The sequence below is a fragment of the Apium graveolens genome, chromosome 6, assembly GCF_009905375.1.
Source record: "Apium graveolens cultivar Ventura chromosome 6, ASM990537v1, whole genome shotgun sequence".
NCBI lineage: Eukaryota > Viridiplantae > Streptophyta > Magnoliopsida > Apiales > Apiaceae > Apium > Apium graveolens.
Genome location: NC_133652.1, coordinates 11,597,978 through 11,667,159, shown reverse-complemented (window position 1 = coordinate 11,667,159; position 69,182 = coordinate 11,597,978). Strand labels below are relative to the sequence as shown.

Genomic DNA, 69,182 nt, shown 5'->3' with positions numbered 1-69,182 from the left:
GCCATGTTCTTTCCCCAGCTCCTTTATATCTGAACACTAATCTCTCTGGTAACTGTCTGTAGGCAGCTATTCCCCTTACATCCTCCAGCTCATCCAGATAGAGTTCAATGTCTGAAATTTCTTTTATGTCACAGATGTGAACATAATCATCTTTAGAAATGGGTGACTTAGGCTTAGGTTTTTGTTTTTGAGTGAATTTCTTAGAGGTTAAGGGAGGTGTAGATTTTGGTTTTCTTTTCTGTTTCTTTGGTAGTTGAAGAGTGGTTAGAAAGGTAGGCAATTTGATAGTGTCCCAATCAATAGGTTCCTCTTTTGGAATGATTGGTTCACCATGGATGTTTATTGTGGGATCAGCAACAAGGGGTTCAGGTATGGAAGGTAGTGGTTTAGATATAGATTTGGTTATTTCAGTGTTATCTCCACTCCTTTTATGTGCCTTGGCCTTTCTTCTGTTTCCCTTCTGCCATTCCTCTCTTTCTTCCACACTCTCACCAAATATACTCCCTAAAACCTCATCTAGGTTTGTAGTCTTGTCTTCACCCCTGACTTCAATCCCTTTTTCTTTTTCAACTAGACTTGACTTTAGCTGTTGTTCAAGCTTTGCTTGTGCTCTTTTGTCAGCCTTTAATTGCTTGTCTTCTTCCTTCTTGGCTATTGAGAATTTGGGATGTCCTTGCATCACACATATGCTCTTTCCCTCTCTAATGATAATAGCTCTATTTCTCCTTACAGCCTCATCCATGGTCTTTTTGAGATAAGCAATACTTCTGCCTAAAATCTTGTTCTCATCAGCTTTTGGAGGAGGAAAGTCCACTTCTTTTAAAGGATTCTTTGTTGAGTCCTTATTGGATCTTTCATTGGGCTTGAGAATTATAGCTTGTAGTTCTTTGGAAGAAGCTTCTCCATCCTTATGACTCCCTACTGGCATGAGCTCCATGTTGATTGGTTCAATTTTTGTGCTGTATTTCACAGATGTTGATTTGTCTTGTGTAGAACCAAACAACAGTTGCAACCTTTCATCAATTCTCCTCCTTTGCCCTTTCACTTGAATTTCAGCTGCTGCTAGCTGAATCAAATCAATTCCATCAGGCTTGCCCTTGATTTGAATGATTGGAGAAGTAGTGATGGCAGGAACTAGCACTTTAGATATGTTGACTTTTGTAGATGGCTCTCCTTCCCCTTCCCTTTTACTCTCCCCCTTTTTGTTATCATCAAGGAGAGGGGTCAAGCCTTGTGCTTTTGCCAGCTGCATTAGGAGACTGGTTTGAGATTGTTGATTGTGAAGAATGGTGGCCACAGAATTTTCAATAACTTGAACTCTGTCTTCTAACTTGGCCAACCGTTTTTCAGTAACAGATTCTTTCTTCAATCTCAAAACCAAGTCCTGCAATGTACCATAGGGCATGACTGAATCCAATTTTTCTGAAGTATAGGTTTTCAAGTCAGCAATATCCTTCCTGAGATCATCCATACTCAGATTCTGCTTCACTTGCTGCAGCTTCATGAGATGCAGTGAGTCCAGGTGAGCTTGAAGGATAGCCTTGATACTTGCATGTGAAGTATTCTGAATGGCCTGTTGAATAGTGTTGATTTGTTTGACTAAAGAGACATTGAATTCCCCTGATCTGTACTCCTTAGTCAAGGCCCATTCAGGTAGATTTGGAATTGAACTAGGGCCTTCATCTCCCCCTAAGTTCATGCTTCCATAAAAAGAAATAGAGTCATCATCATCAGAATTTGCTCCAAATTCCTCAGATGGCTCACCAGCTGTAGAAGGCATTTTGTTAATGGCAGCTTTATCCCTTTGAAGAGATTCTGTTGTGTGCACTAGATGTAGTGACCTTTCTGCTTTCTCATTGCCCTGAGCAGCCAACAGTTGATAGGCTGTCACAGGATGAGTAAAAGTGTCAGCATCCAAGGAAATGTTATCAATTACAGCTTTGTAATGTTGCTGAAATTGTCTTTCCTTTTCAGCATCATCCACAATCATTGACTCATTAGCAATGGCTGGTTCCACCCTTGTATCTACTGTACCTGCTTTTCTCTCTTTTTCTCTATGTTCTTGCATCAGGGGCTCCCCCTGGCTCACACAACTCACTCCCTCACCTTCACCTACTAAGGTGGTACTCCACTCACTTACTTTTGCCATGCTGGAAGAAATAGCATGCATTTTTGAGCTCTCAATCTCTCCTTTTGCCTGGGAGCAACCCAGCCTCTCACTCAAATTGTCACCCCCTTCCCTCAATCCTAAGAGTGATTGCACAGTATTCATGTCTTCTACACTTGGGATTAATTCAGTTATTTGTGTAGAGACTGTCAACGGATGTGGAATATCCGTTGAAGGTGAAACTGATGTTATCAACGGATAACTGCTGTTAAGCTTATCCGTTGAAGAACAACCACTTGTCAACGGATGAGTGATATCCGTTGAAGAAGGAAAAGAAGTTGAAATTGAAAGTGATATAACTGTTGAATCTGTGTAGATTGATTTGAGATGTGGTGACACAGATCCTTCAATTATATCTGAAAGAATTTGCGGGTGATCCAACAAATCATCCAAGAGATGATGATCACCTGTATTTGAGTGGGGCTTCTCCCTGAGTTGTAAAGAGGGAGAATCAGGAATTGATGGGAATAACATATCCACATCCAGAGATGGTGATGAAGTGTTTGGTGATTGATGTGTGTTTATTGTTAGAGAATGGGGCTGTGACTCCACATTTATTGGAGTCACATCAAACTGAGTTTGAGAAGGCATAGATACAGATGGATGTATCTGTGCAGTGTGTGCACCCTGTGTAGAAGATTGGGTTCTAGCCTTCTTTCTTCTAATAAAGGCTTTTGTTGGTGAGTGTTTGGCTTTAGTGTCCCTCCCTCGTTTGTTCTGTGTTCCTGGTTTGGAACTATTTTCAATAGTAACATCCTTTTGGGAGGATGCTACTAGGGATGTGCTAGATACCTTTTCAACCACCACAGCTTTTTGAGAAACTGTGGCTTGGCTAGCTTGGTAAGCACTCAACTTTCCTTCCTTATCCTGGGGGTTTCTTTGATGTTCACCCCTCCCCTCACCACTCACACCCTGTTCACTCACCTCAGGGTTAATAGTTGGTGTTACAACTGTTGTCTTTTGAGAAACAACAGAGGTGGATTTCTTTGTCTTTGATTTTGAAAGTTTAGTTTTGGTGACCTTGGTAGAAATCTGTTGGGGCATCACAGATTTCATGGCCACACTAGAAGATAAAGAAATAGAGGGGTTGGAAGAAGTAGGAGTTGTAGAAGCAATTACCTCACCTACCTGAGGTGCATTCATGATTGGTAAATATACCAATGACACACTGATGTTAAGATTCATTCTCATCAAGTCTGCAAGAACTCTTTTCTCTTGTGCCCAGCACTTGAGTTTATTATTCTCATTGATTATGACTAAACCTTCAGCAACATGGTTAGCCAATAACATAAAGAATCTAGCATAATAGATGTTATTAGGTCTATTAGCTTTGTTACCTAATCTAGTACCTAATTCTAGCATCACATAGTTGCTAAAGTTAAAATACCTATCAGAATCAAGCATATAGAGCATATTAACCAGAGATGAAGTTATGGCATCAAAATTACTAATTTTCCCAGAGAAAACCTTTATAAAGGCATCCCCAAGGAAACTCCATTCTTTCCTAAGGCCTTTTCTTCTAATACTCCCTAAATTAGCAGAGTTAAGAGAATAACCTATGGAATCTAACATGCTGGATACATCACTATCAGTGTGTGGTGTCATGGCATTGTTCTCAGGCAATTTAAAACATGCTTGTAAATCATCACAGTTAATACAGTGAGTTTTACCTTTGAGAGTGAAGGAGATAGTCATATCCATGGAGTTGAACTCAGCAGTTGTCCAAATCTCCTCAACTACTTCACAGAAAATTGTTGGGGCTTCCAGCATTGCATAGCTAAGTTTACAGTTTTTGATGAAGTCCATCATTTTGTGATAGTCTGAGTGGGCTTCATTCTTTTCTACCAAAGCTATGAAATTGTTCTTTTCATAGATGAACCCAGATTGAGACATAATCTTCACGACTGGTGCCATTGTTGTGAGTAGAAATTGCAGAGAATAACTTGAAGTTTTTGCAGAGAGAAAATGGTAAATGCTTGAAATTTTAAGAAAGCGTAAAGTAAAAATGAACAATCAGAAGGACTTATATGCTTTCTCAAATTAATAAACAAAAATATAAAATAAAGATTTATCAATGAATATGCGTTAGTGAATTTCAGCCGTTTTAAGAATAAACTGTAAGTATTCTAAAAACTACCTTTAAAACCAATACATACAGATGTATGTATGAGTATCAACGGTTAAGAGAATAGAATCAACGGCTGTTAAACACCTGAATTGATTGATGTGACATTTCAACGGATAAGGCAAATTGTCATCCGTTGAAAGGTACTTCAGTTTTATCCGTTGACGGATAAAAATTCCAGAAATGTATTTGTCTTTCAACGGATAATGATTATCCGTTGATAGAGCAATTTTGACTTTCAACGGATAGGGAACATCCGTTGATGGAATAAACTATGTTAAAAGTCAAATTTGTTCTTAGCAACTAATATATTTCAGGCTTCAATTCAAATTGCAATAAAGACATGAATTTTAAGAGTAATTAAGCATACCTAGCTCACTTACCAATCTTGTGAATGTTGATTCATCAAGTGGCTTGGTAAATATGTCAGCAATTTGTTGTTCACTTGGAACAAAATGTAGTTCCACTGTACCATTCATGACATGCTCCCTAATGAAGTGGTACTTGATATCAATGTGCTTGGTCCTTGAGTGCTGCACAGGATTCTCTGTTATGGCTATGGCACTTGTGTTGTCACAAAAGATAGGAATTCTATCAACATGAAGTCCATAGTCAAGGAGTTGGTTCCTCATCCATAACACTTGAGAATAGCAACTTCCAGCAGCAATGTATTCAGCCTCAGCTGTAGAAGTAGAGACTGAATTTTGCTTTTTGCTAAACCATGATACAAGCTTGTTTCCCAGGAATTGGCAGGAGCCTGTTGTACTTTTCCTATCTATTTTGCAACCTGCATAGTCTGCATCTGAATAACCAATTAGATCAAAGCCAGATTCTTTAGGATACCAAATACCTAAATTTGGTGTACCCTTGAGATATCTGAAAATCCTTTTGATAGCAATTAAGTGAGACTCCCTAGGATCAGCTTGGAATCTAGCACATAGACATGTAGCAAACATTATATCTGGTCTGCTAGCAGTTAAATATAAAAGTGAACCAACCATGCCTCTATAACTTGTAATATCCACAGACCTTTCAGTCTTATTTAATTCAAGTTTGGTGGCAGTGGCCATGGGAGTTTTTGCAGATGAACATTCCATTAAGTCAAACTTCTTTAAAAGATCATAAATATATTTAGTTTGACTAATGAAAATCCCATCACTAACTTGTTTAACTTGTAAACCAAGAAAATAGGTTAGTTCTCCCATTAGGCTCATTTCATAATTACTTTGCATTAGCTTAGCAAACTTTTTGCAAAGTTTATCATCTATAGAGCCAAATATTATGTCATCTACATAAATTTGAACAAGTATACTAGAGCCATTAACATCCCTAAAGAAGAGAGTTTTATCAACAGTACCTCTAGTGAAGTGATTCTCCAAAAGAAATTTTGATAAGGTTTCATACCAGGCTCTAGGTGCTTGCTTCAGTCCATAGAGTGCTTTCAACAGATAATACACATAGTCTGGAAAATTTGGATCTTCAAATCCTGGAGGTTGACTTACATAGACTTCTTCCTCTAATTTCCCATTTAGAAATGCACTCTTGACATCCATTTGATAGACTTTGAAATTGGCATGGGCTGCATGGGCTAGAAATATTCTGATGGCTTCAAGTCTTGCAAAAGGAGCATATGTTTCATCAAAATCTATTCCCTCTTGCTGAGAATAGCCTTTAGCAACCAGTCTGGCTTTATTCCTTATGATAATGCCATTTTCATCCATCTTGTTTCTGAATACCCACTTTGTGTCAATAGGACTCTTGTTCTTTGGTTTGGGTACCAGCTTCCATACTTGGTTTCTCTCAAATTGGTTCAGCTCTTCCTGCATAGCTAATATCCAATCTGGATCCAATAGAGCTTCTTCCACTTTCTTAGGTTCCTCCTGAGACAGAAAACTACTATACAGACATTCATCTTGAGTGGCTTTTCTTGTTTGCACTTTAGATGATGCATCACCAATGATCAGTTCAAAGGGATGATTCTTGGTCCATTTCCTTTGTGGTGGAAGATGTGCTCTAGATGAGGTGGCCTCAGTATTGTCATGATGTGAGACAGAGTGTTGACTAGTTGAAACTCCCCCTGAGTTGTTGGTCCTTTGCAGGGAACTTGGAGTTCTATCAACTGATGATGTAAATCGATTATCCGTTGATGAACTATGATCAACGGATGCTTCATTTTGTACTTCAACGGATGATGCACTATGTCTTTCAACGGATACTGCATTGCCTCTATCAACAGATGCAGTATTTTGTGCATTATCCAAGGGCATGTTTTGAATCCCTTTTGAAGTGTCATCTCCATCAGTCTCCTCTTCACTATCATCACAATATATCTCAATGTTGTCAAATTTGAGTCTCTCATTATGTCCCTCATCTGTTAGTCCATCAATCTTTTTATCATCAAACACAACATGCACAGATTCCATAACAATGTTGGTTCTTAGATTGTAGACCCTATAAGATTTTCCAGCTAAGTAACCAACAAATATCCCTTCATCAGCCTTTGCATCAAACTTCCCTTTATGGTCAGATTGATTCCTCAGTATAAAGCATTTACATCCAAAGACATGAAGAAAGTTTAGAGTTGGTTTTCTTCTCTTGAACAACTGATAAGGAGTCATGCCTTTAGCTTGATTGATCAAAGAAATATTCTGAGTGAAGCAGGCACAATTAACAGCTTCAGCCCAGAAATATGTTGGTAACTTTGATTCTTCAAGCATTGTTCTGGCAGCTTCAATTAAAGATCTGTTCTTTCTTTCAACAACCCCATTTTGCTGAGGTGTTCTTGGAGCTGAGAACTCATGCATGATTCCATTTTCTTCACAGAACAGCCTTAATGTTAAATTCTTGAATTCAGTTCCATTGTCACTCCTGATATTTCTAACCTTCAAGTCAGGATGATTGTTGACTTGCCTGATGTGATTGATAATGATTTCACTTGCTTCATCCTTTGATCCAAGAAAATAGACCCATGAGAACTTTGAGAAATCATCTACAATCACTAAGCAATATCTTTTTCTTGCAATAGACAATACATTGACTGGTCCAAACAAATCCATATGTAGCAGCTGTAATGGTTCATCAATTGTTGTTTCAAGCTTCTTTTTGAATGATGCTTTCCTTTGTTTGCCTTTCTGACAAGCATCACACAAACCATCCCTTGAGAATTCAACTAGAGGGATTCCTCTAACTAAGTCCTTTTTGACTAGATCATTCATTGTCTTGAAATTCAAGTGAGATAGCTTCTTGTGCCATAGCCAACTTTCAACTGTGCTTGCTTTGCTGAAGAGACAAGTAATGGATTCTGCATCTGTAGAGTTGAAGTCAGCTATGTACACATTTCCTTTTCTAACTCCAGTTAGAACCACTTTGTTGTCTTTCTTACTAGTGACAACACAGGCTTCAGAATTGAAGGAAACTGTATTCCCTCTATCACATAGTTGACTGATGCTCAGTAAATTGTGCTTGAGACCATCAACTAATGCAACTTCATTAATGATGACATTCCTTGTTGAAATCAAGCCATATCCCATAGTAAACCCTTTGCTGTCATCTCCAAAGGTTATGCTAGGGCCAGCTCTCTCCTTGAACTCTGTGAGCAGGGAGAAATCTCCTGTCATGTGTCTTGAACAACCACTGTCCAAGTACCATAGATTTCTTCCATTTCCCTGATTGCTTGATGAACTAACTTCATTTTCTTCAGAATCAGCCATGAGAGCAAGGTTGACATACTCCACATCTTCATCCTCTTCATCTCCATTAGCTGCCCAGTCCATTTCTTGAGTAATGAAAGCCCTCTCCTTTTGCTTGAGTAGATCAAAATATTTCTTTTTGTAATCTACTTGTTCAAATTTCTTCTTTTCAGAAGTTGGCTTTCTGCACTCACCTGCAAAGTGTCCACTTATACCACAATTGAAACACTTGAACTTGGATTTGTCCACAGTGTTTTTGTGAGGTTTAGTGGCTCTAGTGTTTTTCTTGAATTTCATCTTTGCAAATCTTCTGGACAGAAATGCAAGATGCTCATCAATACCATCTGAGTCATCTTGGCTGGAGTTGTCTTTATTTTCAGCAACTTGCTCTTTCCCCTTGCTTGATTCCTGATTTCTTATACCATCTTTGGAGTTTGATGTAGATCTCGCAGTTTCTTGTCTGCATTTCCTCTCATCTTCAGCTACCAATGCAACTGAACTTCCTTTCTTTCTCCCCTTCTCCAATACCTCATCCTGTTCCAGCTCTAGTTCATAAGTCTTCAAGATTCCATACAATCTTTCAAGAGTGAAGTCCTTATAATCTTGAGAGTTTCTTAAGGAGACAGTCATGGGTTTCCATTCCTTTGGCAAGGATCTTAAAAATTTAAGATTTGAATCCTTCACCTGGTACACTCTTCCATACAGCTTCAGTCCATTCAACAGCTTTTGGAACCTATTGAATGTTTCATTTAAAGATTCATTTTCTTCAAAATGAAAGTATTCATACTGTTGAATGAGAAGCTGCATTTTGTTTTCTTTCACTTGTTCTGTACCTTCACACAGTAGTTGAACTGTGTCCCAAACCTCTTTGGCAGTTGTGCAATTTATCACATTATCAAACATATCCATGTTAAGACCATTAAACAAAATGTTCATAGCCTTCTTATCCTTGTGGACTTCTTCTGTGTCTTCCATTGTCCATTCTGCTCTAGGTTTTGGAATGGATTGACCAACAACAACTGTGGCTGTAGCAACTGTTGCTACTTTGTGGGGAATGTGAGGACCATTCTCAATGCAGTTTACATAACCTTCATCTTGGGAGAGTAGATGAAGGTGCATTTTCACCTTCCAATGGTGATAACAGTCTTTGTCAAGAACTGGGATCTTTACTGCAATATCCTTCTTACTCATCTTTGTTAGATTCCAAGATCTTTAAACTCTTTGTATGTCAAGAGCCTGCTCTGATACCAATTGTTATTCCTAGTGGACTAACAATGAGATTTACAGAAGGGGGGTTGAATGTAAATCTCAAAACTTTTTCAAGTTTTGAGCAGTTTATGAAAGTTGTGTGTTCAAGAAGAACAAGTGTGTGAATTGCTTTAAGCTAATACAGACAGATATATATTCAAGCACAAATGTAAAGAACACAACAGACCTTAAAAACTTTTCTGGTGGATTTGTTGTTCCACCAGAGATGGTATTTTAGAAAATCTGTGATTAAGCAATGTTGATCACAGCTGCATCCTAGTACAAACTAGATGAATTTTCTCTCAATATTTTTCTAAACAGCTCTGGAAAATCTCTCTTCTAATTACTAGCTTCTACTTGGTTTTTATATTACCAAGTGTACAAGTGAAGAACAATATAAAATACAGTAATAAAATAAGATCTTCACTTGCTTCTTTTCCTGTTCACTCCAGTACTTTGTTGACTATTGCATCTTTGTACTAGAGAAGAACGGCTGCTTTTTCTGTTGTTCCTGAAATTCGGCTACCACATCTCAGTTGTCTCTATCAACCCATGTGCCTCTGTTTGTAGGTACAACTACCCCTTATCAACGGCTAATCATCAGAACATCCGTTGAAGCTTTCATCCGTTGATGCACTCATCCGTTGAAGGATGTTATCCGTTGATGACTTTATCCGTTGAAGCTTTAGAGACATCCGTTGAAGCTTAGCTTCTCATCCGTTGAAGGTCTTTAAGTCATCCGTTGATACCACTTCACTTATACAAAATTACAAGGCATGAAGTATTTACAATTGGCCTTCCTATCTGCATATCATCTAGTAGTCAACATGACTCATAGTTTCTCTCAACTTCCAAGAATTACATTTTAAATACAGAGACTGAAATATGCTACAACACTAGACTTATTTCTAAGTAAAGCTACACCATCAACGGATAGCCAAAGTGGTCTTATCCGTTGAGGCTACAGACACTAAATTTCTACTTAAGGATTTTGTTAAACATATCATCAAACTAATGCACATACATTCCTAACAAACTGAGTTATAAAGTTAACACTGGTCCTCTAGTTAAGTTAAGAAGAACAATCAGATTAGAAAAATTGTGAGTTCTCTCTCAAGAAAGAAGCTAAGTTCTAAAACAAGAACTTAGAGATTTTGTAGCAAAACACTGCTTGATTTTTTAATATAAAATTAAGTGAGTTTTGAAGATCTTTGTTTTATATATTTGCACAGCTATTTATGTTTAACATCCATTCTACTAAATCATTAACAACAACCAACTGCTAAAGCCTAAGTCAATCGAAAATCAAATATTTAAGCCAAAACACATTCACCCCCCCTGTGTTGTATTCATACCTAACAGGAGCCCAAGACGGCTAAGCACCTCCTTAATGTACGACCCGAGGCCAAACCGGTCAAGCAGAAAAAATGACTTTTTTAGCCGAAAGACAGAAGGTCATTGAGGCCGAAATGGAAAAGCGGTTGGAAACCAAGTTTATTGAAAGAATCGAGTATCCTGACTAGTTGGCTAATGTAATGGTCGTCAAAAAATCTAACGTAAAGTGGAGAATGTGCGTAGACTACACAGATCTCAACAAGGCTTGTCTGAAGGACCACTACCCTCTCCCCAGCATCGACCAATTAATAGATGCCACGGCCGGATACCAGGTACTTAGTTTTCTTGATGTTTTTTCCGGTTATCACCAAATTGCTATGAACGACCAATATGTGCCCAAGATAGCGTTTATAACTCCGTATTAAAATGCCCTTCAGACGTAAAAATGATGGAGCCATATTTCAGTAAATGGTGAACAAGGTATTCAAGAAACAAATATGCCAAAATATGGAGGCTTATTTGGACGATATGATCGTGAAATCTCTATTTTAAGACCATGTTGAAGACCTGAGAGAGTGCTTCGAGACTCTCTGAAGAAATAATATGAGAATTAATCCGAACAAGTGCACATTCGGAGTGGCAAGTGGAAAGTTTATGGGCTACATGGTCATTTCTCGAGGGATCGAAGCAAAACCGGAAAAAATTGAAGCCGTTATCAACATGGAAGCTCCAAAGTGTATCCGAGACCTTCAAAAACTAACGATGACTGGCAGCCCTTCAACGATTCATCTCCAGGTTGGCCGAGAAAGCACTTCCCTTCTTTGTCGTGCTCATGGGGTCGAAGAATTTCGAGTGGGGGCTCGAATGTCAGAGGGCATTTGAAGAAGTAAAAAAGTATCTCATCAAGGCCCCACTCCTAATGAGACCTGATCTGAAGAAAATTCTTCAACACTATTTGGTTGTATCCGACCGAACACTTGGAACGGTTATACTAAAAAGTCATGAGGGAAATTAACATCATGTTTTATACGTGTTCCATGTGCTTAAGGATGCAGAAACACGGTACCCTAGTGCCAAAAACTTTGCATAAGGGTTGATCATGGCCTCCCGAAAATTGCGTCATTATTTCCAAGGTCGAACAGTTCAGGTCATCACCGATAAACCATTGAAGAAAATTCTGACAAAGCCAGAAGCTTCGGGAAGGGTTGTAGCTTGGTCCATCGATCTAGGAGAATATGACCTCGAATTCGTTCAGCGAACGACGATCAAAGCTCAAACACTGCCAGATGTTTTGGTCGAATGCACATTTTCAGGACCGAAAGACCTTGCATTTGAGGAACAACTCATTCGGATCCAGGAAAAATGAAAATTCTTTGTGGATGGTTCGGTCACCGGGAAGAAGTATGGTGTAGGCTTGATCCTCTTTATTCCTGATGGGTTCAAAATATGCCAAGCTATACGGTTTGACTTCCCCCTCACCAATAATGAAGTAGAATATGAAGCTCTCTTAGCTGGAATAGAGTTAGCCCGAAGCCTTGAGGCAAAGCACCTAAGGGTATTTAGCGACTCCATGCTGGTGGTCAAGCACTTCTCAGGGGAATATGAACAAAGGGACCCCCGTACGAAGGCCTATGCTGCTAAGGTAAACGATCCATCTTCTCTGTCATTTGAAACTTTTGAACTGAGTCAGATAGGCAGGCAGAACAACAGTCAGGCAGATGCCATATCTAGGCTAGCTTCGACTGATACACAGAGCTTGACTGGTTCTATCTATCTCACCGAAGCCAAGACGCCTTCGATCGAAAGGAAATACTGTATTGAAATACACCAAGGCGCCGATTAGATGATCCCAATTCATATTTTTATGGAAAAAGGAATTCTCCCCCCGGACTGAAGTGCAGCTCTAAAAGTAAAATATAGGGCATCAAGCTACACTATTGTAGGTGGAAGGATGTATAATCGCTCGGTCACGCATCCCCTCTCGAGATGCTTCAATTCCGAAGAGCATCAACAGGCTTTGGAGACGGTGCATGAAGGGATTTACGGAGAACATCTGACTGGTCGGTCTCTTTTCTTTAAGATCCTTCGATAAAGTTCTTTTGACCGATTTTGCGAGCCGATGCGTGTAATTCAAACCCCACGACCCATTTTAAAAAAATAGAAAGTAAAAACCCCTGAAATAACCCGAACCGAACTAGACCGGTCACAAACAAACACCATTGAATCCAAAAAGAAAAACCCAAACAAATCAAAATAATAAAATAAAAATATCATCATCGTCTCCAAAACATCGGCAAGAAAATCAAGAGAGAAAGAGAGGGCAAAATCTCTCCGACAGCCCTCTCAATCTCCGATCAAAACCCATTTCAAAGATCCCATCTTTTTCAATTTTCATCACATATACACACATATACGCACAGTGGTTTTTACATATCTATTGATATCTATCTTCTTCATATGGTTCTTTTTTCATTACATTCTTTTGATGCGACGATTGAATGCTAAGCCAGTCGTCAATGATCCATCTCTCAGTGATAAAGGCCCAATGGATTCTCTCAAGTTTCGTCCAATTAACAGATCCACAAGTCTTTTTTCTAAAGGAGCCCAAGTGAGTGCCAAGAATGCTCCAAGATCCAAACTTTTGTTGTTTTCTGTGGTTTTTATTAGTTTTGCATTGTTAGTTTTGTTGTTTTTTGGGTTTAAGAATGTGGGTCAGAGGAATTTTAGAATCTTGATTGATGGGGGAAGTACAGGGACAAGAATTCATGTTTTTGAGTACTGGGTTAAGAATGGTGTTCCTGAGTTTGATTTTGGGAAGGATGGGTTGGTTTCGTTGCGAGTTACGCCTGGATTGTCTGCGTTTGCTGGTGATCCGGAGAAGGTAGGTGTGTCGATGAATGAGTTGTTGGAATTTGCTAGGAAGAGAGTGCCTAAAGAGTATTGGGAAAAGACCGAGATTCGGTTAATGGCTACTGCTGGATTGAGGTTGGTGGATGGTCGTGCTCAGGAGGAGATTTTGGAGGCTTGCCGGAAGGTTTTGAGGCCTTCGGGGTTGAAGTTTAGTGATCATTGGGCTTCTGTTATTTCAGGTATGTAATGTGGTTTGGTTTTGCAACTTTTGGTGCGTTTACTTTATGTTTATTGATATGCTAGTGTTGCAACTTTGGGAGTAATGTGTACTCGGGGCATTCAATATGTCGTGTGTCATTACAATGTTATGTGCACCGATTTATAATTTGAAGCTTGAAGAAAAGATTGTGTTTTTGAATTGTGTCTAGTGCTGCCAATCCTGTGTTTTTTTCCTTTTATACTGAAGATAATGGATTTTTCTTTCCTTCATATATTGTACAGAAGCTAATGGCATTCGATTCTAGTGTTTTTTCCTACTTTGTCTAAATGTACAACATATCTTATCTGAATTGGGCAATGCTACTACTATTAAGTATTAAGTGTACGTTTGTTGGCTAAATATCTATAGCTCTATTCCTAATCTTCGTGTTCTAGATTAATATTATGCATTTGGTAGATATGGATTCCAAGCGCATTCAATTTGAGCATTATAGTTGAAGATCAAGGTCTAAAATTTTTAATCTTAAATTTTAGGTTCTGACGAAGGATTATATGCTTGGGTTGTTGCTAATTATGCCCGAGGTAGTCTTGGTGGTGATCCTGAGCAAACAACTGGAATTATCGAACTTGGTGGTGCCTCTGCTCAGGTTTATTTTTGGTCCAGCTACTTGGCCCCGGTTTATCCATTAATATTTATAACAGATGAAACTTTGCATTAATTTTATTTGAAATAAGATTTCTGTCAGTATGCGAAACTTTGTTTCTTCTCTATCTGACTCCATAAAAAAGTCAAGTTTATTTTATTGCCTTTTTGTTAGACTTTTTTCCTCAAAATAATCCAGGGACTAATAGTTATCAGGGTTACTACTACTTCGATTAGGCCTACTTAATACTATAACTGATTGTAAAATAAATCAATGAGTGTAACTATTGCAGGTAACCTTTGTCTCGAGCGATCCAGTACCTCCCGAGTTCTCACGCGTAGTTAGATTTGGGAATTCCAGTTACAATCTATACAGCCACAGTTTGCTACACTATGGCCAGGTAACATAAAAAATTTGATTTATTTATTTGTGACTGTATTGGATTTTGTGTTGGTACTTGACTGTAACGTCTACTACAAACTATACTGTTAATTCAGTTTCTGCTATCACTTTACTAAGCACAACTTATATAAATTATCCCTGATGATTTAAAATTTTCCAATTGTATTTTTTTTGCAGAATGTTGCATTCAACTTGCTAAAGGAGTCGCTTCTTAAGAAAGAATTAAGAGTGGGTAGGTAGAAGTAATCTACTTTCTGTTTTATGTGCATTACATCTATGATCTATGTATAAAGATCATATAGAACTTTGAAAAACAGTGACCACTTATGGATGGGGCTTCACCCCTCCGCCACCCGCCCAACCTGACCCTGATTCGATCCCTGCATTGAAATGGGGTGGTGGTGTTCATGGATTTTTTTTGTTACGGACGGGGAAAGTGGATTTTAATATAAAAACATATGTGAACAGTCGGGATGGGTAGTAGTTCCTCACCTCTCTGATCCTCAAATACATGTCTCTGACTTTGATCCTAATATCCAATTAAGATAAACTTTTATTTGTTTTTAAAATAATTATTATAGAATATGTACTATGTGTCTTATTACTTTTATTTATGACATTTTTTCTTAAGTTTTCAGTCGTTTCTGTTAATATAATTTTTTCATGTTCTAATTAAAGTTAATTAAAATATTATAATTTTAATGTTTAGTTTATATCAAAAATAAATGTTGTCTCAAATACGTTTAATTGATTTTAAATAATGTAGTATATTTTTTATCTATAGTCTTTTTAAAGTGTATTTGTGATATATTATTTTTTAAAAATTCCTGATACCACCTTGGAGCTTGGAGCAGGCATGGGAATTATTTTGAGGTTTGTTTTGAAAAATACGATTTTTAAGTTATTTTTGCAAAAATACGTTTTTTTAAAGTTTTACTTGAAAAATACGATTTTTCAATTTTTTTGCAAAAAATGCGGTTTTGCAACTTGGTGCAACCTTGAATGCAACCAAAAAGAGTTTCAGTTATTTTTTAGAAAACTTAAAAGAATTTGCATATCTTGTTGCAAATCGTATTTTTGCAAATATTTTCAAAAGATAAAATAAAGTCGCAAACAAACTTAAAAAAGTAGTATTTTTGATAATTTCTCAATTATTTTTGGTTTTGGGGATCGCGGGCGGAACACGACTTTCTTGCCCAGTCTTCCTAAATACAATATTTAACTAAATAACTTAAATTAGTAGGAAAGGTCTATTGTTTTCATTCAGATTAAACAGTTGGATGTTCCTTCACGTATAACTCATTTTCAAATGTCAATGTAGTGTGTTTCTATCTGACTTTTGATGGGGTGTACCAAGCTCTTAATTGTGTCTAAGGTGTCCACATTAAATCACCTCTTGTAGATCTGTGTTAAAATACTGAAAGTGTAGTCCCTTGACTTTGCCATTGCGCATACCCTTTTGATGTGAAGCAAGGAATGACTATTTTTTTAGGCAAATGAGGATTATTATTCAAAATAAGATGATATTTCAAGGCCTTTTGTATTGTTCCCTTGTGTCTTTGGCTATTAAATCGGCCTTCCTGCATCACCCCTTCTCTTGGTTACGATAAGAGGTTGTGAGATTAAGCGTCAGCACAAGCATGGGTGCGTGAGTATTTAAATTTCTGCAATTTTGCCATTTAAAAAATGTATTCTTTACTTTATCTTCATCAATGCAGCAGCTAAATATGTTCAAACAAAGAAACAAATAGATCCTTGCACTCCTCGAGGATATATATATGATAAGTTGTCGGAAGGTCTCTCTCCTAGTTCTATATTGGAAAATAGAAGGTATTCACCTGATCTACATCCAAGTGGTAACTTTTCAGAATGCAGATCCGCTTCCCTGAAGTTGCTGCAGAAAGGCAAGGGTATGTTTTATAATTTTTCCGTCTTTGTACTTTGTCTAATGGAAATCAGTAATTACTGTTAGTTTTGTAATGGTTGGAGTTTCTTTTTACATAAAATGTAGAGGAATGTTCATACAAACACTGTTCTATTGGATCAACATTTATACCGAGGCTCAGAGGGAAATTTTTGGCCACAGAAAATTTCTTCCATACATCTAAGGTGCTGCCTATTTTCTTTTTTTATTCATCAAATTTGTTCACGGTTATTTCGCCGTTGAACCTCCTATTTTACAATTTGCTACCATCTGTCAAATAATGTCAAAATTTTAATTGTCTCCCTTCTAGTTCTTTGGGTTGGCACCTAGAGCATTTCTCTCTAACCTACCAATGGCTGGTGAAAATTATTGTCAAGAGGATTGGTCAATGTTAAAGAGGAAACATCCCTCACTGGATGATGAGGATTTACTTCGGTTTTGCTTCTCTTCAGCATATATTGTGGCCCTACTTCATGATACTCTGGAGATTCCTATGGATGATCATAGGTATTACTATCTGCTATCCCGAGCGTAATATACATTGATGCATTTGAGTTTCTGTTATTTGTAAATCTTTTTAATTCTATCCAGAGTTGTTTTTTTAAAGTACTAATCGGCATTTTACATCAGGATTGAGTATGCTAGTCAGGTTGGTGACATTCCGCTTGATTGGGCGTTGGGAGCTTTCATCTTGCAGGCCACAACCAACACAGAAGTAGACGACTCAAGTTGGATCGCTAACATTGTTAGTAGTGATTCTTCTGCTTGGCTTACTTTTTCAATCTTCTTCGCTGTGTTGATATTTACTACATGCTATATAACAAGGTGGAGGAAACCTCAGTTGAAGACCATATATGACCTTGAAAAAGGCAAGTATATAATTACACGCGTCGGTAGGTATTCATAGATTTTTTTCTTGCGGAGATGAAGCCTATGGTGCTGATATAGAAGTTCATGAGAAAGGAAGGAAACACCTTTGGTTCATAAGTCCAGGTGAGCTGAACGAACTGTCCATCGTTGGATGTTTTTGTCAGTGCCTCGTGTGATGGGATGATATGATGTATTGATATAAGCATGTTAATTACATAGTTGAGGTCATCAATACTTGGGAAATTTTCCATTCAGACTCTAGGAGGGGTGAAACATCTCAGACTGCCGATGCAAGATATTTATGTATTTATGCAATTTTCACTGTATTGGTTAGGATGAATATAGAAAGGTCGGGTTGTAGATGATATAGTTGAGGTTACTTGATTCTTTGGAGGGTAAATTTCTGTGGCTCGATGGAGTTATTGAAGCTATTTCTTGCTTCTCCTTAGTCCTTGACTTTTGCTTCCAAATGGCATCAACATATGATTGGTTATGTCATATGACTGGTATGTTCTCTTATTTCAAAAACATTGCGTTGCTTCTGAAATCAACAAAAAATCAGGTATAAACATTATGTTGTATAATTTGTTCGTATCTATAACCAAAGCAACCAGTTACTTAATATCAGTAAGATTTAACACTTCAAATTGAAATCCTCGGGTCTTTGCGTTTCATGGTCTCATTGTGGCTCCGCCAGCCACTACTGTATTGACAATGTTGCAGAAATCTTGGGGTTTTTTGTGTTTTCATGGTCTCACTGTGCCTCCGCCTGCCTTTATAGTATTGACAATGTTGCTCCACCACTAATAGGATCGAAGTCTTTCTCACACCAAGTTGTATAAACAAATCTAGGAAATGAGGCGATCGTGAATTTAACGCAAAATATTAGAAAATTCTAAAGTTTTGCAGAGCAGAAAACACAGAAACAACGAGGAAAAAGGTTGAACAAGTTCGATGTTTATTTTGACAAAGACTTCATTAGTCTTACTATTCTATAGTCTTACTATACTATAGTAAATTTCATTAGTCTTACTATACTATAGTCTATATGTTCCATTCACGATGCCAATACTTTACTATACTTGTAAATTTCCACTAGGTTTCGATAACTTTTCTACCTTGATCGGGTAACTTGAAATCGACTCATGCAGACTTCGAAATCTACGAGCTATACATATTTTATTTAATTTTTTTTAATCTTTTCATATATATATATATCACAATTAAGTTTATATCTTTAATCTTCATTTTTTCAATTGTAATTTTTAAGTCACGGTAATTTGTTGGGTTGAGCTTGCATATCACTTATAAGTTTATATGTATTTTAATATGGGATGCTTGATAAAAAAAATTAATTATTTAATTGATCGGTTCGAATTTAACTAGGATTCGATCGATCTCAACTATTTACAAACAATCCGAACTCGACTCGTTTATTAATATGTTTAAATTCGAAAAACATAAGTTGATGAATGAGGTGACCGAATTTGGTTTGACTAGTTAAGAGAAAAAATTGAATTTGAACATGATAGAAAAACTTGACTCAATCCGACTCGTTTATAGTGTAGCCTAATGTAAATTCACACATTTTGTTTAAAAAAAATCAGTCAATCGGTCACACAAATATCTCAAACCAACTTTATATGGTTAAGATTTATGATTTGCGAGCATTCTATATTTGACATTTTTATTTGGGCCGTGTTCCATTAATTTCTTATTTAAACATATATCAGGAGCATATTTTTATCTTAAAAAAGGTGCGAAATAAAAAATTATCACATGGTAGCGTAAAAAGAATTTATAAACGGTTTGTCTAGTGTGTGCTAAAGGTCACACATTAAACATTAACTTTCATGAATTTAAAGTGTTTTTATTAGTAAAATTGATGTAAATGCAGGAGGGTCCATCAATATTTATTATAGAAGCATCATTTAAAATTTAACACATCATTTCTTACGAGCACACCACAAAAAATCCGATTTATAAAACAGACATTGGATTCCAGAAATTGGGACTAACGTCGTCAAGATACGCCCGCTCCGGTAAATCCGAGGCTCTTGTCATTATCGATACACTGGCAGTAGTGCTGCTAGATCTTTTGGCAATCCCCTTAATTCAAACAGTACACACACCCCTCATGCATATATATATTTTATCCCAGCCACTAATTATAGTAACAAAATAATTACAACTATCCGAAAATAAAGAGGTGACCCATAAAAGATAACCCCACTTAACTATAATATATAAGTGATATACTCATATGTATATTATAGATAATATATTAAAAATAATATACTCCAATATACCCCTTCATTTAGCAAAAAGATACAGACAATCATAATTTATTAGCTATATTTGTTGAAACAAAATTCATCTTGTATATATCGAATTAAAATATGGCACCATAATTTCGAAAAGAATAATATTATGTATTTCAAAAAATGTTCCCAAATGACACGTGTTATTTCATTCCTCACACGAGCAGTTCATTTATTAATGAGGTAACAACTTACGACAACTCACCCACTGGTAATATTTTTGGGACTCGATTATTTCTTTTTCGGAAATAATTTTGGAATCTCTAAGAAATTTTCTTAAAAACATACGTCTTAATTAAAAAAATAGAGCATATTTAAAAAAAATCCATGGTTAAAAATATTTTGTAAAAATACTATCATTTTTCTAAAAATATTTTTTTTATGTGCAAAAATACTTTTTTTTCAATTTTTTTTAAAAATACGATTTTCTGCAACTTGATTCAACTAAATACATCATTCAACTAATTTATTCAACTAATTTATGCGACTCCATGCAAGCTCATGCAATCCAAATACAACAAAAAAAACTCGATTCAACTAGTTGCATGTCTGCTTGATTTTGATTGATTCCGTATTTTTGCAAAAGAAGTCCAAAAAAAAAATTGCAAAAGAAAATAAAAAAATCATTTTTTTTTTGCTAATTTCTCAAAAAATATCTACATCAAACAATATCTCATATTTCTTTTTGGATAATTGAAGATTTGATATTTAAGTTAATGCAACAAACTAAATTAAGGTTAAGAGGGGGAGGATATATAAATTCAAAAACGCGGAATTGACAACAAAGGATAAAACTGATCTTCCTCCTTTTTTGTCCTGAGAGAGAGAGGGAGGATTTAATACGACAAGAACAAGAACAAGACCCCTTTGCTTGGGTGGGCCCCTACGCGCTTCTTGTCTCCCTCCCTTCGTTTATCCCCCTTTTTTCATTCATTCCCAGGTACATGCATTATATATACACAATATCTCCTTCTTGTACCATCCTTAAATTCATTGTTTTGCTTTGGTAAGAACAGCTTCTGTATTTAGGTGTCTTGTTTTATCAAACATTTGACTTTTTTGGCCTTTTCTTTGTTTTGGGTTCTTGCATTTTGTGAAAAAGATTGAATCTTTATTGTGTTTGTGATTAAATCGAGGTGTCTCTGGCTTTTCTTTGTTCTGGGTACTTGCATTTTGAAGAAAAGATTGAACCTTTGTTGTGTTTGTGATTAATTGAGCTGGCTTAGGCTTTTAATTGTTTTGGGTTCTTGCATTTTGTGAAAAAAGAATGAATCTTTGATGTGTGTGTGATTAGTAGAGCTGTCTCAGGCTTTTCTATGTTTTGGGTATGTGCATTTTGTGAAAAATTGAATCTTTATTGTGTTTGTGATTAATTGAGGAGTCTCTGGCTTTTCTTTGTTCTGGGTACTTGCATTTTGAAGAAAAGATTGAATCTTTGTTGTGTTTGTGATTAATAGAGCTAGCCCAAGCTTTTCTATGTTTTGGGTATGTGCATTTTGTGAAAAAAGATTGATTCTTTGACGTGTTTGTGATTAGTAGAGCTGTCTCAGGCTTTTCTATGTTTTGGGTATGTGCATTTTGTGAAAAATATTGAATCTTTGTGATTAATAGAGCTGGCTCGGGTTTTTTTTTTATTATTTATTTTGGGTTCTTGCTCTCTGAGAAAATATCATATCTATAGGGCTGTCTGACGATTTTCTTTGTTTTGGGTACTTGCATTTTGAGAAAAAGATTGAATCTTGTCTGCGTTTGTGAATTGTGATTAATAGAGCTGGCTCAGGCTTTTCTTTGTTCTGGTTACTTTAGATTTTGACACAGAGATTGTATCTTTGTTGTGTTTGTGATTAATAGGGCTGCCTCAGGCTTTTATATATTTTGGGTACTTGGCTTTTGAGAAAAAAGATTATATCTTTGTTGTATTTGTGATTGATAGGCTATCTCAGGCTACCTAATTTGTAAAAAAATAGTAAATGGGTGATCATTTAGTTCTTGATGTGGACCGGCTTGTGAAGCCTGAGATATATTCTGGGTTAGATGAAAGGCGATCTATGCCGCCTGAGATGTTGGTGGTGGGTAAATCCTCCTCTGCCTCATCTTCTGCGGTGGGAGCATCAGATGAGGGAATGGATGAAGAAGAGCCCCTTTTAACCACGGCTGAGTGCCGTATTTGCCAGGATGAGGATGAAATTAGCAATATGGAGTCACCTTGTGCTTGCAGCGGCAGTCTTAAGGTAATTTACAAGTTTCTGTTTTTTCTTTTAAAATTTATTTTGATTGTTGTGGTCAGGTTGGAATGTAGTGCTTTTCCTGACAAAGTGAGAGAAAGGAATGTGATTGATTGAGGGGGCGAGAATTTGGAAGTTGTGAATTTCTGTTGTTTGTCATGAAATTGGGCGTAAAAATATCAAATATCCTCTAAGATTTGAGAATTTGAATCAACAAAGTAACACCAATTTTACCATTGGTCTGAAACTTGAATTTTGTTGCTGCGATACCTTAATTGTATAATATATTGATCTTTTCTTAAGGAAAACATATCTAGTAATGCAAACGAGTGTTATAAGGAAACCCTGCTTGTATCTGATGTCCTAATAGACTATGCTTGTTACTATTTGAAATATTATCTGCCATGTTCATGTCAGCCTCTTGTTTTTCTTGGGAAATCGTTAAGCCCATGTCTTTGTTGTTTTTTTGCTGTCTTTAATTTGATTTGTCCATCTTTGCTCATTTTTATGCAGTATGCTCACAGAAAGTGTGTTCAACACTGGTGCAATGAAAAAGGAGACATCAACTGTGAAATCTGCCATCAGGTACGTCTACTACTTATTATATGTATGAGTTATTTGCTATTTTTCTTTCTGCTTTAGTAGAAGAACAGGACATGATGTATCTCCCTGCACGTGCAGTATAATTTACGAAATTGAATTTAACAGACAAGCTGCTAATATTTTGCCGTGATTGCGTATTGTATAGTACTGTGGATCATCTATTTAAATACCCTGTACATTTTTTTTTAAAACTTAGATCATTGCCATGTCCTTGGACAAAGTTTATGTACTGTGATCCTTACTTCCTCTGTTTTATGTTACTGAAGTTAAAACCACTGGTTTCAATTTGGACAGAAAACATAAAAGTTACTTAGTTATTACTCTGGTCTGCCAAATTTCCATGTTAATATGCCATTATATTCACCACCAATCTCTTGTGTGGCCCAATGTGTTTCTCCCCGTGTGTCCTTGCTTTGATAATTGATGGTACTATAATCCCTTAAGCAGACGAATTGAAAGGTGAAAGGTCAATTCGGATGGTTTGTATTTTGTTTGTATCTTACATTTATCTACAAGGAATATTGTACCCAACAAAACTTGCTTTCTGTTTTCGATATAAAAATTAGATGTGAAAATTTGTGATTCTTTTCTGTCTATACGACTATAACCGCTGTTGCTGCCACTTATTATTATATATGTACATTCTTCATGTGATTTCACTTTTGTGTCTTGTAATGATATTTATTTTTTATTTTTTGGCATTGATATGCAGACTTATCAGCCTGATTATACTGCTCCTCCTCGACCACGGCTTGAGGAAGCTACTATAGATATTGGGTAAGCTTAATGGTTGATTGTTTTGCTATATTACTATCCTTAAATTTGTGTTCATAAGGATTGCTGGCAGTTCAGAATAGATATGTGGGGTAATCAACCCCCTGGTAATGAGAAATAAGAGATTCGGGTTTATATGAATAATGGTAATAGACATTCTGTTTCCTTTGTTATACCTATCAGGGGAGGATGGCATATTTCTGGCACGCCCTTGGATCTGCATGATCCTCGCATTTTGGCAATCACAGAAGCAGAGCGTCAAATGTTAGAGGCAGAGTATGATGAATATACATCAACAAATGCTAGCGGAGCTTCGTTTTTCCGTTCAGCTGCTCTAATTGTAAGCCCTTAAAGATTGAAAATCACAGAAGCTAGTGTAATGAGCATTTGGTACTAGTAGGTTTTGGTTGATTAGTTCTGCTTTTCACTTCACACTTTCTTTTATACTCCCTCGGTCCTATATATTACTCTTTTTAGAAAAAGTTAGTCGCCAAATAAGTCACTCTCTCGAATATAGGTGCACATAATAACTTTTTCCCAAATTTGCCCATTCCTCTCTCTAAGCGTTTGTTGTGATTTTTCAAGTGGGTTGCACTCCTATGGTTCTTTATTGTAGGTTATTAACGGTTAAAATTTTCAGGGCATAGATGAGAAAATGTCAATTAGGTTGCACCGCAAAATAGTTTCTTAAAAAAAGGTATTATTAAAAAATTTGGTGCAACTAAACATTATTACATTGGACTTCAGTTTTGTCTTGATAAAGCATAACTATCTGCAATCTCGCAAGAACGTCCATATTAAAAGCTTACCTGGGAGTATGGCCTTCGGCACGCCATGTCTTACCTTGATTTAATGGTCTTGAAATCTCACCTTGTATTGCTTTGATTGGCAGTTAATGGCTCTCTTGCTATTAAGGCATGCAGTTACTGTGACTGATGTAGATGAAGATGGCGATGCATCTAACTTCTTTACTGTAAGCAGCAGCTTACACTTTTTAGATTTAAGTTCCAGGATCTTGTATATCTACAATATTTAGTGCTTTTCGTTTTGACCCCATTAATTATTATGATGCTTACAGCTTTTCTTGCTGCGAGCTACTGGATTTCTGTTTCCCTGCTACATCATGGCCTGGGCCATCAGTATTTTGCAACGTCGAAGACAGAGACAGGTTAGTAACCGTCTAGCTCCTACAATTAGAACCCATATCATGACCCTGTGCATTATATTTTCAACTTTTCTTGAATACACATGTTTTTTAAATTCAAAACAGCTGAATGAACTCGGTGGTAGTAAGTGTAATACAACATTATTATTCTACACAGTCAGTCTACCTATTTCAGCTGTTACAAGTTCACTGCAAATTAGTGCAGTGAGAAGAAACCATTAAACACGTGCAGGTTTAGACATAAATGTAGGATGATTCAAATATTCAATTAGACAGCATTCTAGTGCAACCTAAAAATTATGATCAGACACAAATTACCTTTGAAATATCTCCTAATCACACTCTTGATCCAAATGCCACGTCTCCGTGTTATTTTTCCCCTTCTCATATATTACGCACTATGTTTTAAAAATATGAGACTCATACAATAATGTTCCTGGTGAAAACAGGAGGCTGCAGCACTAGCAGCAACACACTTTGCCTTCATACTACAATCAAGAACCCCCAGGGGTCTACACATTACGCTAGCTTCAGCACCCACTGCCACCACACAGCAGCGTACTTAATGTGCAATTAACTTCTGCAGTAGCTCTGGGCAGATGGTTGCGGAACCTTTAGGTAGAAATGCACCTGTCGAATAAAAAATATAATTATTTCCCGAGTTTCTGTCTATAGGAAAGGATGGCACTTTTGGAGCATTTGTTGCATGGTGGAAGATGTTGATTCAAGATCTCTCTTTTTTCTCCATTCCTTGAGTGATTTTGTAAATTTTGAAAACTAATCACATGTATCTGTATTTTGTATGTTATACTTGGTTCACAACTGAAATTTCTTTTTTTTTCTTTTTTTTATGATCATAATTTTTACTGTATATCTTTTCCGAGGATGATTTTTTCTGTAAACTAGATCATGTCCTGCCTTCGAAAAACCTGTCTTGTAAACATAGTTTGCCAGAAACTGAATAACGACTCACCCTTCGTCTCTGATATAAGCTCAAGAATTCCTCTATTATCTTAGTTTCTTCAATGTCCTCAAATGATGGTCCAACTCCAGCAAATGATGGTCTTGACAACATCATTCAAGTTAGCATCAGAGTCCGAATCCAGCTCATTTTCTCCACAGGCAGTTGATAAACAACTAGAAGTCTAAAACCAGAAAAAATTGCTTCACAGTTTCCAAAACCATGTAAATTGTACAAAATTCTTATTATCCACTTATGGGAGCTTCCCTTCTATTATCCACTTCAAGATGTCTGTAGGCAGAACAGCCTCCCGCAAGACATGGCAAGCCAAAAATATGCATATTATCATCTCTATAAGTTGCTTCACGAAAAATGTCTGCTTGAAGTGAAATGTCAGAAAGCAACAGAATTTTAAAAATTCCTTCTTCCGCAGATATGAATAGCTAATTAGACAAAAAAGAAATAGTAATGGACTAATGACAACCTTCCTCAACAGTAACCAGGGTAGGTATATTTATCAGCAAAAACATCAAAACACCACTTTATTCTAATCATCATAAAATTTATAATCAAACTTCTGTATAACTATGTACCTCATTACAATAATAATTATCATAATTTACACCATACAGGCATCTTGAAAGAACTCTATATGTATCTAAACTGAACAGTCACATGCTCGTACTTACTCATAAGCTTAGAAATACATGACATTCCGAAATCCAGCTGCTGGGCCTTTAAGTCGGCCCTCTCTATGACGCTGCTGCTGCACTTTATGCAAACCTCTAAAAACTCGAGCCCGTGTATTACTAACTTTCTGAGCTTAGGACATCTTTTTAGCAGTTCCTCAAGCCACAAGGGGAAACAAGAGTTAATAAATAAACATTGTAGCTCCAGAACAACCACATTGCCAAAATGATATGAACCTCGTAAATTAGAATCGGTTGCATTCCAATGAAGAGATAACTCATCACTTAAATCATACTTCAAGCCAAGATGGCTTAACAAAGGAAAGCAGGCTGAAATAGATTCCATGTTTACAATCTTGCCAAAGCCAGGAAACCATAGCTTAAGTCTTGTCAGTCCTGCTGATCTTGCTATCATATGATGAAAATTTTCCCATATTACTTGATGATTGTTAACATTCACAACTTCTAGATTTTGGAAATTCTCGCCAATTTCAAAATGACTCATGATTACATATTCAATCTCGAGGAACTTCAATGTACCTTTGCCCAAAAGGTCAAAAGCTGTGAAACTACATTTTCTTACCTGCAACTTTTCCAGGTTATCAGCCTTCAATATAAAATTATCAAAACTCATATTTTGGAGAGAAACTTCTTTTAATAAGGTAGACGTAGTAAATTCTATTGTCGTCGTCTCATGAGACTCCACAAACTCCAACCTGTCAAGGCTAAATACCACCAAGTTTTGGCAGGCAGAGAGTAGAAGACTCAAATCCAGCGGTGACACAACGACATTACTCAAAGAAAGACATCTCAGACAAAGAAATATCCCGTGCCCGCTAGTAATCGTGATGGTATTAGAAATAGCTATCGAAAGGCACTGTAATCCAGTGGTTTGAAAAATAGTATTACAAATTAGAGTTTCAATTTCAGTCCCCGAAAAACGGCCATAAACAATGTGCTCGCTGTGATCATCGAATTTAAGTGTATGGAGGTAATTATAGAAAGCCTGTCGCCACTTGCGACAAGTCATAGATGCAATGACTACATGGTGGGCATCCCCGATTAAAGAAAGAACATGTCCGATCACTTCAACAGGAATATGGCCCATGATAATCAAAAACACTAGCATTCAATCTTCATGCACTTAGTAAATTTCAACCAAATTAAAACTTTATATATCAAGCCAATCAGTAACGCCACATCATCAGTCAAAATTATATAAGCCCTCTATAAATTATCAAACAACTAACCGAAGTAAAACTCAGACTTACAAAACTATAATTTTTGTACAAGTCAGTATTATATTGTAACAATCAAGGCTAACTCAGTAATCAAATTATAATATATTGTCGTGTACCTTTTCGTGCCGTGTTCTTCTTCACTCTCTCTCTAATTGTCTTCCGGAGATGTATAGAAAAAAAGGGCAGAAGAGGACGGAGATATAAGTACTACTCCCTCTGTCCCCTGAATTCTTTACCATTAGGCATTATATTGCGGGGACGTAGTAGTATTCTTCTTTCACTTGTTTTGGGAATTTTTGTTCTAATTGTTTTAGGAACGATAGTTACAATACCCGACCCAAATCTTCTTCTTATACCAATTTTAGCAATTTATCCGATTTTATTTTAAATTATTGCGACATTCGTAATTGTAGAAATCGTATGTTACTTTTAAACTGTATTTCAAAATTTTATTATGTTTTGATGTTTTACTTAAACTACTGTATTGTATAAATCGTGCGATGCACGGTTGTTTTAAAAAAATATTATTTTATTTTATTTATTTATAATATTTTATTAATAAAATTTGTTCGCACCTAAATAACTGTACACGTGTGATGCACGGTTATTTTAAATAGAATAGATAGTATAGACTTATAAGAAATCCATAAGTATATTAAATCCTTTATATTAACAAAATCCAAGTAATTATGTATAGTTTGTTTTAAAAAAAATTTAGTCTGATTTGAATATTATTTTCTTTTACTCTCAAATGAGTAGTATATATTATTTTATTTTTATCTGATGTTATTATATCGATCAACGAATTATTTTTTATTTCTAAAAAAAAATTACCTAGATCAATAATATATTTTTTTTCTTAATTATCTCGATAGTTGTTATTAGTTTGTTATAGGGCGATACAACAAATCCAATTAACTGTATTTGCTTTTGTGTATAATAATAAAATTTTGTCTAAAACTGGATTAACAGTGTATATAATTTTTCTTTTATTCCGGGACCATTATACCAAAAAATGAATTATCTTTTGATTTTAATTTTCTTGTACACCGGTTCAATGGTTTAATCTTTGTTGCTCGAGAATATTTTGTTTTAACCCGAGTCCATTATAAAAATTTAATTTTATTTGTATTTATATAATTATATTGTGAATACTAATATATTATTGAAAATATTTTATCTTAAATATAATTTTAAATGTAGAGGATGCCAAAAATACAAATGATCATACGAATATTAAAAAAATTTAAATTTTTCGTCCTTAATATTATTGTAAATAGTATTGACATTATAGACATAAAATAAAACTCGTAATTATATAAACCCCTTATGTAAACCAAATTCAAGTAACTCTACTATAGTTTTTAATTTTATTTTAGTCCAAGTTGAATATATTTATTTTAACATGAAAACGGCGTGTAACAAAAAACATGTACTCTATCAAATTTTTTAATATAATATAGCACAGTTTTTTAAAAAAATTAATTTGAGTAAAATTCTTAAATTTGTTCATTTTAAATTTTTTAAATGATATAAATTTGATGATAAATATATTAATACACATATATTTTCATCATTTTTTTTAATAAGATGCATTTAAAAGTGACAACATACTAAAAGAACAAAATTGATATTTCTTGTGTTTACAAAAGGTATTTATGTTTTTGTTAAAAGTTATGTTTTAGTTCAGATCAATAATATATGATTTATCCTTAGTTGTTAATTTTGTTTATCCCGATCAATAGTTTAAGTTATTCAGTTTTAACGTGAGACTTATAATACAGATGAAATCATAGTTGATCAAATTATATTTTGATTTTAATTTTGTACAAGTATGGATAAATTGTATAAAAAAATTTTGTCTCTATAAATATTATATATTATTTTGTTTTAACTCAATATCAATAGTATAGTTTTTTAGCTGATTTAATAATATATATTATTTTGTCTTTGATTCAGACACATTATACCAACCAAATCCAAATAATTATATTTAGTCTGCTTTAAATTATATTTTAACCTGTATTAATGATATATTTTTGTTTTAGCCCGGATAAAAAATTATAGATTATTTCATTTTAGTTGGATGAAAATTTAAGATTAATTCGTTTTATCCATATGCCATTATATCGATTAAAAAATTATATTTTGATAGTATAGATATTTAATTTTAAAAAATTAAATTGGTACTTATAAAAAAAGATTTTTTAAAATTTAAATAAATAAACAATAAATTTGTGAAAAGGTTGACTTTAATATGAGTTAAAATAGTATAGATTTGGATATGAATCAAAATTTAAATTGGTAGAAGAAAAATATATATCAACTAGAATAATACATGGTTCAATATGAATAAGAATTTAAATTGTTAGGAGGAAATTGACTTCATATCAATTAGAATTGTAATTGACGACCGGCCAATCAAACTTTTAATATTTTTATTATAATATAGTATAAATAGATAAAATACTAAAGTTTATAAACTTTTCATTAAGTATGGTTATTTCTGTCAAATTAGCGTGTATCAAAAAATGTGTAATATGTCAAAATTTTAATATTTTGTTTATTATAATATAATTATTTAAAACTCGTGCGATGCACATATTTTTTTATTACTGTTATATAATTTAATTTAACTAGCATGATAACCCGTGCGAGGCACGCGTTATTTTCTAGAGTTTTTTTATACATGCAATTCTAATGTTTTTAGTTATATTCTTATTTGTAAATATTGTATAATGTCTAATGTATTTATCTGTGTATCATTTTCATACAATACATTACTAAATTACACAACTTTTCCAATATAGCTCATTAAGAAAAATATATATATTCTTATTTATGTTGTATAATTGTATTTAATGAATGGATATAAACAGTGTACGTTTAAAATGAAACAAATAAACTTAATATGTAGAATGTCGTTGGTATGTTTACAAAGAAAAAGTTAAAAATTAACATATATGTTGAATACAGAGTTGACCAAAAATTCTAAATTTTATTTAAATAAACTATATAACTGGTCTATATTATTATTGAGTTCTCTACTAACTTACAATTAATTTACTCAATTTAAAAAGATAAAAAATGAATAGCTGAATTCAGAATTACTTGCAATCATAATATAAAATAATATAAAAGTTACACTACTATTTATTTAAAAGTTGATTTTAATGAACAATGTTAGTTTTTGAAATTTAACGTATGTATGTTCAGAAAAATGTTAGTTTTTTTACACTACTCTTAACAAAATAAGATTAAGTTATATGTGTCTCTCTTAGCATATGAATTATTGTATGTTACATTTCGTAGGAAATTATTTATATGCTAAATATCTGATTTATGTACATGTATAATCATTATAAATATCTAGTGAGACAATTGATTACCTAAATAACATGTATTTATAATTATTCAAAAATTAAAATTATGTAATAAATAAATTACAATAATTTATATATGTTATTCACATTATCACTCACAAACAATCCATATCTGTTTTTTACGCGACCGAGTATCAATCATGTAACATAAAAATAAATTATATATTGTAAGACTTATTATTGATGTTCATGATTTTTTTCAAGAATTTGAAGGAAAAATTGTAATTATATTGTTGTTTAAACTATTTGTAAGTTTCTTTCATTACAACTCTAATATTTCTTCATATAATAATTTGTTATTAAATTGTATACTATTCTCCTAAAATTAAATATTTTTCAATTCGATAAAGTTTTATAAATATTAGTTGAACTGGTTAATTACTTCAAATTATTGAACAATATTTTTTTAAATAGTATAAAATATATTGAATTAAATGTTACAATATACTATAGATATAACTTTTATTTGAATAATTCAAAATAGTTGTACAATATTATCTTGATCAATAAATATTATTTATCTAAAATAATTCTTTTTAAAATGCTAGTTTTTTTAAGTGAAAAATGAAAAATAAATCGATTTAATATATCATCGTAGTTTTAACAAATCTCATGAGATCTCATATCAAATTTCAAATATTTTTAAAATCGGGACAAGTCCCAAACCCAAAACACTATCGCGCTACTCCGCTACCAGTGAAGTTAGTAATTTTAATACAAATAATCAATTGACTTGATCCTATAAATACCTCAAACACATTAATTTATATTAATATAAGATATCAAAAAATTTCACATTATTGGTAAGATATTCTCGTCGAACTTGTAATTTTAATTTAATAAACGTAGAATGTGTCAATGTTTTTCGGCTAGTCATGTAGTCAAATTTCGAGTATTTTTTGAACAATGAGCCAAATTCTGATTTCAAATTCAAAATAAACTAAAATTTATTGACTCATTATAATTCGAACTTATCTAAATATTTAAGACCAATGTAGATTATTTATATATAAGCGATTCTATTTTCAGTATTTTCTTTAAAAATTACTACCTCCGTCCCATCCAATTATATACGTTCACTATTTGCACGTATTTGGAGGCTTTTATATAGTATAATTTCATAATGTTTTTTTTTGAATAAAAGTTTAAACATAAACTTTTATGCAGAAAAAAAAATTTAAAAATTTTTGGAATTATGTTTTAAATGAGCATTGAAAAGCGTGTCAAAAAGTAATGTATAGAATTCAATGGGATACAGGGAGTATATATGTATATTTTAATTACTTTTTATAATAAAAAATATGTTAAAAATACATGAGATATATTTTCAAACTAAATAATAATAATAAATAATATAATAATCCATTTATGTATTATGCATAACTTTATATTTGTAATTCAGTTCTTTAAAATTAATTGTATAAATATTCAAGTAATTATCATTTTTATTTGCAGAATTCAAGTAGCTATCTTTAAAGTTAAATAAAATATTCATTTAGCACACTTACATATTATGTGTATGATAAATAACATATGTGACAATATGGTGTAATGTTACGAGGTTGTATAGAAGAAGTTCGATTCCCACAAAACACAACTTTTATATAAATATTAAAAACAGGGATAGTTTTAGTCTTTTCAATAAGACTTTTTAATTTCAAAAAATTATTCCCTTGTTGTGTGCTATTATATATAGAAGAGATGTCAATTATAAATTTTAAATATTATATTATTATTTGAATATAATTGGTAGTGTTTTTTGGTTAAAAAAGATAATTGCCTGGTTTATTACTAATTATAATTATAATAATTATTATTTTCAGAATTGGTGTCAATGTAGAGAATGGGATGGTACACAAAAATTTGATTTTGATGTGTGCCACGAGCTCAGGGAGGGGTGAAGCGTGTGTACTTGATTTACAGTAAGAGTTTGTACATTTGATCGAATTTTACAGTAAGAGTTTGTATATTATCCAGGGTCATGCAATTGAAATGAGAGACATATGTGCTGGTAGCAGGTTTGTACAAAATATGATTTCTTTTCTGATTATAATTGACTTGTTATAAAATAATTTGAATATAATTAATATAATTTTATAATTAAGGGTAAATAGGTAAATTTAAGATGTACCAAAAAATAGGTACCGCACAAAATTTTTTACTGTTTCGTGTTTTATATAATAGTAATAATTTTATAAGTAAGGGTAAATAGGTAAATTTATCAAAAAACAGGCATTGTACCAAAATTTTCAATGTTTTGCCTTTTATATAATAGTAATAAATTTGGTTTATGTAAATAATTTATTATTTATAATAGATGAGTTTTGAATGTTATGTTGAAGTGGACGGTTGGTTTGAAGTGTTTGAGGTTGATGGAGTAGAGGTAGGAATTGTTCTTGTGACAAGTGTCACCGTTTGACTCAAATATAAATTGTGGGGATTTAGTCAGGTTACTATCATGTATCATGGTCATGGCCACAAACCATTGTCCCTCTTGCAGGGGACTGCCACTTGAATATACTTGTGTGATTGCCTCCCAATATGTGGATTATTGGCAATTGTACTCCCTGCTTCAATTGATTAAACAATTTTAGTTAGGATTGTGAGAGAAGTTGTTCCTGCTTCAGAAACCTCCAATTGAATTGGAGAGAATTTGAGTAACTCCCCCTAAAAAGTACCATCCTAAAACTTTGCAGTATGTAAAAACTGTTATGCACATGAAGGTGCAATTGAAATCTGCACAGAGTCTTCAGTAAAAACTGATAAAACTCTTATATTTTTAATGGTGTTATCAAGATCTAACTTGCCTTTTACCATCTAAAGATTATATTTAAGTGATAAACATAGTTTCTTCAACTGTGTCACATGATGTTTGCGAGACTTGAGAATAAAGTTCAAGCCTCTCATTGTTTCATGAATGATTTTTGGCAACTCCACTTGATGGATAAGGAGTTTAAGTAAAACTTAAAATTATTATCATACTAAATTATATATTTTTAATGTAAATTTACAATTACTATATATTTATATAAATATCTTAAAATTATTATATGATTTGTATCGCACAGGATTTAAGTTGTATATTTAAAATTTTTAATAGCCGATCTTTGTATAATCCCCTAGCTTCTACAAATTAGTTTTTGAAATTTTCTTGAAGTCTTTAATATTTTAAAATATAAACCCTTAATGAAAAGAGCCCAAGAGGGAAACTGGGTTAATTCAAATATTCAATTAGATGATAATAAACTCAAAACATATTTATAATCATCAAAACATAAATTTATACTTGAAAAATTCTCCATATAACACTATCCAAGAGACACGAGTCGGAGATATCGTGAAGCTATTGCAAAAAAGTTTACTGGAGGTAATTCCAAACTCAGAACCCTAACAAAAAATTCCTGCTAGAAACTAGAAGGTAGTACTAATTTCAAATGGGGTCACAAATTTAAAACAGAATTCTCAAATTGGCTCACAAATTTAAATCTGAGAATCCCATAACATGATCATCAGTAGCATTTACTTCCATCCTGTCCGTAGCATTGACTTCCACATCGTCATTAGCATTGACTTCCACCTCGTCATCACGACAAAACTCACAAGTGTCTGTTGGAAGTTTTACATTCAGGCAACGATCAATATTCTTTTCTAACAAAGCCAATCTTCTTTCAAAACCCAGCACTCCAGCATGCAAGCACCTAATATCTATTTGGGCAACTCTTGCACAAGCGCGAAGCAAAATATAATAATCAGCATGGGCGGCATAAGTATAAGCACCTTCATCTTTCTTCCGAGCATAGTGAAGGTATTTTGTATCATTGCATTTATCTCTTGGAGGAATGTAACAGAATCTGTTCTCTTCCATGTTCGATTTCAAGCGATTTACTGCTTCATCTCTGTCTGACTCATTACAAGAATAACAATTTGGTCTTTCAGGGAAGAAACTTTGCTGGTTTATGTACCTATGGGATTTGTCACTATGAGACTCGCTACTTTGCTCTAGTGCATTGGAATTAACCTCGTCATCTCTTGATTTCTTACTCGACATTGATGAGCCACTGCTATCTTCTCGTGGTCTTTTGTTATAACCACCATTATGACCCGAGGACCTCTCTTCACAGTCAGGAGATGAACCCGAAACCTGCAAAACATAAATGAAAATGGAAAACGTCAAATTATATAGGCTTGCATCTGATCTCATATATCATCTTTACACAAAACAAACTAGCCACTGCACATTAGTCCTCTATACTAATCTGTTAGGATTCTTCACATTATTAATCTGTTTCAAGCAAAGAGAATTCCTTTTAGGACAAAGACGGTACGTGACAAGAAGTTCTAGAAGTCCTAAGTGAAAATTTTAAATAATTAACAACTGCACTAGTCCGTGCTCTTCCAAACCGGAAAAAGAAAATACTGTACATTACACACCGTGTCAGATATTAATACTAATAAATTTTGACAATTACCTCGAAATACATATTGTAAGCATTTAAATAAAATAAATATATTGTAGAAATGTTATATATAAACACCTAGAAACATAGTTTACAAGAAACAGAAAAATGCATCCACTGTACAACGGATTAAAAACCGAGTAATAAGTAGCATGCCATTCAATAGTTTGGCAGCACAACTAATGAAAGCCAATAACTGTATCTATATCTTGTTTATTCCTATAAATTCATTAAATACTTCACAGCAAAAGAGAGAGACTCACCCCTCGTCTCTGATACAAGCTCCAGAATTCCTCTATTATCTTATTTTCTTCAATGTCCTCAAATGACGGTTCAACTCCAGCAAAAACAACATCCTTACAGTATTGAAGATAAGTGGGCATGCCTTTCGAATACTCTATTTATACAAAAGTAGCATTAACTAACAAACATATTAACGAGAAAACTATGGAACTAAGAACAAAAGGGAAATTGTACAGCAAAGGAGAAAAAAATCTTAAAAGCCAAGTGCGTCATAATCTAAATAATTACCAAATGTGTCAAGAAGATCCCTATATTTAGTATCAAGAGTCAGTAGCAGCTCCTTAGCATCAAAATCAGGTGAAGTCTTGGCAACATCATTCAAGTTAGCATCAGACTCAGAATCCAGCTCATTTTCTCCACAGGCAGTTGATAAAGAACTAGAACCAGAAAAATTTGCTTCCCAGTCTCCAAAACCATGTATATTGTACAGAATTCTGATTGAAACTATTAGTATATACATTACACATGCACGGGTAGGAAGCCTCCGTGCATTAGCTGATAACCAACACTCCGGAGGCATAGACCATTCGTATATGCAACACGCATGAGGAAGAATCTTATCCGCAGGAAGAGACATGAGTCGGAGATAGCGTGAAGCTATTGCATAAAAGTTTACTGGAGGTAATTCCAAACCTACCATTTCAGCAATAATAGCGGCCGTTGACTCCAACTTCTGTGATGAAAGAGCTTGGGTAGGTTTAAACATACGACTCGAACTGATAGGGCATCCTTTAGGGGGAGGATCAATTTCTTTTTCAATATCAGCAAAGGCAGCAAAATAAGGAAGCTTCCCTTCAAAAATCCACTTCAAGATGTCTGTAGGCAGAACAGCCTCCCGCAAGACATGGCAAGCCAAAAATGAAATCACTATTGAATGATATAATGGTATAGTCTTACTTAAAGATCTATACCAAATCATTACAGCTCGCTGACCAAGTAAATTGTGAGGTTCATCTCTGTGATTACCACTGGATACGAAACCATCCACTGGTCCTGAAATGTCAAAACAACAAAGTTGAACACGCAAACAAGAACAACAGATGCAGCCTAAATTAAATGATTCATGTATTGTCACTAGACTAAGCACGCTTTTAATTAATTTTTGCATGTTAAGAAAATAAGATTTACAGATCTTATGCAAAAATTAAAAGAAAAAGAGTACCATATTTAGATATTTTACTACCTCAAACTCTTAAAAGGATGTCAAATATCAATATTAATGTCAAAGTGCATCCATATAAAACCTCTATAATGCCAAGGAAATGAAGATGATAATTCTTATATGAAATCAAGTAAGAAACCCACTTAAAAACTGTATAGGTTGGTTCAACTGCTACTATCACATGGAAGGTTTATTACTGTAAATAGTCCATCTAAAGAACGTATATATAAGTTGAACTATAGAAACACAGTGATACCAATATAATTGTGTGGTTAAAACTAATTAGTTTAGCTAGTTTGATATAATAAATAAACTGAAAATTAATAGCATAATTTAAAAATTACAAGAATAAAGAGGACCAGTAGAAGCCGTTTCCCAAACTTTTAGACAGATAAACCAGCTATAAGCAGTATTTTTTCAGGAAACTGGTAGAAGCATATATGGAAAAAAAAACCACAAGTTGTAACTTTACAAGTAATAAGGTAAATTGTATCAAATGTCCTTGGACTAATAAGTGTGACATTCAGCTTAATTTGAAAATAGACTTAAACCGCTTTTTCATCTTCAACTTTGAGCTATTATCGTGTAATTTCTACTCACAACAATTTTCCCTCTTACCCTACAACATCTGTTAGTCACGAAAATGCTGAAGTTGCCTAGATTCCCAAAAGATGTGAGGAATATTACAATTTCAGTGCTAACAAAGACACTTCATCTACCCTATAAAACTATTTCAAGACATTCGATGCATTGTAAAAACAATGAAAAAAAACTTGAACAACTTACAGTAAATCAGACTAAAATTGTTGACAGTTGAACACATAAACTTTTACAATGTGGTAGAGCCTTCTTATAATTTACAACAGTGCAAACATTTACACACATTGGTAGCATCTAATCAAAGGATAACTAGACTCAAAACAAAAAACAATTTTCTATGTTTTCACGTTTAAGCAAGACCCTATACATAATACATTACATTGAACATATATAACATTGAACATGTAAATCAAGAATCTACATAGTACATACATTATCATTACTTGAAGGATAACTAGACTCGAAAAAAAAACTTTTTACAATGTTATATTGCCAAGTAGCCTAAGTGACTTGTTTAAGCAGTAACCAATACAACAATACATAACACTAACACATATAACACTAAACATGTAAATCAAGAATGCACATACATTATCACAAAAAAAATCCCAAAAAGAGGCAAAAACTCAATACCTTGAGACTGAGATTCGGATTGCGTAATAGCTTCATCAGCCCAATCCTCCGCGAAAACCCCACTCAACCGAAGAAAATGCCACCAAATTTGCGCAGTGACATCGACAACTCTCTCATTAACACCAAATTCCTCAACCAATGCCGTACATTGCAACTGAATAAGCACCTGAACACCCATACAATACCTCATCCTAATCTGTGAATAATAATCCGAATACGACAACTCCCCACTACTCCCCCCAAAATCCATAGGCTCAGTAGGCCCCACATCATCAACATTAGTATTACGAGTTTTATTACCAGTTTTCTGTTCATCTACTTCGAGTTTGAGAGATTCCCAGAACTGAGAAGTGTTGGGTTGAGATTCAGACAAGGGTTCAGGAACAGTACGACGTCGTCTGTTAGACATGTAAGCAGAAGGGTTCCCAAAATCGACAAAGTCAGCAATGTCTTGGCCTGTTTCTCGAATGTTGGAAGCTTGGGACCCACAGTTCTGACAGTAGTAGAAACCATCGGAGCCGTTTTCTAAGCCCACGTGGCCACATATGTTACAGGCTATTTCTAATGTATCTTCTTCTTCCATTTCGTACACACTTGTTACTGCGACAGGTCTTCTTATTTCTATTGTGTTCTAGGTTTTCACTGCCTCTCACCTTAAAACCCTAAATTATGAGTCAAGACTTATGTTTAATGGGCTAAATTATCTTGTTGGCGGCGTTTAGACTGCTACTTTTTTGGACTATGGGTTTATGCTAGTTTCAAGGATGTAATGGATCCAAGTCTTTTCAGTTTGGGTCGTGGCCTTATTATCACAATTAAGAAAGAAAAGGTTCAAAATCTCACAAAAGCTAAAATATGGTCCTTTATATCATTAAAAAATGTAACTTTTTTCTTTGCGTTTTCAATCCAAAACAAAAAACGCAACTATTTCTTGCGTGTATGTTGAGAAATAATTTTATTAATTTTTGAATTAATCCAAAATACGCAACCAATTATTGTGTTTGTTGTTAAACGCATTCAATTCATGCATTTGTTCGAACCCATGTCATTGAGCGCGCGGAGTTCCAAAATTGATCGCTTAATCATTGAGCTAGCAATAACGATATGTAGTAACTATAAACACAAATATTAATAACATTTTTTGAGTGATAAATAAGGTCATATCATTTCTGTGAGATTTCGGATTTTTTTCCCAGATTATGAGATAAAGGATCATACCGAAAAAAAATAGAGAGATTATGGACAAAATGTTGATACAGGGGTTGAACTCTTATTTATTTTTACGGAAGGTCATGAGTTCGACTCCCAAACAACTATACTTTCAAAAATAATTTTAATCGCGGTAAAACTTGACCGTAAAACTTAACCCACCTAAATAGGTACGGCTATCTATTCACCTGCTCACGTTAGACAAACAATTTCCTCCACAACCGAACTAAGTATGTACCGCCCGGTTGATTTGATTCTTATTGTTATATAACTAGTGCCTTACGGCTCGGGCGATGAACGGTTCTTTATTAATATTTATATATTTTTAAATTTATTTTTTATAATTTTATTAAAATTTTATATAAATAATTAAACACTAAATAATGATTATTTCATTGTGCATAATTTCAAGTTAGGTTCAAATAGTATAAATAATTTATGATTGATGCATAAATAATAATGTAAATATTTGTTGTCGGTAAGATTTGAACCTGATAACTTATATGTATCTTTATAAATAATAATATAAATATTTGTTGTTGACGGGATTTGAACCTGAGAACTTGTGGAGTGTATTTTTTTATTATTTAAATCTAACGGCTCTGATTATTTGATGAAGAATATCCGACGGTCGTGATAGAAATGTATAACTAAAATGAGGGTTAACCAAATTACAAATTATACCTCATTCGAGTTATTATAGTATAGTATAGATACCATTATACGAGTAAAACCGTCATGAGCTACTCGAAATCATCTCGTAAAATATTTGACTTCGGCTCGGTAACAATCAATTCGAGCTTCATCTCGAACTCGGGCTTTTCAAATTAATTATCTTGCCAAGCTGGAGTTTGAAATTACTCGTCTCATAAGGTTCGCGAACCTTATCGAGACTCTACTATTTTTAATTTGTTTATTATAATATATTTCTATGTAAATATTTGGTATTTTAATTTTATACATTTTATCGAATCAAACTCGAGCAAAACCTATCATATTTTGAGTTTTTTGCTAATATTAGGTGAGAACTATTCGAGTTTTTATTTGAACTCGAACTTATCGAACTTTTACGAGCCAAATTTCGAGATTGAAATTAAAGGTTTGGTGGAACTTGAACTCGAGCTCGAACCCAAACTTTTTTTTTAAAAAAATATTATATATTAATTACTTATTATTATTATTATTTAAATAATTACTTACTATTCAAAACACAAAATTATTATTTTAAATTACACTAAATTTGGATCAATGAATAAGACGAGTATGAGCGACTGTTTGAATCAATGCTTCAGGAGAATTTGGGATAATATTCCCCAAATTTAAGTTTAAAATAATTCATCAATTTTAAACCGTACGATATCTATAATAATAATCAACATTTAACGAATATATTACAAAAATTAAATCAAGATTTTTTACCAAAACTATTATCGTTGAACAGATTTTTTATTCTGACGTATCTCTCGCTCATATTGTTGAAATGAAACAATATAATGATTTGGTGTAATCATGAAAACTAGGTAGAGCGTGGGCCGGTTCGGCTCGGTTTAAGGATAGAATCGGAACCGCAATCATATATATACGATTTTTAAAATAGATAATCGCAACCATCAGTTCGGATTCGGATTAGATTTCGGGTTTTAAAATTCTGGTCCGGTTTCAGTTACAAAATCGACAAATATAAAAAATATATAAAAGAAAGATAATATACAAACGAGACAAATTGACGAATGTAATCAATTTTCTAGTTTTAAATCAAGAACGTACAAAAATTGAACAGCGCAGAACTTAGTAGATAGATCAAGTAATAGTAATTAATTGAAAAGACACAAAAAAAGTTTAGTTTGCTTTTTAGTTAATAAAGTAGTAATTAAGGTTAATTTAAACTTACTATTTGAGCTGTTTGAATCATACCAACTCTTTCTAAATATTACAAGGCTACTTGAATTTAAAGTGACATAACAGCTCAAATTTAATATTAAAATTAAATATTATTTTGTGATTTCTCGGTTAGGTCTTTTTCAATGGGGTTTTTCGGCTCATTTTCTTTTTCACACCCCTAACCTAACCCCATGTACCAAATATGAAGCTTCACCGTCAATTGCAACGATTTAATAGTAAGCACGAAATATTGTCACTCAAAAACAGAGCAACATAGTTACAATATATGTACAGCAGCAGAACATGATGTTCTTAGCTAACATGAACACGTAGTAGAAACCAAAATGTAGAGAAAACAAAAGAAAGAAATAAATGGCTAAATGTAGTTTGTCAAGTAACTCAGAGAAGTTCACTTGTTTGTAGAATAGGCACAAGATATTTCATCTGTGAGATTTGCTGATGTATCACACAACAAATTTAACTCCCACGACTCCTCCTGCATATTCATTGGCAATGTATAAGGAAATCCAATCGATGATCTGATCAAACTCCCCCAATCATCGTCGAGAAACGAATCATTAGAACTACGTTCCTGTATCAAGTTTACTGATGATACCTCTCCTCCCTCCACAACATTTTCTTGAACTTGTGGTTGTGGTGGTAAACTGATCAAAGACTCGTTGTTTACGTACTGCTCTTCTATGATCCGGTAGTCCAAACACTCTGAGGCACCGACATTATCAAATTCTTTGAATGTTGATGATTGCAAGTTAAAAGGAAGACTAGTGATGGTTGCATTATTAATTGTTTGTTGGGACAAATAGGGGTAGCTTGTAGTCATTTGGATGTAAGGCTTGTAATCAGAAGAGAAATCAAAAGTAGGAGAATAACTAGTCATATCAGATGGATCTTGTTTAAGTGAAGTTCTTGTTGTTGTATTTGAGCTGAACTGAGCACTGTTGAGAAGTGGATAATTTATCATTTCAGAAGAAGTAATGGGTTCGTGCAAGTCCGGAGAGATCCAGGAATGAGAAAGAGCTCTATGTGCATTCGAGTTGGCTTTCTTAAAGATTCTACATATCGCCCATGCATCCTGCAAACGATATTCAGTTTCATACATTAATTAAGACACATTTTAAAGAAACGCCGAAAAATTGTCTACACAATGTGTCGAGTTCTGTTCAGCAATTTGATGAAAAAGAAGTCTGGAAATGCTTTACATTGAGAGGAATGATATTTTTGTCTTTGGAGGGGACTGAGTTTGCGAGTGAAGGCAAGCGAAACTCATGCATCATCCAGTCTGTTTTCATGCCTTTTGCAGCTCTACCTGTGTAGAATACTAAGGACTTTTTCAGCCCAATGCATTTGGAGCCTTCTGAAGAGTAGATAGCTCTGTCTGTTCCTGTGGCTTTCCAGAATCCAGCTCCAGTCACTCGGTTTGGACGTGCACTATTTCTATATTTTCTGTCCCTTGGACAGTAAAAGTACCATTCTTTTTCTCCTGCTGTTGCAAACTCTGCTAAGAAAAACAGCTTATGTTAGATTTATTAGCATTCATCTTCATGAACAACATGTATATCTTGGCAACATTTCGTGAAAATTAAAGCTCATGCAGTGTAGGAGCGCGATAAACATTAGCTAAAAACACACTTGTGCACACACACAACGTACTTGGAAGATCCCATGGGTCATATTTATAAATGTCAATCTGCTTGATAAGTTCAATGGAGAGAGGTCGCTTCTGAATCTTCCTTTTCAGATAAAAACCAACCAACTCCTCATCTGTAGGGTGAAACCGGAATCCAGGGAGCATGAACTCATCAACTTTATCTACTGCATCACTAATATTATCACCCATGCTACTTTTTCAGTTAGAAATATTGAGATCAAAACTCAAATCACTTCTTGAAAATTTTACAGAGAAAAGCGAAGGAAAAAAAGGAGAAGATTTTTAAGTGTACTTAAAGCAACCTAGAAACATGCACACAAAACACAGATGAGCTTAAGAACACCAGCATGTGGTAAAGAGTTCACTCAATATGAATGTGTGATTCTATGCTTCATAATAAAGGGTCTGCCTCCTAAGGATCAGCCGTCTTTTCTGGTGACTTTAATGGAGCTTGTTTCTGCAAAAATCGCGTAGTTTCATTTATAGAGAAAAAACTTAATTAGGCCTCTTAAATAACTGCAGATGCCAAGATACCTTCATTTATAAGTCAAAGAAATGAACTCCTAACAAAGACTCTAATCTTTCAGTCATATTACTTTCATATGTAATTTAAGTACTCCAAATTGAGGAATCTCCACAAGTACTACTTTTTTATGGGGATTATGATTTGATTAATGTCATGGTAGTTTTATATTGATGCATTTGCATGTCAAGACAATGCACATTTCCAGAATTACATTTGTTAATTGACATTGGTTTGAATTATTACTTGGAAACTTGAAGTTAAACCAACTTCCAAGGTTAAAAGCTCAAAATTATATTCAACTGTCAAATTCCAATGGTTTAGAATAATAAGCTGAGAACTGACCTTTCAAGTTCATTTAAAATAAAGAATTATTAAATTTAGCTTCTGACTAGGATCCAGAAATCTCATTCATATTCCATTCCAGGTAGCTTCTATTCCCCTGACCTGTCAGGCAAAGTCTGATAATAGTAGTAGTATTAAGATGCCCTTCTTCATGTATATTGTAAATTTGCAAAAATATAAATGCACAAGTGTGTCCAAACTCCAAATAAAGGACCACCCTAGATATATTGTAAAATGTGAATATCCCAGGAAGCTAATGTACCAGCTGACTCTTTTGGCTCCACACGTGTTGGACCTCCATTTAAGAGGAAGATATGTAGGATTTGTAATTCAACGTGGTTTGGCCGCACAGCTTGTTACCGGTTTATCTTTTGCATATGTAATTTCTGTTTACCTCGTGCATATGTAACTTAGTTTATTTCCACTTATTAAAATTAAAGAACAAGTAAAATTTAAGAGTTTAAATTATTCCAGATTTAAGTTGACTTAACCAATAAAGTAAAAGTATTCACAACATGCAGAAAAAATAATATTCAGTTGTCTGGTTTGACACAGGAAAGATATTTTCAGGAAAGATTTGTCACTCTGTATGTATGTATCTATGGTGAGCAGAATTGCTAAAAAAATCCAGCTAAAGAATGCTCAAACTATAATCCGAAACCAGGAGGCTGGTTATTAATCAAATGTCCTACCAAACAACAAAATGGACTTCAAAAACAAATAGCATTTCCTCCAATACTGAATTTTATATTTTTTCGGTATTTAATGTGCGATGATCCTTCCACGGATAACGGAAGACTTGTGATTTTATCGGTACTTAATGTGCGATGATCCTCTCACCGATAACGGAAGACCCGTAGTTGTAGTAGTACTACATATCTAGAAAGGAAAAGGAATGATGTGACCTGTTTAGAAAACAATAACATGCATATCCTTTGTTTTTCATTTGATTTCGAGCACACATGGAAATAGTGACTGGACTACTAAATTTGAGAAGACTTGTTGGTACTTGGTATCCATTTCTAGATAGTTGAGAAGTGAGAACAAGCAATTAAGCAAATTACAAATAACAATGGCAGCACTAATACCGCATTGGTCAAAACTGGAACGTTTGGCACTAACACCAGTGCATGAGTGAGTGTGTGAAAACTGGGCTCTTGTCCATGATATGTTCCTTAGTTTCATGGGGTTTAACAACCCATTCGTGCAAAGTTATGACTTGCCTTGTTCGTTTCAAACCCCCAAACTACCAAGCCGATGCCTTCTCTTTTTATGTGTCATTTGCATTGACATTACTCCCCATGCATAAGCTTTGTGCTAGTAAAAGTCTTCATCTATGTTTAAGTCTACAATAATTTTAGTCTCACTTTTGTTTCATTGACTAATTTGCTTAACTTTATTTCATAGAATTCAAATTAGCATACTTGGGTAAATTTTAAAAGTTATATTGCAAGTTTTTTTTATTTCTGTTAGTGTATTGTAATTATTCTTTGATTCAGCATTTTATGCTGCATATTTTTTTTGCTAATTGATGACCCAAACACTCCTACACAGCAAATTTTTTAATACCTTGAATTCACAAGTAAAATCTTGAATTCATGAGAAAGATAACAAAAAAACTTTTAAGTTTTTAATTTCAATAAAATATTATTCATATGTTACATTATAGAATTGTTTATATAGGAATAGAAAATCTTAAAATAAAATAAAAATAAATCTCGATTAAAAATAAAATATTACTTATAAAGCGAGTTGTTAACATGATTATGCAAAATCCCAAGTAAAACTTCTTTTGTTTTGGCGTGAGCATGCCATTTGGCGGCGTGAGCATGCCATCATATATTTTCAGCAGCGTGAATATACAGTCCTCAGCACAATAAGACATTTGTTATTCTCACATTTATCACACTCTCGATGTGTACCGTAAATCCTCCTACATCAAACTCCTCCACTTTAAAAGAACTCGACCAGGAGTTCTCCTTTGAAATAAGAATTGAGGCGACTTGATATTTAACTCGCCATGGTAATACTTTTAAAGGTAACGTTCTTGTTGGAACTTTGCACCTCAACTTCTTTCCAAGATTAAAATATTATAAAATAACACTTGAACTAATTCAACAATATCTTTGTTAACCACTGTCGACTTAGAATCTGAATCAACTTCAACTTTTTTAAACCCATTAATTACATTACCATATACCGCACATTTGAAATATGGATTAAAGTCAAGTTTATCCTTCGATAAATACAACACATAATTTCTGAAGTGAACTATGCCCCAACTTTTGTAACACCAATTCAAATCAAAGTCTCAAACTGATATAATCTATCCATTACCAACTCATATGATTGCACATAAAAATTATTAAAAACCGTAACATCCTTGAACTTTAAACTAGCAATGTCGGTCACATAATTTTCACCACCATGATACTTCTCACTTCGAGGGACTCGATTGTGATTTTATTTTTCACCTCTACGTTGCTTGTTGTTGTTATTTGTTTTGAATGTCAATGTATCCACTCTATCTGTGCCGGAATTAAAGCCGTTGACATCTCTCGAAGATCTTCTTTCATAATTAGTTATCTCATAATAAATCAGGTAACAGAATGGACAGAAAAAATCATGCTCGAATGCCAACTGACACAACACGGAAACGTAGATGAAGTAAGCTCTAATCCTCGAAAGTAGGATTGTTAACGAATAGAGCTGCTCGCAAACAAACTCGAGCTTGACTCGTTAAGAGCTCGTTCGGCTCGGCTCGTTAACGAAGTCGAGCTCGTGTGTTTGTTAAGTAAAACAAGCTCGAGCCAAGTTTTGGGTTGTTCGGCACGAGCTCGCTCGGCTGGAGCTCACTCGTTAAAACTCGAAAAAATTATAATCTATCCTGAATATTTTTAGTCATAAATTTGTGTTTTTAAAAAATATTTTTCATCGATCCGACCATATGAATGCCAAGATATATATATATATATATATATTAGTGATATAACTATAGTTTCAAAAAAAATATTTTATTTGTTAAGTTATTTTCACAGTAAAATAGCGATTGACCTGATTTTTTTCTGACTCGGCTCGGCTAGTTTATGTTCGCGAACAAGCTCGTGTTCGGCTCGTTAGTTAACGAGCTCGAGCTCGAACACAATTTTTGTTCAATAAGAAAGCTCGGCTCGATTCGTCAGGAAAAAAAATAAAGCTCAGCTATATTCGATCAAAAATCAGCTCGGTTCAGTTCGTAAACAGCCCTACTCGAAAAGACTCTTACACGAGAAATCATAATCGCGAGTCAAAGCTTGAAACCACAAGGATTTCTTAATTCAATAAGAAAAATAATAGAAAACTCTTAAGATTATGATTTCAATAAAAGATTATTCATATGTTACATTATAAAAGTATTTAAATACAAGTAGTAAAATCCTAAAATGAAATAAAAATAAATCATTATTAAATACTACACAATCATGTCATACCTTTAATATTCTCACATTCATCGTTCGTAGGCTCATCACACCATTCATATGTATCGAAAATCCTCCTACATCAATTGATAATTTAATTACACACGCATACAGAAGTCACTCTTAACTCAACCAACACTTTATTTGCGATTGCATACTTCAATATATGAAATAGAGGTGCTTGGTTTTAAAGACCATTTAAAAACCAAACAAGTGATCGAAATGTTTGCACAAAATATTTATTGTAAAAAATTGTTAACAATTATAAACTTTTAAACATGTTAGAAATCAGAATACGTGCAAAAGTTTTTGATCCAGAGAAAGTATCGTACCGTACTTTTTGATTCTCCTCTAATTGCTGCCTCAAAACTTGGTTAGTTTTCAATCCAAAAAAACTTCGTTAGTTTAGATGCAATACCAACAAGAGTTAACTCTGTACTTTACGTCTTCACTAATGTGCGAGCAAAGTTGTCGAATATAACATGATTCTAAACTGGACAAGCTAAGAACAGGCAAGCAAAGGCTTCATTTGACAACGGCTATTAGTCTATTGCTGGAAAGAAAAAAAAATAAAAAAAGTCAAACAAAGCAAGAAAGAAATAAAATGGAACAGAGAATATCTTTTTTTTATGTACAAGAGACATGTTGTCCAGTATAAGACGATATGTATACATAAAATTTCATTCTGTACAGCAACTAATAGCCACAGCCATAGCCATAGATAGATTTCTGACATGCACCAAAGAGTCGAAGACCATGCAATCATACATTCAAACTGAAGATTATTCCACCAACAATCCGATTACAAATGTCTGAATTTTGATAGAGCTGTTCATAATTTATAAATACCTTCACCCTCCTACCCTCCCACCCCCTTGTCATTTTCTTCCCAAAATCTTTCACAGCAAGAACCAAAATAAGTTTTGTAAATTAATGCATTTCACAGAGCCCCCACCTTAGTTTCAGGAACCAACTTCGGAAAATTGAGTTGAGCTTGCTTGGTGCGCTTAGCAGCAGGAACTGGAAAAATCGAATGACCTTAATAAGTAGTATTAATTCTTATGAGTTCGGAGTTGAAGAAGACATGTAATAGGATGACACTCATTACCTGTTTCCTTGTTCTTGTTGTTCGATTCCATAACTGTTGATTTCCATTCTTTGTAAGCATGCTCATCCATTCGCTTACGCTTTTTATACAATGAAGGCTGCATTAAACACAAGATCAGTCACTAGCAAATTCAAAAGGACTTGCTTTGAGCTTTAAAAGAAACTCCAGTTCACATGGTTTTTATGCAAAACATGGACTAGCTTAAAGTAGGATACTAGGATCAAAATGTATTTTTTAATTACCGATTGCAAATGCACCACATAGGTGGCAGGAACACACAACATTATGCAAATTTATAAGCCAAGAAAAACGAAGTCGACCAAGATTTAACTGCTTCTGAAATAACAGCATGCTAAAATATGATGAAAATTAAAATGCTTAGTTATTATGCTTTCAGAAGGCAACTTGGTTTTTACAGGTACGCATATATTAATGCCACCTGAATGTTGACATTGAGTAATTTGAATACATTATAATTTGCAGAGAGCGGAAAAAACAGTACTGGTAAACAATTTTGTTGATTAGGTGTTCTAACCATTGGTATAGAAGTCCCCCACATCTATACTATATCCTCTTTGCAATCAGCATGGTAAATGATTTTATAAATGCTAAACCGCATATACCAAATTATAACATAAACAATTGAATTTTCACGTTCTTCTACAATAAATGATCAGAGTGAAATTTTCAAGAGTAAGGATTTCTAGACACTTCACTAGCCAACAGTATTTCATACTGATAATTTACAAAATTGATGTAATCAAGCCAAGACAAAGAGTAATACTGTAGACACTTTGGAATAAACAGTAATCATTAACAATTATAATACTAGCATTAAACACAAATTCTCTCTTCTCTAAATCACAGAAATCTATATTCAAGTGCATTGTAAATACCTCATCTTCATCATCAGATAAATAACCCCCATCCTCAATTCTCCTTTTTTCAGGTAATTCATCCAGAAGATCTGCACAAATTAGTGATTATAAGATGCTGAATGTGCTACCAAGTCATCAGAACTAGGAGCCGTTATGCTCATTACTAAACTTGTCAAAGGAATGAAATATAACCAAGTATATCTATTTTATCAGAGGTTGAATTTATGCAAAAGTGGGACAGAATTGAATGAACAATAATTACCTCGGTTCCCTTTCACCTTTTTCGGATCTGATTTTTCCTTTGCAATTCCAAACTGATCAAAGCAGAGATCCTTCATGGAGGTAGAAACCTGGAATGTAGTTTCCAATAAAGTTGTTTAGGTATGGCACTAAGCTACAGTCACAAAGCTATAACACTAGGTGATTCTGTAAATGAAGAGGGTGTTGCTTACACTATTGAATTCATCCTCCGAGGTTCCACAAAGTTCAATTAACTTAACTTTGTCAACCTTGAGCTGTCAAACAACAGAAAGAAAACACATTCAATATTTAAAAACTCCATTTACTCATTTCCGCAACCCCGCCACTAACTGAGAATGTACTTTAGCATACCTTCTGTTTCTTAGCACACAGATAGAATGCTGCTGCTGTAAACACAGGACGTGTACAGTCAGCACTTGCCCTACGCGAAGCAGGTAATGCAGCAAGGAACCGATCTCTATATCTTTAAGACAAACAAGTGAACATTTCAATAGCATTAATACAGTTTACAACCATATACACACAATCACATTTATCTTTCTGCAATAGTAACAAATCTAACTAAAAAAACTAAGCAATGTATATTTATATTAGGTAATTATAAAGTCGAAACATACAGAATTAAAGCCTTCTGAACAAGCGGAATGAGTCTGATGCATCCGAACTGAATCCCTAGCTCTCTAATATCAAGCTTATTCCTATGACACAAACACATATCTAATCAAACACTCGCAACAATTTTCATAAAACCAAAAACAAACAAGCAACGCCATAGAATAACAGAAACTAACTTGACACCAAGACCGTTCTGCATAGCAATAAGCGATCGATTATACGCCTTCTCGGACATGCCACTCATCCTAATAGCAGTCTTTTTATCGAAAATAACTTGCGCACTACAATCAAAACCAATCACAATTCACACTTCTCAGTCCACAACACATAATTTAAAATCAATACGCACACAATAGCAATTAAATTTATACCTAGTCGCCGCGATTTCTAAGCAGATAATAGCCTTACAAGTCTCTCCCTAAAACATTAAAAAAAATTAGTTAATCAAATAAAAAACAAAATTAAAATTGAAATTATATTGTGTTTGATACATACAACGCCGATAACGGAGGAATTGAATTGGATGTCAGCGAGGCGACGTAGCTCAGCGGCTTTTCGAACTAATCGCTTCGATTCGGAGGGATTAAACCCTAATTTGCTAGCTAAATCTGATAGATCCATTGCTGTTAGTGCTAGTGTTGAATGAGGATAAGTTAGAGAAGGCCTGTAGAGTGTAGAGGCTTGAAATGATATATGATTTATAGATACATAGCTTGAGAATCAATGGCGGGAAAATCACCATTGTAAATTGTAATATTTGGGGGTTTTTTGGATTTTCATTTCGCGCCTTCCCCTGCCTGGTTTCTTGGCGCCCATCCAATAGACACGCTCAGAGCGTTAAATGAGTCGTATATTTTATAATTTTTTTAAAAATGAGGTTTTACAGATAACACATTTAATTTAATTTTTAATTATTATTTGTTAAATTTTTACTCGGTGGTGATGGGTTGAGTTTATTTAATAAAATTACTCGCGAGGGACTAATATACAACTTTTTCATTACCAATAATTTATCGGTTTTAGTAGGGGAAAAATTAAAGAACTGAAATATTTTTATCAGGAGTGGAAGACACTATATTCATATATCAGCAAACTAAACTTCATGAAACAAGCTTAATTGTATCATGATCATCAATAAAACCAGTTCTGAGAGTACGAAACAGTTTCACAATCTTATGGTACAATCTACAAAAAAATAAAATCAAATAGGTCAAATTTCCTGTTACTATTAAGCTCATAAGAGTTTTTGCACAGGTATGGCTGAATACTGATCTAGAACAAGTTCCATTATCCTAGCATTGTGCTAGGATTACCATTCTTAGTAGGCAATAAGCACTTCAAGAATTTATGATCAGTTCTCAGTGAAGGAGTTGCAAACACAAATAAATCCGTCCTAAGATGCTTTCGTGGTTGTATCCTCGATGTCGCTGCCCTCAACCAGCTGTTAAACCAGCAAATAATTTTACTTATTTAGCATTTAGATCGACAAAGGGTAAATCAGGACTATAAAACAAACAAGTATGAATGGATAGATAACAGTACCAGAGAGCCAACTCGCTCATATGCTTCCATTACTTTTGGGTTTTCCTCGTCTTCATACCCAACTTGCAGTATCCGAGGTCCGTTAACTGACCATAAAGCTCTTCGGCCCCCATCCTGAAGAAGTATAAAATTTTGGATACAATGGAATCAGGGACAAGTCACTACAATTTTCTAAAATTTAACTGTGTGTGCATCTGTTATTTTCCTCAAATAACTCACCAGGACAAAAAACCTAATTTGAACTTAGATTGTAGCACAAGAAAATCAAGTTTAGAAAATAAATTTACAAGGCTTACATCATTAATACAGGCTTTATAAATACTAACATTGCTAGAGAAATTTTGAACTTTAAACTGATGTTATTAATAGGGACCACAATGTGACGCCAATTAAAATAAGAAACAAGGTACGCATCCTTAAATTACCTGTACTGCAATCAGATATATAGCTTCAAGTGCTTCAATACGAATTTCAGGGTCATCAACTGCTTCACGCTCGATAAGAAGGGTGCTCCCAAGTTCAAGTGGCATTTTAGACGTGTCTTGTTCACTGTAAACCTGCCACCATCATCAGATCAGCAAATCTTTTTTCCCACAAAGAATATCTTAAATTGTGAAATATGAAGACGAATGGGGCAGAGGGCAGTGTACAGTTAAGGGAATAAACAGGAACAGTTTGTCTACTGTATTCTAAATCCAATTAGGCTGTAGCAGTATTAGTTTAGGGTTTTGTAATGTAAAACATCTGCCTGTAAAGAAAATTAAACTTTGATGTTATATCTTATGAACTAGATGTGGAAATAGGATAGGTGATGGTTGGGCTCAAAATGCGTCTATATCTAATTGGAATCAGTCCGGCTATATCTGGCCATACTTGGTCAATAATCTATTACCGAGCAATAGAAAATGTACCTTCTCTCCAGCAACTGGTAAAAGTAGAGTTGGCCATAAAAATTCAGATACCAAAAGTAAATTTTGTAACTGATTCTCAGCTTCAAAGCAGCAGTTGCGAATAGTTCCCAACACCTTCAAGTAAGAGAATCCACAAGTACAAAACAAGTTTTAGGCACTACTAGGCTTAAAGATGCTTATAGCACCCATAATTTGTGAATCATGTACTATCATACTTCTAGATTTCCAAATATCAATTTAATTTATTTGAAACAAGAACAAGTTGATTAATGGCAATATAACTTGTGTTTTATTTTCTTATTCATCCACAAGGCAAAACTAATGCTAGTTAGAAGGCACACAATATGATAATTTTTCTTTGGCAGGATTAAGTCACCCCAAAGATATTGTTCAAAATAGGAACCCCAAAGTTTTGACATTTGGATAGTTGAAATACAGAAAAACTGGTATTTCAGTAGAAAAATATACATACCCCTTTTTTACGCAGTAAGCTAGTAGAATCAAATTGCATCAGAATCTGTTTGAGAAGCCCTCGCTTAGGGTCCAATAGAAGCTTTCTCCCAGCTTCATTTTTAGAAATATTTACCAATATTGAACCAGCATGTTCAAAAGCATCGCCTGAGTCGCATTAATAAGAAAAGGTAGGTCAAGGACCGAACACAGTGGAATCATCTTAAACACATTTTAATCAATGTAAATGCTTGTTATGTGAATGTAAAAATCTAATATATTTTGTTGGTGTATAGCTTTAAACACGTTGTAAATTCTGGCTAACGGTTATAAGTAGCTTATCGAAGATGAAGCCTAGAAGTAATCACTACTTTATTTAGATGTGGATCGCCAAAGGAAAAGCTGAGCGGGGTAATTGTTTTTAGTTGTAAAGGGACTTATTATATATATTAAGGGCTAAACAAATTTACAGGAAAAAGGAAACAACGAAAAAAGGAGAAAGATTTAAGGTATCAGGTCTCCAACAACTTCATCTAAAAGAAAAAAAAAGTTTCTCAAAATTCAGAACACCTTTTGGAATTTTTATGCGGGTTATTTTCTCCATGCCAACAAAATTCAAAAGTAATTTACACTAAAAAGAAACATAACATGAAGTGAGTCTACTGTCTGCATGCTATAAGATAAAGAACATGAACAAGTAGACAACAAGTATTCAACTGAAGATTATACCCACGGACCTTTTATGTCATTACTCGATGCGCAGAATGATCTCACAAGTTTCATAAGATACAGGCCATGCATCTTGTCATCTCCGGACTAGCAGACATGCACACATTTTAATAAGTAACAGTTCCATTAATATTAAAAAAGACTTATTCAATCATACAATAAAGAAAAAAGTTTTTCTATTAGTAAATATCTGCACTAATATCATGGCATCTGATAGCAAAAATTCATGTTAAGTACTGCAAAAAGCAAAGTCTCTAATGAACACGCCAATAGATGATGCTTAAGTGAGCTGGATATTTCATTAAATTAGCAGTAGTGATGAATAATCATTAGAATGTACCTGAAGCAAAGCGTCAATCCCAATATCCAAACGTGTGAGATTAACAAGGAGCATGACCAGCAATTTTTTAATTTCAGAGCCTTGCTTATATAGCATTTCCATGGCTGTTCTAATCATACCCATGTGAACCATCTTTTCAGCTACATCTGAATTTTGTGAAAGATTAACGAGTGCTTCCACTGCTGGTTCTGAAACCTCCTGAAGTTCATTAAACCGTTAACAACAGAAAAAAAAATTAAGACTTTTCTTTAATAAGCATAATATCTTAATATAGGCTACTCAATTATAAGTATCCTCGAGCGCAAATCGTGCACGTACTAAATTTAAGTTACACAACATTAAGTAGATACAATGCATACTACAAAACACAGGGTACTCATAAACGATACTTATGTCCTTCTACAGATATAATCCTATGTGTTCCGTGAAAAGGACAACTTTTGCTTTCTTTGTCACAGAAAATGACACTATATCATAAAATTTGACACCGTACCTTCACAGTCATACAATCATATTACTTGCCAAGAACTACCATCTTAGAAAACAAAAATCAACTCAAGAACGGTTGATACTACACTAACATTTAGGACTCTTTAAATGCACTAGACAGAATAGCATTCTCCAACTCAATCTCACTCCATAACTTTTAACTTTTAACAAGTAAAAAAAAAAGATCACCTTCTTTTCACCTAAAAGGCGAGACAATGGAGGAAGTACAGAATCCGAATACGAGGCAAGAGCTTGCAAACAATCTTCAGAGCCAGTGAGTCCCTGAACTATATCAACAGCAGCCTTCTTAACCTAACCAATATGTTCAATCCATCCAATCAAATTAAAGAACAACCTTAACACACACCAACTAACTATAATAAAGATTCAATCTTTTAGCTAATTACTAAAACCCCAGATGTAATTAGTGCCAAATTAACAAGATAAACACATATTCAATACAAAATAAATAAATTAACAAGTTCTTGTTCTGCATTAAAATTAGGCCTAAACCGTGTGTGTGTATAAACATGTATGTATCTAGTTATAGAGAGAGATGTGATACTTACAGGTGGAGAGGGAGAAGAGAGAAAGTCGATTAATTCTTCAAGCTCTGTCGCCATTCTTGTACCTCCACCGAAAGCTAAAAGACTGCTGCTAAGCAATTTTTCATAGCTATGAATTATGATAGGGGTTAGTTTATGTCTTTGTTTATTTGTCTATTTATAAAAGCTTTGTGAAGTTGTACTATATGACCGCATAGCGCAGTGGATTAGCGCGTCTGACTTCGGATCAGAAGGTCGTGGGTTCGACTCCCACTGTGGTCGTTTTGGTACTGGTGGTTTAGGTAGTGTATTACACCTCAACTCCATCGACAATTATTATATATTCATACTAGCACTATTAAATATATTATATGTAAACTCAAAACATGCCAGGGAAGTGAAGAGAAAAAATATATAATTTACTATTAAAATTAAAATGGCACATGTAAATAAGAGATGAAAGCATCTTAATTTCATGCTGGAACTCTAATCTCCACAAAAACCACAACATTCCTTACTATTTTTTGAGGATCTCAGAAGCTAACTTGTTCGAGTTGCTTATAAATTTAATCCAAAATTTTGTTTGTAGGAGCCTTTTTAACAGAAAACGCAGAGTTACAATTGAAAAAATTGAGTATCCCCAAATTTGTGAACTTGGAGTATTTTCAATAATGCCCAGATTTGTGAACTTGGAATATTTTCATTAATGTCCAAATTTATGAATTTAGAGCATCGTCAAAAAATTCTTTAAACAATCTCTTAAATTAAGATATAAGAGCAAGTTCAACACATTCCTTAAACTTACTTTTAACTCCAAATATAAAAAATATGATAAAAAATTGCACTGCAACAGTGTTTGTGTCTTATTGATTTTTTAATCACTAAAACACCTCTTTCATCCATTAAGTAATCACAAGTCATCCCTTATTTCATTTTTATCAATAAAAAAATGATTGATTTCTCTTCCTTTTAGTTTTTTTCTCTCTCTTCCTTTCATATCTCATTCAAATTTATTATTATTATAATAATAAGGAATGAAGATAAGGATCATTGTTGAAATCATGTCTTAAATTACTAAAAAATAATATTTTATAATATTTATAAGAAATCTATTAAGAGACTGGGGACTTGCTCTAAAGAGCATCTTCAAAACTCAAACTCCAACAAACTTCTAAAAATATGTCCTATGCTCTTAAATTAATTTTTAAGGAATGAAATCAAAAAATGTGCTCTCCTAGTCCTTAAAAACACTAATAACTTCACTAATAACTCTTTATTTTTAAAGAACCTCTCTCTTTTAAGAATCACTTAAAGAATATATTATAATAAAATATGAGAGACGCCACATTTCTCTCTCTTACTTAAAGCGAAAAAAATATTTTCTTATAAAATATTAAATAAGGAATGGATATGAGGAGTATTGTTGTAGACAAATTACTTATCTATGTTTTAAATTACTAAAAGATAATATTTTATATTATATATAAATAATGAGTTAAAAGATTGTTGAACTTACTTTAATGGCTCTGAAAAACCTTAGAGCATCTCGGCTAACCTCTCTATTAAGTGAGAATAAAATTGTTGGTGACTCTTTATATTACTAAAAGTATCTTATGTCTTCTCAACTTTAAGAGCATAGTTACACTCTTAACTATTATAATATTATATATTCGTAATCCCACTATCTTTCTCTCCTCATTTACTTTTGTTCTATTGTGAATTCAAAATATTTTAATAATAAAATATAAATTAAGGAGTTAATTTAAAGAGTATTGTTGGAGATGTGTACATATTAAATCACCGAGAGTCAATAATTTATATTATTTATAAAGAGTGAGTTAGGAGTCTGTTGGATATGCTTTTTAAGAGCCTATTCTCAAGAGTCACTGGATAACTTTTAACTTTTTTATTAATTAAATATTCACATGCACATATTTTATTTCAAATATTTGTCATGCACAATTTAAAATATGAATAAAATGTAACTTTGGAGACAAAATAAAGAGAGACAAAATAAAGAGAATTACATTTTATATCCTAACTTACTAAAAATCACATTATTTATATTATATTTAAGAGTATAGTAAGAAACTGTTACATAGTAGTTTGATTTTCCCTCTAAAGTTCAACTTTGATTTCATAAAAAAAGAAATATAAAAAAATTAAAACTCGATTTTATTTTGATATGAATATAATTGTGAGTGAACTCTATACATGAAAGTTAAATATTTTTCTTCCTCTCCACATTTTCTTTTACATATGAACCATAAATAAATATCACCCCAATCAATATTCTTATTGATGATTCACCATTACAAAATCTAAAAACAGTTTATCCTGATTTTTTACCATTTTAAAATTATTATTGGACGATAACAAAAACCTACATCTTCTTATGAAAAAACAGCTAATAATGGTTCAAAGTATGATATTTAAATAATCAAATAATTCTTAAATGTAAGTTTATTCCAATATCTTAAAAATATGTACATTTGTTTACGATTGATGAGTACTTAAAAGATTATAAAAAATGGCATTAGATGTGTTAAATTTATAATCACAGTTCACACATCTTACATTTCATTTTAATACAGAAATTACTTTTATCTATGAAAGTTAAAAGCACAAAACCTGATAATGTATCATGTGAATGGCAAATCTATGACTGGTCTTGGCCAAGAATGTACTTTCTTTTCTTGTTAGTTAACACAGGCATATTGCATGAGGCTCAGGCTGAGCTTTCAATCGAGTTGCCTATAAATACAAACATAGATGTTCAACCCAACCAACATATTATCTCTTCTAGTGTAATGTCTTATGTGAGGATTAGAGGGAACTAAATAGATGCTTTCTTTTTTAAAGTGTGCTCTATGTTTAGTTTCCTCTAATATCTTACCTGCGGCTTTCACTTTTCTTCTTGATCTATCTAAATTCTCCCTTGAACTATTTGTGTCACACATATTATAGCAATTTTTCTTAATTAATCTTGCTAAATAACAGTTACTATAAGTCTTGCATAATTAGAGTTGCTACCGCAAAAACCAACAAGAGTCAATTTTTGTTCTGTCCTGTTTCTGTACATTTATCTCGCAAACCTAAACGAGAAGTAAAAGAAGTGAATTACTGTCTAGTCATTGTTCAGAAATTTGAGTTCGAGTTCCCTAAAATGGGGATTAAAACGATTTTCTAAGGTATTGAGCTTAACAACAAAAAAACATTTAGAGTACCTCAGTGCTGGCATCAGTAGAAGACACTTGTATTTGGAGTTTATCGTGCATAATGCGGCATATTGCATATTGTAATTCAATAATAGGAATAAAAAAATCTCTAATCTGTAAATTTTCACAGACATGCCTTCAATCTGCCAAAGAGATTATAAATCTGATTTTGGCAGAAGCACTTAAGTAGCGGCAGTAATGGGAAAGTATTAGGAGTAGCAATGTATAAGATTCCCCCTTTGGAACTTGCTAAGATACAAAGAACAATACTCCCACTATAAAACAAGGTAAAGTTAAAAGATAAAATAAAGAAAAACCAGTAATACCCTGAGTTTTATCTTCAAGCAAGATATCGGTATAAGTGCCTGTCTGTGCCATCTCTCTCCAAAAACTCGCGCTCAATCAAAGATTCAATTCGTTTCTTGATCTCTCCTGGGTTCGCAAGAAATCTGGAGTGCAGTTGCTTCGTGACCTCGGTAATAATATTGTTATGATCCAGCACTCTCCTTGATTTCATGATTCTTACTATTGCAGCCTCGATCTGAGGTTTTCTATCCTCCTCCACTCTCTGCCTTGTTTCTTGTTTTTCAGGTTCCGACTCCTTTTGTGCAACTACAGTTCCTATTTTTACCTTGTAGAGTTTGCTAGTGAAGTTGTCATTCACAAAAAATACATCTTCCTCACTGATATCCTTGCTCATAGGATCTTTTCGAAGTACATTCTTTCCCTTGACACAAGCCAAGGATTGCAAGCACCTTTTCAAATCTGCTGAAGGGATCTCAGTAGCCTGCTCAATCTCTTTATAGCTATACCGTTCAGCATTGTTAAACAACATGAGGACACACATCTGACAAGTAGATACATTAAGCTCATGCTTCTGCCCCTTCCCGAAGGTTGCCTTTAAGTCAGCTGTGCCCATGTTTGTTTGCCAAGTCAATCTGCGGCCTGTGTGCGTTCCTAGATAATAAGAGCGGAACTTCTCGCACAGAGGAGACATTTCAGCTGGCAGGTTGCAAGTAACACTAGGCTGGGTTGGCCATGACCCTGTAGTCAGAACCTGGACAGCTAATGTAGGGCTGTCCCCCAACTCACCACCATGAGCCGCATAGAACCCCTGCATTGTATCTTGAGAAGTTTTCATGTCTGTGAACATTCCTTCTAATTTTGATGTGAACTGGTATCCACATTCTGTCTTGAGCTTAACAATCAGACTTCTCTCGGCATCATCAGAAATTGTTTTCCCTGACAACAGTCGTTTAGCCAAGTGTTGCTTGTAGTATTTCTCGAAAACATCTTTCTCCTGTAAATAACGAAAGAGCATCATTACCTTGTCAAGGGTAATCTCAACATCCTCCTCACTAACTCCCTTCAGACCTTTCCGCAATTTATCATCAACGTACAGTGATATAAACTCAGGAGAGCGAGGATTCAGATTAATGAAGAACTCGAATGATGAATTTAAAGCATTTTGAAATGTCTTGTCATTGCTAAATGCCAAATTTATTACTTTATCATATTTATCTTTTTCATTCAACAAGCACTGGACAAACTCCACAGGGTCTTTCACTTTTTCTGGATCAGTAACAAGCTGCTTACCGGTTTCCCTAAGGTGAGAAGTCATTACATCCCTTACTGTTGAGAGACCATCGGGAACTCGACGAAACAAACTGTACATTCTTCCCAAGTCTTCGTACTTATCATCAAGAAGCATGCTCACTAAGCCTGAATTGTCCATATTGACTAATCTAAGCATGTGGTTTGCAATCATCTCCTTCTCCACAACAGAAGTTATCCTGATTTCACTTTTTGTATCCAGGTAATTGGATACCCGCTCAATTTCTTCGTTTAGACGTTTCTCAGCTTTCTTTAGGTATTGCCCACAGTCACAGCACTCAATAAACTTTTGGGACTCACACCTGTAGAATTCAGCTGATAATTCAAGAAAAGGCTTCTCAAATTGTTCCTGGTAAACTGAAGGTCCCAGATCCATTAACATCTTGATGATGCTCCTCATCAAACCCCGGTTTATAACTTCACCTGTTCTTTCTCGGAGTATAAGTTCAAGAAGTGTGTTTAACAGCCTCGTCTCAATTTGAGGGGAGTGTATAATGATGTCCCTCCAAAGGTTTAAGCCAAGCTCATGAACAGGGGTTTTACGGTTACTTGGAATATAAGTCCTGTCCATGTACATCAGAATGTCACGGATCATCTCTAGTGCTTTGTTATGATCAGTCCATTTTTTGTTTAGTTCTTCCAGAAACAAGCCACCTTGGGCAGATTCTATGCATCTTGAGGTCTCATTTAGGTGGTACGTCATAGTTGACACTAACCCAGAATACAGCTTCTCGCCGAATTTGTGCAAGACCATATTATAAGCATTTCTATGACAATGGAGAAAACATGATAAGAAACATTTCTTGCATAATAATATAAAACCTATTACCAATTACCACATATACGAGCCTAAAAAACTTTAAAAGGTTTCAAATACCTTAAGAGGGGAACATCTGACTGCAGAATGGGTGAACAATGAATACAAACAATGGAGAGAAGAACAAGTGAAAGGAACAAACAGATAGTAACATTCTTTATATATACAATCTGCAAGATAATACATTCTACATAATTTATTTATTTTTAACATCCCTAAAAAGTACACAGATTTGTGTATCTCCTTAAATAGCCTGCATGGTAAATGTGAAACAAGGTTTACAGAGTAGAATGTAGGAGAACTAACCTTTAAAGAAATCCACACAGATTTATATATCTCTTGTTAAGTGGAGAAAATATTATTTACACAAATGAAACCATTCTTCTATTCCTCAGCTCACTCCTTATCAAGAACTAACCAATAGAAATTCTACAATCACCTATCACCTTAATCAACCCAAATACAATTAGCCTAACATATCATCAGTTTTCCTGATCCACACCAGTAAATTATTAGGCTTTTCACCTTTAATACTGGTATATCCCTTACACAACAGATAGAAGTTAAAGAGAGAGTCTAATTTCAGGGAAATTATCCCGCAAGTAACGCGACGAACTTGATTGCAAGACTCAAGTAAGATCATTAAAAGTAGATCAAAAGCTCACACAGAGAGCAAGATAGAGAACACTGAAAGTTCAGAATTGCTATTAACTTACCAGTTTCTGTTTTTATCCACTAAAACGGTGCATTATCTCATCGAACACATGGTGTTGTTTTAGCTTAAATGAATTATAGTCATGAGCACATCTTCATTTTATTATTTTGAAAACAAAAAATATTGTTCATTTGTGACAATTAGTGAATGGGAGTTCAGAAACAGTAATATAATTTGTTGATATCTTTTATAGGCTATATATGTATGCTTTTAGTAGCCATATATGACTCCATTCAATATAACTATAATTAAATGGTAAGCAGCAGTTAACAAACTGTACATGTTCAAATAAATTCTAAAGTCTAAGCTAAATAAAAACTTTAGCTTAAAAGGAAAACGGATAAAACATTTTCAAATTAAAACCATTGATTGATATCCATGTTATAATCCCATGGGTGGTCCTTTAATGTTTTGAGTTAATATGATTTCTTAATGATCTATATAAATCTAAAACACGACAAAACACAATTACTTCCAGCCCTAGATAAAATGAATATAAGATTAGGTGTAGAATAGGGGTCTTTAAACTCGAACTAAGCATACGCAACACACTTTATAAAAGCTAAAGTACACGTTGGAATGGATAAAAGAAAAACCAACAGCACGTAAGCAACAAAAAACTTAATATCAATATCATATCACCTAAACAATTTACACAAAATGCACATAGAATTGTATTACAAAGTGACAAGCAACATCAGATATAACCTACTCATAAAACTAGATATCAAGATCATGTTACTACAATAAACGACACAAAAAGCAAACAGTAAAGACAAAATCGACAAAACCAGCAATAAAAGAGAATAGGCAGAATTGAGGGAAATATACCTATAAAGCTCCTCGAAACTAAGACCGCTGGCATTATGATTATAAATCTCATTAATGGCATGCTCTAAAATCTTCCAAGTCTTATCGGCATACTTTGGATCAACCACCACTTTGTGCTTAAACGCCTCTATCTGAAAAACCCTCTTCTTCTGATTATTATTATTACTCATCTCTCTAACTCTAATTTAACCTAAACATATCACAAAAACAAAAAACAATGAATTAGATCCTGTCAAACATTATAAACATATAAAGTTGAATTTTTGGCTCTGAATCTAAATCTATACTTACAATACTCTGAGCTAAACCCTTGAATCAAAAAGCACAATTCTTTAGTAACAGAATTGAATTGATACAACAATACTCTCGCTCTCTCTCTCTCTCTCGCTCTCTCTCTCTCTCGCTCTCTCTCGCTCTCTCTCGCTCTCTCTCTCTCTCTCGCTAGCTCTCTCTCTCTCTCTCGGAGAAATCTGAAATGATTGAGGGTTTAAGTTAGTGGGGGAATAAGAGAAAGATTGTGAACAACGAAGACCTTAAAATTGGGCTACCATCGATTAATTGAATTGAAATCTATGTTTTGTGTTTGCTTTTGGGGGAGGAGGAGATGGGCTTAATTTCATTCTAAACTCTTGTGTTTTTCTATTTTTATTTTTGCACAGGATTATAAATTGAGTATTTTTTTTTTTTAATAAAACGTACTTGCTTATACTAATTTAAATCCAACTCAAGGTTACATGAAATAAAATCTGGAGCAGCACTAAACCACTCCGTAGGACCTGACATAGAATATGCAGCTTGTGCTAATACATGAGCCACACTATTCGCAGATGACTAGCAAAAACAATCGACACTTCCTTAAAATGTTTAAGACTACTACTACAAGTTTCAACAATAGTATCAAAGTTTGATCTCCCTCGATCCCTCTGAAATGCATCCACTAGTAGCTTGGCATCTGATTCAAAGATGCACTTTTCTGTTCTCCATCCTCGAATCCATTCTAGAGCTTCTTTCAAACTGCACGCCTCCGCCTCTCGCACCTGTGCAGTTCCATGCAATACATTGCATCTTGCTCGAAGAAAACGGCCTCTGCTATCACGAGCCACACAACCAATCCCAACGTTTTTTTATGTTTCCTCTTTTAGCAAATTGGAATTTGGAAATAAACATATTTTCGAGAAGGGGGAAAGATGGATTATGATTTTTTTGTTCAAATTTTAATGCATTTAGTACATTTAATAAGAACAAACTTTTTAAATTCAATAATATACATTAAGTTAATTATGTTCCTATATGGTATTCTTAAAATTTGTACATCTACGGAGTTGTATATATGGATTCAGGTATATGATCTGCCGATTGGTTTTCACTCTGAATTTATATTTAAATTCATTGGAAATTATGTTGGAAAGTTCTTGGCATCGGATCCAAAAAATTTTAATGATATATGGCGGTACTAACAGAGGATAAAGGTGGCTATTGATGTGCTTAAACCTTTGAAAAGTAAGATGTGTACGAAGAAAGCTGGAGGAGACTGGCTATGGATTAGTTTTAAATATGAACGTTTCCCATCGTTTTGTTTCTACTATGGAGTTATCGGTCATTCGGAAAAAATTTGTGAGGAGGATTCGGGGACCAGAAAATACGATGGGTCGTTGAGAGCATTAATGAGAGGGCAACAGGGGAGTAGCAAAAACCAATGGTTAAGGGGAATTGATGGTAGCAGGTTGAATACGGCGGTGGAGGAACAACGAGATGATGGTAAAGGGTGGAGCAAATCATCCGGTGCTATTGTTACAAAATCCAATGATTTTGGGATCCTCATCAAAACACAGACAATCAGGGAGGCAGTTTTAAAAATATCATGTTTTCAGGGGATGGTGATAGGGAGGAATCTCAGGATGTGGGGATAATATTTTCAAATCAAAAAAGACCGCGAAAGGATGGAAATAGTGATGAAAAAGTTGAATTGGGCCTAATTAATGTTTCACGTCATGGGTTGGATACAGATATGACAGATGGAATGGACCAGAACCAAAAAAACTTGACTCTAGAGGGTGCTGCTTCGCAGGCCCACCAATCATCATGATTACCATCAGTTGAAACTGCCAAGGTTTGGGCTAACCTTGGAAAGTTCGGTTCCTACAAGACATAGTACGTCAGGAAAAGCCCACTTATATTTTTTTTGTGAGACAATTAGTAATAAAAAGAAGATGAAAGAAAATAAGACATAAACTGGGGTTTGAGGGTATGGTGGTCGTAGAACCGAGAGGTCGAAGTAGGGGTCTGGCCATGCTTTGGAAGGAAGTTGATAATGTAGACCTTAATAGCCTATCGACAAATCATATTGATATAGTGATTAAATCTGAAGATTTTGGTCCGTGGCAACTTACAAGCTTCTATGGAGAACCAGTAAGGGCACGAAGGAGGAAAACGTGAGATCTTCTACGTAATTTATCTAGGGACTCAAATCTACCTTGGTGTTTGATCGGGGATTTGAACAACATTGTGGCTCCAACATGAAAAGAACGGAGGAGCGGAGTATCCCAAGTGGTTAATAGAAGGGTTTAACGATATGTTGATAGAGGCAGGTTTGCAGGTAATGTAATTAACTAGGCATCAATACATGTGGGAGAAAGGAAGGAATACGGATGCTTGGATTGAAATAAGGTTGGACAGAGCGCTAGTGAACAACTCTTGGCTTAGTCATTTTCCTCTGACGAAGTTATACAATTTAGAGGGATCCCCTTCCGATCACAGTCCGTTATTGCTTGAGCCTAAAAAGGTAAATTCTTTTGGCAGGAAAAAACGGTTTCGATTCGAGAACGACTAGTTAACAGAACCCCTTTGCTCTCAAAGTGTTAGGGATAACTGAGAGGACGAAGACTGTGTTAATATATTACAAAGGGTTGTTCAATGTAGACGAACATAGTGCTCATACCCAATAAAAATAATCCATCGACAATCACAGAGCTACGCCCTATAGCTCTTTGCAACGTGTTATTGAAGGTAATCATGAAAGTTCTTGTTAATCGGTTGAAGTAGCTGCTTAACATAGTTGTTTCAACACACAAGGTGCTTTTATTCCAGGGCGCCTTATCTCTGACAATATTATGATCTCATATGAAGTCATGTATTATCTTAAGCGTAAACGGTTTGGAAAATAGGGGTAGATGGCTTTAAAACTTGATATGAGTAAAGCGTATGATCGGATATAACAGGGATTTTTGGAGTCAATGCTTCGTAAAATGGGTTTTAATGAAAGGTGGGTACATCTGGTGCTTCAATGTGTTACAACAGTCTCTTACAATATAGTGCATGGAGAGAACGAGATGGGGCATATTATTCCTAGCCGACGTATTAGACAGAGGGATCCTTTATCCCCGTACTTGTTTATCATATATGTTGAAGGTTTGTCTTCCTTGATTCGTAATTATGAAGAAAGACAGTTGATTCATGGTATAAAAATTTATCATCGTGCACCTGTTATTTCTCACATGCTTTTTGCTGATGATAGTTATTTTTATTACAAACTGGAGACTGATGAGGCTAGAAGAGTGTTGGAGTTACTAGAAGTCTATGAGAAAGTTTCGGGCAGAAGATCAATAGTTCTAAATCTTCCATTTTTTCAGCTCCAATGTAATTCAGTATAACCATGAGTTAGTGTGTCAAGCTTTACAAATAGGGGAAGCTGATGAGCATAGCATCTTGGGCTTCCAAACATTTTAGGGAGAAATAAATCGGTGATTCTGGGCTATTTAAAAGAAAAGGTTAAAGCAACAATTAGAAGTTGGGATGGGAAGGTTATAGCCAGGTCGGGTAATCAGACTTTGATAAAGTCAGTAGTGCAAGCTCTCCCCACATACTCTATGAATGTTTTTTTGCTACCAGTTGAGATCACTAAAGATATTAAGAGGAGTCTAACGAAATACTGGCGGGATACAGGGCAATCAAATGGTTCTAAAATTTCATGGATGTGTTGGGACCGGATGACAAGGCACAAATCTGTAGGGGGTTAGGTTTCAGGGATTTTAACCTCGCCATGCTCGAGAAGCAAGGATGGAGATTTCCATCGAATCCAGAAAATTTGGTATCAATGGTCTATAAGGCCAGATATTTTGCACACACCGATTTTCTACATTCATCTTTAGGTAGCAGCCCTAGTTTCATTTGGTGAAACATTTTAGCTGCAAAGGATGTGGTTTCTTCAGGGGTGAGATGGAGGATTGGGTCGGGTGAATCAATTCAAATATTGGGACAACCATGGCTGACAGAAGATGATAATCCATGTATTACCACATACTCACAATATTCAGAGAATAATACTGTGAAGTCACTAATGTGTGTTGACATAAGGGAATGGGACATGGAAGTAGTTCGTGACATTTTTAAGGATAAAGACCAAAATTGTATTTTGAATGTTCACTTAGAAGGAGATGAAAATAAAAAATTTACTAGAAGTTGGAAAATACGGGGATATATCCGGTTAAGAGTGCGTACAGGAGTTTACAGGCCCGTAAAGGAGCGTGGTACATACAACATAATGATAGTATTTGGCGTACAGTGTGGAAAATCAAAGCACCACCCAAGATTCTCAACCTCGTTTGGAGGGACCTGGCTTGTTGTCTTCCAGCATTGGTTCAATTTCATCAAAAACATGTTCCTGTTCAAATAAGATGTCGGGTCTGCGTGGGTGAAAGTGAGACAATTTATCATGCTCTCCTTGGTTGTCATTTTGCAGTGCAGTGCTGTAAAACTTTAGACACATATATTCATATTGGAGGGGAGACAAAATTTCACATGTGGTTTAAAAGGGTGATTAGTGGGAGAAATATTAACTAACGTGTTGAGATCGTTACGTTATGTTGGGCTTTATGGCGTGCTTGTAACAAGTTGGTTTGGAGTAAAAAAGCTTCTACGGCGAACATAGTTGTTGCAACGGCCAGGGAGTACCATACACAATGGAAAGCGGCTCGGGTTAGGTCTACTAGTGTTCTTCTCCAGCCTATGGCAGATGGGGATGGAGCGATGACTTGGGTAAAACCTCAACGGAACGCAGTTAAGGTTACGGTGGATGCAGCCAACTTTGATGATCACGATGCTTTTGGTATTGGTCTGGTAGCTAGAGACTGGAAAGGAGATCTTATTCAAGCGAAGTCGAAGTTGGTCCAAGGGAGAGGGAGTCCAGAGTTAGCTGAAGGTGTAACTATCAAGGAAGGGCTGAGTTGGATCATGAATTCGAAGTAGGCGTCAGTGGTCATTGAATCTGACTGCCTTGTTGCAGTTTAGGCAATTCATTGTAAAACACCAATGCGCTCTCCTTTTGTTATGATTATTGGGGAATGTCGTGGACACATTCTGGAGTTAAACAATGTTCAATTGTATTTTATAAAACGGTCTGCCAATATGGCTGCTCATGAGCTTGCTAGGGCGCCATATAGTTATCTTGATCATATTTTTGATAGGAGGTCTATTCCTATTGAGGTAATTAATTGTATGATGGCTGATTTGATTGAATAAAATTCCAACATTTTTGTCAAAAAAATTAAAAAAAAATGGTATATCTAAAAATCTAATTTTCGGAGAAAATCCTCTTATATACACATTTTCGACAACTGTTGCCCCAAATATCCACCATACATGATGTCATAAGCCTATTATTTTTTTTATCCGAATCGCCTGCGCGATCTGCTCTTGTGCCTCTGTTGCCCAGTAAATTTGTCTGCCTACACAGTCTCGTCTGCCCAAGAACCACAAGAACATCAGCCTTATCACACGAATGCTTATGTAATATAATTACACAATCTGCCACAATATGTATATAAAAGTGCGCAGAATATACGACGAGTATCAATCTTTATATTTATGCTACTGATTGAGTGTCGCCATGCCCGTCATGTTGGTTGTCGTCAAGCGGCATTTCATCAAATTCGGCTCCTCGACTCATGTACAACCAAGATGTCATACACACGCCACCATTAAATGGCGTAAGAAACAGATTCGCTAAACTGAAATACATATTCATCAGGTACATACCTCATTACAGCGTGTTGTGGATAGAGCCGGCCAAACGGTCGGGCCGACCGTGCCGGGTCGATTTTCCGGCGGTCCGGTTCATCAGCTAGTTAATTCGTGAACGGCCCGTGAAGCTACACGAACCGATCCGTGCCGTACCAATTTGACTGAAAGTTAACTCTTGAACGGCTCGCGAATCAGGCGAGTTTAGCGGTTCAGCGAGTTTGGCGGTTCGCGAATCAGGCGAATAACCGCCGCGTGCCGGGTCTGTGGATGTCTGGTGTGTACACAGATGATTATCTGATGTGCCTTTTGTTTTCTTTTTTTTTTTCTTTTTTTATGTTTTGCTTTTAACTTTGTATAAACCGACTGCATTTTTGTTTTTATTTTACAATTTTTGGATATCTATTTTTATTTTACATTTTTTATATTGAATTTTTTTTGACAGTGATCACACTTCAATTTTTTAATTTTTTAACTTTGTATAAACCGACCTAGGCTTTTTCAATTTTTAACATTTTTTCAAATAAGTGACTAGTTTATTTTTAAAAACATTTTTTTTATCTTCAATTTTTCTTTTCAAAATTGTGTTTTTTTCGAATTTATAAAACTAACATGTTTATAATGATTAAAAAGAGGACGGTACCTCTATAAATTTTATTAATTAAAAAAATATTACAATTGATTTGAGAGGACTCCTCTCTAAAAAAATGGAACAAACCGTGTTTGCATTTTAAATAAAATACAAAATATAACAAATTTTAAAAATACAAGGCATACAAATATTATCAACTATTCAATTTCTTCTTCTTGTGGATCGTTCGCTTACATACCCGATTCCGATGAAGTGTCCATCGTCATCCAAGTATCCTCTTCGCCGTCCGAATCATCTTTTTTCACCCCTTGTTGTCTCCTTACCGCTTGATCCCAATCCATTTTCCCTACACAATTTTTTATATTGTCTCTTTAATGTGTGTGCGATACGTAAATACTTAATTATTTTTCTAATAGGTGCTAAAAATTCGGTTATTT

At 34.4% G+C, this 69,182-nt stretch overlaps 8 protein-coding genes and 1 non-coding gene across 13 annotated transcripts; 3 read left to right on the top strand and 6 right to left on the bottom strand.

Annotated features, from left to right (window-relative positions):
- Positions 1 to 12,753: 12,753 nt before the first annotated feature.
- On the top strand, positions 12,754 to 17,972 carry LOC141666521 (putative apyrase 6). 3 transcript variants are annotated; one of them, XM_074472575.1, is made up of 9 exons: positions 12,755 to 13,653; positions 14,168 to 14,280; positions 14,570 to 14,677; positions 14,857 to 14,911; positions 16,398 to 16,589; positions 16,691 to 16,788; positions 16,914 to 17,110; positions 17,234 to 17,348; positions 17,429 to 17,972. In XM_074472575.1, the coding sequence occupies exons 1-9, from the start codon at positions 13,050 to 13,052 to the stop codon at positions 17,459 to 17,461; spliced, it is 1,515 nt and encodes a 504-aa protein (XP_074328676.1). In that variant the 5' UTR covers positions 12,755 to 13,049; the 3' UTR covers positions 17,462 to 17,972. The 3 variants fall into 3 exon arrangements, with proteins under 3 accessions (XP_074328675.1, XP_074328676.1, XP_074328674.1); XM_074472574.1 differs by having other exon boundaries at positions 12,754 to 13,653; positions 16,401 to 16,589; positions 17,234 to 17,972; XM_074472573.1 differs by having other exon boundaries at positions 17,234 to 17,972.
- A 2,599-nt stretch (positions 17,973 to 20,571) lies between these two features.
- On the top strand, positions 20,572 to 25,432 carry LOC141664368 (uncharacterized). 3 transcript variants are annotated; one of them, XM_074470303.1, is made up of 8 exons: positions 20,572 to 20,734; positions 21,728 to 22,025; positions 22,533 to 22,604; positions 23,335 to 23,399; positions 23,580 to 23,736; positions 24,289 to 24,369; positions 24,475 to 24,564; positions 25,011 to 25,432. In XM_074470303.1, the coding sequence occupies exons 2-8, from the start codon at positions 21,765 to 21,767 to the stop codon at positions 25,125 to 25,127; spliced, it is 843 nt and encodes a 280-aa protein (XP_074326404.1). In that variant the 5' UTR covers positions 20,572 to 20,734; positions 21,728 to 21,764; the 3' UTR covers positions 25,128 to 25,432. The 3 variants fall into 3 exon arrangements, with proteins under 3 accessions (XP_074326404.1, XP_074326406.1, XP_074326405.1); XM_074470305.1 differs by having other exon boundaries at positions 20,572 to 20,800; XM_074470304.1 differs by lacking the exon at positions 20,572 to 20,734 and having other exon boundaries at positions 20,807 to 22,025.
- A 335-nt stretch (positions 25,433 to 25,767) lies between these two features.
- Positions 25,768 to 27,780, bottom strand: LOC141664583 (F-box/LRR-repeat protein At1g67190-like). Its single transcript, XM_074470542.1, has 2 exons — positions 26,212 to 27,780; positions 25,768 to 25,898 (listed from the first exon to the last, which is right to left on the bottom strand). The coding sequence occupies exons 1-2, from the start codon at positions 27,338 to 27,340 to the stop codon at positions 25,768 to 25,770; spliced, it is 1,260 nt and encodes a 419-aa protein (XP_074326643.1). The 5' UTR covers positions 27,341 to 27,780.
- A 6,388-nt stretch (positions 27,781 to 34,168) lies between these two features.
- Positions 34,169 to 38,733, bottom strand: LOC141668380 (TATA box-binding protein-associated factor RNA polymerase I subunit B). The gene is made up of 4 exons (XM_074475249.1): positions 37,991 to 38,733; positions 35,824 to 36,588; positions 35,556 to 35,689; positions 34,169 to 34,976 (listed from the first exon to the last, which is right to left on the bottom strand). The coding sequence occupies exons 1-4, from the start codon at positions 38,571 to 38,573 to the stop codon at positions 34,308 to 34,310; spliced, it is 2,151 nt and encodes a 716-aa protein (XP_074331350.1). The 5' UTR covers positions 38,574 to 38,733; the 3' UTR covers positions 34,169 to 34,307.
- Positions 38,734 to 41,328: 2,595 nt separating this feature from the next.
- On the bottom strand, positions 41,329 to 43,183 carry LOC141668414 (putative NAC domain-containing protein 94). The gene is made up of 3 exons (XM_074475299.1): positions 42,752 to 43,183; positions 42,301 to 42,596; positions 41,329 to 42,173 (listed from the first exon to the last, which is right to left on the bottom strand). The coding sequence occupies exons 1-3, from the start codon at positions 42,936 to 42,938 to the stop codon at positions 41,490 to 41,492; spliced, it is 1,167 nt and encodes a 388-aa protein (XP_074331400.1). The 5' UTR covers positions 42,939 to 43,183; the 3' UTR covers positions 41,329 to 41,489.
- A 4,487-nt stretch (positions 43,184 to 47,670) lies between these two features.
- LOC141667288 (origin of replication complex subunit 6) lies at positions 47,671 to 50,745 on the bottom strand. The gene is made up of 10 exons (XM_074473715.1): positions 50,433 to 50,745; positions 50,309 to 50,355; positions 50,114 to 50,218; positions 49,940 to 50,020; positions 49,674 to 49,785; positions 49,514 to 49,576; positions 49,324 to 49,411; positions 49,080 to 49,150; positions 48,184 to 48,280; positions 47,671 to 48,095 (listed from the first exon to the last, which is right to left on the bottom strand). Exons 1-10 carry the CDS (start codon positions 50,556 to 50,558, stop codon positions 48,016 to 48,018), a joined length of 870 nt encoding a protein of 289 aa, XP_074329816.1. The 5' UTR covers positions 50,559 to 50,745; the 3' UTR covers positions 47,671 to 48,015.
- Positions 50,746 to 51,020: 275 nt separating this feature from the next.
- On the bottom strand, positions 51,021 to 55,120 carry LOC141668794 (uncharacterized). Its single transcript, XM_074475807.1, has 9 exons — positions 54,968 to 55,120; positions 54,588 to 54,710; positions 53,910 to 54,107; positions 53,578 to 53,656; positions 52,863 to 53,008; positions 52,391 to 52,504; positions 51,905 to 52,036; positions 51,480 to 51,593; positions 51,021 to 51,378 (listed from the first exon to the last, which is right to left on the bottom strand). Exons 1-9 carry the CDS (start codon positions 55,019 to 55,021, stop codon positions 51,331 to 51,333), a joined length of 1,008 nt encoding a protein of 335 aa, XP_074331908.1. The 5' UTR covers positions 55,022 to 55,120; the 3' UTR covers positions 51,021 to 51,330.
- Positions 55,121 to 55,151: 31 nt separating this feature from the next.
- TRNAR-UCG (transfer RNA arginine (anticodon UCG)) lies at positions 55,152 to 55,225 on the top strand. The gene has a single exon. It is a non-coding gene; the product is annotated as a tRNA-Arg (tRNA).
- A 3,012-nt stretch (positions 55,226 to 58,237) lies between these two features.
- Positions 58,238 to 62,774, bottom strand: LOC141666580 (cullin-3A). Its single transcript, XM_074472650.1, has 3 exons — positions 62,430 to 62,774; positions 62,139 to 62,328; positions 58,238 to 60,542 (listed from the first exon to the last, which is right to left on the bottom strand). Exons 2-3 carry the CDS (start codon positions 62,306 to 62,308, stop codon positions 58,502 to 58,504), a joined length of 2,211 nt encoding a protein of 736 aa, XP_074328751.1. The 5' UTR covers positions 62,309 to 62,328; positions 62,430 to 62,774; the 3' UTR covers positions 58,238 to 58,501.
- Positions 62,775 to 69,182: the final 6,408 nt, after the last annotated feature.

What these genes read in the sequence shown, in the direction of transcription:
- LOC141666521 (XM_074472573.1), top strand. Translation starts at nt 13,050, where the DNA reads ATGCGACGATTGAATGCTAAGCCAGTCGTCAATGATCCATCTCTCAGT. An exon ending in TAAGAAAGAATTAAGAGTGG is followed by an intron (nt 14,912 to 16,397) that starts GTAGGTAGAAGT and finishes TCATCAATGCAG; the next exon opens with CAGCTAAATATGTTCAAACA. An exon ending in ATTTCTTCCATACATCTAAG is followed by an intron (nt 16,789 to 16,913) that starts GTGCTGCCTATT and finishes TCTCCCTTCTAG; the next exon opens with TTCTTTGGGTTGGCACCTAG.
- LOC141664368 (XM_074470303.1), top strand. Translation starts at nt 21,765, where the DNA reads ATGGGTGATCATTTAGTTCTTGATGTGGACCGGCTTGTGAAGCCTGAG. An exon ending in ACTGTGAAATCTGCCATCAG is followed by an intron (nt 22,605 to 23,334) that starts GTACGTCTACTA and finishes ATTGATATGCAG; the next exon opens with ACTTATCAGCCTGATTATAC. An exon ending in AACGTCGAAGACAGAGACAG is followed by an intron (nt 24,565 to 25,010) that starts GTTAGTAACCGT and finishes TGGTGAAAACAG; the next exon opens with GAGGCTGCAGCACTAGCAGC.
- LOC141664583 (XM_074470542.1), bottom strand. Translation starts at nt 27,340, where the DNA reads ATGCTAGTGTTTTTGATTATCATGGGCCATATTCCTGTTGAAGTGATC. An exon ending in ATGTATTTCTAAGCTTATGA is followed by an intron (nt 25,899 to 26,211) that starts GTAAGTACGAGC and finishes CACTTCAAGCAG; the next exon opens with ACATTTTTCGTGAAGCAACT.
- LOC141668380 (XM_074475249.1), bottom strand. Translation starts at nt 38,573, where the DNA reads ATGGAAGAAGAAGATACATTAGAAATAGCCTGTAACATATGTGGCCAC. An exon ending in ATCCGAATCTCAGTCTCAAG is followed by an intron (nt 36,589 to 37,990) that starts GTATTGAGTTTT and finishes TTGACATTTCAG; the next exon opens with GACCAGTGGATGGTTTCGTA. An exon ending in GCTTGTATCAGAGACGAGGG is followed by an intron (nt 34,977 to 35,555) that starts GTGAGTCTCTCT and finishes TATGTTTTGCAG; the next exon opens with GTTTCGGGTTCATCTCCTGA.
- LOC141668414 (XM_074475299.1), bottom strand. Translation starts at nt 42,938, where the DNA reads ATGGGTGATAATATTAGTGATGCAGTAGATAAAGTTGATGAGTTCATG. An exon ending in TGACCCATGGGATCTTCCAA is followed by an intron (nt 42,597 to 42,751) that starts GTACGTTGTGTG and finishes TTTTCTTAGCAG; the next exon opens with AGTTTGCAACAGCAGGAGAA. An exon ending in AAAATATCATTCCTCTCAAT is followed by an intron (nt 42,174 to 42,300) that starts GTAAAGCATTTC and finishes TATCGTTTGCAG; the next exon opens with GATGCATGGGCGATATGTAG.
- LOC141667288 (XM_074473715.1), bottom strand. Translation starts at nt 50,558, where the DNA reads ATGGATCTATCAGATTTAGCTAGCAAATTAGGGTTTAATCCCTCCGAA. An exon ending in ATTCCTCCGTTATCGGCGTT is followed by an intron (nt 50,356 to 50,432) that starts GTATGTATCAAA and finishes TTAATGTTTTAG; the next exon opens with GGAGAGACTTGTAAGGCTAT. An exon ending in GTTCAGAAGGCTTTAATTCT is followed by an intron (nt 49,786 to 49,939) that starts GTATGTTTCGAC and finishes TTTGTCTTAAAG; the next exon opens with ATATAGAGATCGGTTCCTTG.
- LOC141668794 (XM_074475807.1), bottom strand. Translation starts at nt 55,021, where the DNA reads ATGGCGACAGAGCTTGAAGAATTAATCGACTTTCTCTCTTCTCCCTCT. An exon ending in GCTTACTGCGTAAAAAAGGG is followed by an intron (nt 52,505 to 52,862) that starts GTATGTATATTT and finishes TCTTACTTGAAG; the next exon opens with GTGTTGGGAACTATTCGCAA. An exon ending in TACCAGTTGCTGGAGAGAAG is followed by an intron (nt 52,037 to 52,390) that starts GTACATTTTCTA and finishes TGATGGTGGCAG; the next exon opens with GTTTACAGTGAACAAGACAC.
- LOC141666580 (XM_074472650.1), bottom strand. Translation starts at nt 62,308, where the DNA reads ATGAGTAATAATAATAATCAGAAGAAGAGGGTTTTTCAGATAGAGGCG. An exon ending in AGTTTCGAGGAGCTTTATAG is followed by an intron (nt 60,543 to 62,138) that starts GTATATTTCCCT and finishes CCATTGTCATAG; the next exon opens with AAATGCTTATAATATGGTCT.